Source organism: Chenopodium album, chromosome 26 (assembly GCF_948465745.1).
Source record: "Chenopodium album chromosome 26, dcCheAlbu1.1, whole genome shotgun sequence".
Taxonomy (NCBI): Eukaryota; Viridiplantae; Streptophyta; class Magnoliopsida; order Caryophyllales; family Amaranthaceae; genus Chenopodium; species Chenopodium album.
In genome coordinates this window covers 7947148-8019236 of record NC_137859.1, presented here as the reverse complement: position 1 = coordinate 8019236, position 72089 = coordinate 7947148, and the positions used below count along the sequence as shown (strand labels likewise).

Here is a 72089-nt window from a genome sequence, read left to right as displayed (position 1 = left end):
AGCAACTTAATAATCCTGATTACAGAGATCAATTCATATTTACGAGTGCACGCTAATCTAATTACAGACCTAATTAATTAATCAAGCTAGATTAAATTGTTATACGTACTTTATTTACGAGTGCACGCTAAACTAATTACAGACCTAATTAATCCTGCAAAAAGATTGAGAAATGGAAGGAATATACAAATTATATAAGGTAGTGTTTGGATGCAAGTATTTGATTTCAAATTCAGAATTTCAAATCTGGTATTTCAAATACAGACATTGAATTCCAAATTCTTTGTTTGGATAAACTTAGAAATTTCAAATTAATCATTTTGAATTCACTATGTATTTTGAAACCATGATTAAGTCACTATGTATTTTGAGGCCATGGAATTTCAAATTTGCATGCCTCTGTTTTTCTCTCTCTAAAAATTATGCTCTAACAAAAAAATTAAATCAATCATATAAACCAGAAATTAAAATAAGAGGGAGTACTTTATTGAAAAGCCTTAGTATTGAAACCCTTTTTTTACAAGGTGAAGGCAATAGTGAAGGATTTACAGTGTCAAGAAGTTGCAAGCGGGCGTGTTGGCAGTGGCTACGGTGGTGAAGGCAATAGTGGATTTGAAATGACATGTATTAAAGCTGGATTTAAAATTCTGAAAATTTAACTGAACTATTCAAAGACTGGATTTGGGTGAAATCCAAATGCAAATACTTATAATTCCCAAACAAGCAATTTGAGACAATTCCATCATTTGAAATGAAATGATGGTTTCCAAACAGACCATAAACTTATTTGCACTCAATATATTATTAAACCTTTTTATTAGTGATTTTTAGCCCTTGTTCAAAACATAAGCCTTTTTTTCATATATTGAAATATCGCCCCACCCACGTTAACTACTCAACCAAAGGGCAAATACGGACCCCACCGCAATACTTATCAAAGGGCAAAAACCAACCCGACCGCAATACTTATTAATTACAAACTAATAATTCTAACCAACCCGCCTTAATTTCAGCCCTTATCCATTTCAAAGTACCAAATATTTTATCTATCTATACTTCCCTCATTAAATTACTTGTTACTCTATATTAAATCTTGTATAATTCTTTGGGCCTACTGAACTGAGCTGAACAAAACTGAATTTAAATGAACTAAACCGATTGGAGCTGAACTGGACTGAATACTTTATGAGAAAAGAAAATTAGAAACTGAACTGATTGAAGTTAAATTGAACTGAAAATAAGCTGAAGAGAACAAGTCCGCTTGCGAGGAAAAAAAAATAAAAAAAAACATAAAAATAATAATAAAAAAAAAAAAAATTATTGTTCAACCCTATTTTCTTCATGATGATGCCCACAATTATACAACAAAAGCAAACCTACTTATTCTCACCTCTAACATCTAGTTACACACCTACTACCTACGTATACAAAAATCGCTAATTTTATACTACCTCCGTTTTTTTAGTGGACACGTATTTCTTTTTAGGAAGTTTCTTTTTAGTTGACACGTTTCCTTTTGGGGTAAATTTTTTATCTTGGATTTACAAGCTACCCCACATGCTTTTTCATTCTCTCTCACTCTCTCTCCTCTCTTTAATATATGTGCATAAATCAAACGCGTCAACTAATTTAACTGGAAACGGAGGAAGTATAAATTTAGGGAAATTGCAGTGTAGCAATGTAGCATGCTGTATATAACCAATTAATTATAAATTCACTTTATATCAAATATAAATTCTAAATTATATTGTTTAGGTTGGGAAATAGTCCCTTTAGCAAATGGTTAATTATTGACATTTCCTTATACGGTGTTAAAGGACATGTTCTCTTTACTTACCTTTCCTTATACTAAATGGACTTACATAATTTCAATGAAGTTAAATTATTTTTTATTTGATATATTTTGACCGATATAGAAAATAGTCATGACTCTATATTTAATCAACTGTTGCAAACATAAATCTAAAAATTATTGACAGTTACTACTGTATATACTTCGTATTAATTAAGTATAATGCATGATGACTATTATTGTCCCTACTATCATGAATGTGAACTCCATTTTTGCCGTTTTATTAAATTATTGAAATGAAAAGCGTTTCTCGAGTGTGCGACTATGTATTGGGATTTGGATAAAAAAAATCTTTGTATTTTCAGTACTAATTAGATTGATAAGACTACTACAAAGTGTTTAACGTGAACCTGCAATAATGATAGGGTTTCAAGGGGTAAAGTATTCTCTGTATAATGGTATTATTTGTATAAATTTGGATCATTATTTTGTGAGTGAAGCTTTAACAGTGTAGCAGAACCTTTGATAATATGAAATCTTGTTAGGTTTATATAAGTATTATGTATTGTTTTAAATTATTAACTTTTTATGAGTCTAATTTTTTCATAATGCATAGTCAAAGATAATACTGACGTGCATTGAAAATTATGCATAAATGCAAACGAGACAGAAAAAATGAAAATAAGTAGAGGGAGTTCAAACTATTCAAACGGTATAAATAAATAAAATAAATAAACAAAAAAATATTAAAAAATAAGATAAAACTATATATTCATGCTTAAATAACCTTTACATAATCCAAATTTTAAGCCATCTCTTATACATTTTTAAATTATGTTCCCCCTGACTTTTTTAATTTAGCAAATCAATCAAGTTTTGTCTTTAGAAAAATTAGTATCTCTCGAATTCTCGAAACTTACGTTGTTAAATAAAAACCTCAATTTTCTCACTTATAAGAGTCCATGCATAATTACTGACTTATTAGGATAACTTTTGTTCATTTAAGGGTAACTTTATAACGGATGTACAATATTTATTTGTACATCCGATTTATTTAAAAGTTTGTCCTCTATGGACTATGTCTATAGTAGTCCTTGTCAATCTAAAATAAGTGAAGGAATCCACAAAGATTTTATCCATTCAGAGTGAACTAACCACTAATCAACATTTCTAACAATTTATCCTAATCTATCATAAAAGTACTCCAAATCACAATGCAAGTGATACCTGCCGTAATCAACTTATCAAATCGGTGACCAACAGGTTATATTTTATTTTGAGTATATGTATGTCAAAGTTTGCTTTAATTATCTTGGATTAATTAGAAGATTGTTTTATTTTAAGAACACGGCCGGGTGAAAAATTGTTTCATTTTTACTTAATACTTCGTACTTGTATATGTTTTGTACTGCGTATTTGTTATACGTGAATTCACGTTATAGGGATATCATATCAAAGATGGGCTGTGGACTTGTGGGTACTTGAAGTTGTTCCCCAACTTAAATGAATTGTCTTTATTATTGGAATAATGAAAAGACTTTGTAGATGGTGTATTATAATGTGATCAAGTGTGCAATTAAATCTTTGTATTTTCCTTTATTAACTAGATTGATAAGACTACTACAAAGGGTTTCACGTGAACCTACTGTAATAATGATAAGGCTTCGATCAATGGGTGAAGTGAAAAGCTTTAACAGCGTTATTCATATAAAATCAGTATTAATGTGTTGTTTTAAAATATCAACTTTTTATAAGTCTAGTTTTTCATAATGCATATTCAAATATATTGATAAGACTACTACAAAGGGTTTCACGTGAACATACTGTAATGATAGGGCTTCGATCAAGGGGTGAAGTGAAAAAGCTTTAACAGCGTTATTCATATAAAATCTTGTTAGATCTGTATAAGTATTAATGTGCTGTTTTAAAATATCAACTTTTTATAAGTCTAATTTTTTTTTTTTTTTGAAATAACTTTTTATAAGTCTAATTTTTCATAATGCATATTCAAATATATTATAAAGACGTGCATTTAAAACTATGCAAATGAGCCAAAAAAAAAAAAAAAGGTAGAGGGAATATAGAGACTATATTAATGGTAGAAAACAATCAATTAAATATACATCATGTTTTTTTTTTTGACATCATATATATTCATGCTTAAATAACCTTTACACATTCCAATTATAAGCTATCTCTTATACGTTTTTAGAGTATGCTCTCCGTGACTTTTAAAATTTAAAAAATCAATAAAATTTTGTCTCAGATAAATCAATATCTCTCAGAACTTATGTTGTTAAATAAAAACCTCATTTCTCATTTAGATGACCCAATGCATAATTGCTGACCCGTAAACAACTAAACTCTTCTAAATAACCCACAAAATTGTCCCTACTTTATTAAATGTGAACTCCAATTAGTACTTAATTGCAAGTATATGGGTTTGCTATAAAAAGAGGCCTCTCCTCTCCTCTTTGAAACACACAATTACACTTACACATTTAAAAAAAGCATAAGAAAGAAGATGAAGAAAAGGGTAGGAAGTAAGGTGCTTCTCCTGCTTATAATTGCCATTGTTACTACAATGGTTAGCACTTCTGTGGCTGCCCAGAATGAAATTTCCGAGCAGTCGAAGGAGAAGCAACTGCTCCTAAAGATTTCAAACATACTGCTCCAAGGGGCCGGAGGCGGGGTTAGTGATGATAATAATCTCAGTTGTTGGCCACAAGATACAGCTTGCAACATTTGGAAGGCAAGCGAACATTGTTGTGATGGCTACGTCTGCGACCCTCAAAGAGGAAGATGTGTTTGGTGCCCTAGAAAGGGAGATCCTTGCGGTTTGAATGACCCGTGTTGCCCCCGCCTCGGCTTAACCTGTGATGGCTGGTTTACTGGTACATGCCAATAAAATTATTATTAACTCCGAACCTATGCTATCTTGGAGTATGTTAAGTATTGTATGATATAACTACTACTATCATTATCCGATCATGTAGTAGTTTATCTGTTTTGTTGTTATGTTGTGTTTGTTCCAAATCCAGAATAAAATGGCATTGTACTCTTGTGTATGTTGTTGGTATAATTCCTCACTACTTCCTTTATTTTTTATTTGCAATAACCAATTTCCAGAAAAGTTAAAAGAAAGGTAAGAATGAGATATTAGACCGGCGAATTCCAAGTTAATCTCCATGATTTACAAATTTTGTCAATCTAAGGGCATTTATGGTATTTCAACTGATTAAGTTGAGGATATGATTGTAAAATCCACATGCTCAGTTGGCTTACTTTCCTTGACTAAGCATACACGTATGCAAAGGCTTGCATATTTGGACTTCATGGGTTATAACATCCGTTAAATGCCATTAGTCAACGTAAATGCCATTAGTCAACGATAGTTTGAAAAAAATTACATGTTGCAATATTGATTCAGTATTGGGCACACACATGGCAGAATTTGATTTGGTACAAAAGAGGCATGTTAAACTCACAAACTCTAATAAGGCATCTAATTTAATGAAAAATCTATCAAGTAAAATTGTAATATTACTTTGTTTATTTGTGTAAATCAACATCTAAATAAATATTGTAATTAGGTAAAATAGAATTTCAATATTATAGTGTGAATTTAGGAGTATTGTAGTTTAATTCATGTTTGCATATCTTAATTAGCTAGGTTAAGGTGTGCAAAGTAAGAAATAAAACAATTTTAGAGCAGTAAAACCAAGGGATCGGAGAGGACTCCATCAACGCAGCCCGATCGAGCGCGAGAGTGAAGGTGAAACTCACTGAATCTCCACCAGATCGGGCTTGCATGCACATAAAACTCATATATTAGTTGATTTTATTAGTTGTGATTTCGAAAACAGCGATGGTAACGTATATTAATTATAACTACCTAAAACTCATATTGTTCAATTTTGCCAAATATCCAGGGGTATCGAGGTTGTAGAAGATGAAGAGGTCACAACTATTTTTTGTTTGCAATAATTCCTGTTTGATCCGTAAAAATATAATGTAATTAATTTTTTGCGAATTGTTTGTGGTTTAGGTAATGACCTTATTCACCTAAACTACTTTTGGTCATTATATATGAAAACAATGTTTTATATATTCCGGTAATGACTACCACATTATTTAAATGATATATAAGATGATCGGTTTATTCTTTCATGTTATAAATGGCCACAATTAGTTTTACTTCGTATCATATCTACAATGTAAATATAAATTTTGAAATTTTTAATCCAACATAAAATAAATGTTTTTTGAGAAACTATACAAATAATAATAAAAATTACATAAATGAAAATAAAATTTTGATAAATCAAAAAAAAAATGTTGATAATACTGTTTACTACCATTAATAAAGTAATATAATTGATTACTTGGAAAAAATATGTCAATTTTAAACTATATAACCATTAAGACATAATAGTAGTCATATTTTAAATGACTACAATAAAATTTTCATATTATATTATGGACGTGACAACAAATTAGATTATGATACACTTTCTCACACTGCAGTAAACATACTTACATATTATTAGAAAATAAATACTCCTTTTGTTTTGTAATAATCGTAATAGTGGGGTTGGCTCAAAGTTTTAGGAAAAGAGTTGGGACTAAAAGGAGAATTGCTTGATATAAAGTTTGGTTACTGAAATTATATTTAATTGTTAGTAAGAGAAACACATGTGGTAAATATGGATTAGGAGTACCTTAATTAAATTAAGTCTTTATTTAGATGCATATACCGGTAAAGGGGTGGGTGCAGGTTAAGCCGGAGCAACATGAGTCAAGCAAACCACAAGGATCCCCTTTTCCTGGGCACCACCCGAGGCGGTTATTATCATCAACAACCCCGCGGCCTCTATTTGCCCCTTTAAGCAGGATGTTTGAAATCATCATCCTGAGCAATTGGTTCTCCTCCTTCAGCTTCTGCTCGGAAACTTCATTCCGAGCAGCCACTGATGAGTCAACCATTGTAGCAACAATGACAATTATAAGCAAGAGAACCACCTTACTTCCTACTGAACTCTTCATCTTCTTGTTCTAGGACAACTATTAAAGCACATGTGTACTTCCAAACCATATCTTTTATCGAGTGGTTCACAAATATCGTCTAATTTAATTTTTTAGCAAGTGAATAAGTGATGTGTTTTTGTTTTTAGAGTGTTGAATGTTAAGACAATATGAAATGGGTCTGGGTAACCTGAATAAGAAGGAAGAGAATTTGGTCTATAAGCTAGGTTTAGGAGCTTTCATACTAAAATCAATTGACAATAGTAGGAGTTATTCTTCTACCTTATAAATTAAGACCATCTCTCATTTTTCTCCAATATCGGACACTCAAAATGGGCATTGATGGATTTCAACATAGAGTATGTTACAAATAAGTGGTTTTTGAGGATTTAGTAGCACTTGAATATCGAAAAATAGTTAGCGGATTATTCCGATACAATACAGAAATCGAGTTCAATTTTATCCCATGTCAAAAGTAAAAATTGCGGAATAATTCTATCTAAATTAACTTCCTTTGGCCCTAATTAATCTATACATTTCCTAAAATAAAAAATAAAAAATAAATAAAACTATACATTATTCAAAACTTTAGATCAACGTTTATAAAAATTACTATTATAGAATTTTCATTCATATTCAATACGAAAAATCATAATTAAGTGAGTTCTTGTTTGATTTATTTATTTATAGTAGATAAAGACTTTAAAAGTATCAAGCTATTATATGATACAATGTCTTTCCTCAAAAATAAAGAAGAAACATAATTGTTGAAAGCTGGCAATTACGTAAACATGCTCCCTCTTTCTAAGTCTTGTATAAGGTAGACTTATTACGTTAATTTTATTATAAAATGGTCAATTTGAAAGAGTAACTTTAACAACTTTTATGGTAACTTTAATCCCTATAAGAGTAATTTTTAAATTGTAATGACTTTGCTTGTATTTTGATGTGTGATTGTTAATGAATACATGCTATGAAGGTTAATGTATGATTGATTTAATACATAAAATTATTTTTTTAGGGGTAGAATTAATGTTTGGAAAATAGTCAACTATGTAGTATATAAGGGTATCTTTAAATACTTTTAGGATAATAATAACTAAATAAAAATCTGTCTTAATCAAGAATTTGTGTTTATCCTATATAATTTGACTTTCAGGGCTCAAATCTCAACGAACTTTTATAGCATATATATTATATATGATATTACTATATGAAAATTTATAAAAATAAATAATTTAGATTATTTTTTGAAAGTGAAGGAAAAAGGGTAAGGGAGCTCCACCCTATGCCATTAGTTAGAATTGAACCCAACCTCAAGATTGAAAGGTGCAATCCTAATCATTAGATCAAGCTTAACATGGTACTACAATAGAGATTTGATATCATATACTCGTATTTTGATACAAGGTGCTTGTTTAAGCTAGGGCATCCACAATAGAACAAACCTTTAATTCATCCCTCTTCCCTAACAAACCTTTCATTAACAATAGATAAACCTTTTTACATGTTTATATAGGGGACCCACTATCAATACAACTCATTAAATTCATCCATACAACTTTTTTTCCTTAAAAAAAATAAAATAAAAAAATAAAATTAAAAAAAAAAAAGAGAAAAGCATCAAATTTTTGCCAACTAAGCAACTACAAACCGGTTTGTCTACACAAACCTCTCCACAACAAACCTCAACCCAACAATAAGAGGTTTGTGAACAAACCTTTAAATTAAATCCACAAACCTCTTCACAAACCTCTTATTACTATTGCCCTTTCTCTTTTGTCCCATATCCTACAATTATATTCCATTCAAAATAAAAAAAAAAAATATCCTACAATTATTGTGTCCGTTATCCGCAAAATAAAAGGCTGATATGATCCGATGACAGCATTTAATGACAATTTTGCATATCAGCAAAACCACACATATATAGCATGTGTAATATTGTGTATTATGCGACAAACAAACCAATGATATCTTTTATCTTCTATTATATAAAATTTGGATCTCACAGAGTAGTCTCCCATAGATAGCCCTATAAGCAGACCTCACAGAGTAGTCTCCCCCCTTTTCTAAGTCCCAACAAAGAGAGTCATCAGGAAGAAGGAGACATGAATAGGTATGCTCAAAATACGTTCTCTGTCAATAGGAAGGAAAAGGTCATTAATCACCGAGCAATTAATTATTCGATCTTTATTTATACCAAAATTAAAGAATCTTCATCATTTTAATTAATTATTATTGTCCCTTAATAATGTATCTTATACGGATTAGCATTTTTGTAATTTTGTAAATATAAGAAATTAGAAAGACATGGAAAATACTTTACTAATGAAAGCTGGCTACTTATTAGTTATTACCGGTGACTAACAAGTCACATTTTATTTTAAGAATATCGGTGAACAATTATTTTATGAAAAATTATAGCTTCAACTACAAGCTAATTTGACAATTAACTTGGCATGCCACATAAGATTTAAGCTAATTGTCATTGTAGTTACTTTAAGATCCAATGGCTAACTATTAGCTTACAATTTAAATGAACTTTACCTTCTTACTTAACTATTTATATTTCATTTTATTGATTTTGTTTTTTATTTTTTTCTGGTAATTTTTCTCCGGGCAAATTAGCTTGACAATTTGCTTAGCCAAGCTAATTGTATTTTCTAGCTTCAATGGTCAAACTAGTAGCTATTGATTACTACCTCCGTTTATATATATATATGTATAACATCAATACTAATTTGTACGTACGTGAATTCACCTTAGAAGGACATCATACCAAAGATATAGGCGTAAATCATGTTCCTTGATTGATTGGGATTAGGGGTGTTCAAATCCGGGTACCCGGGTTTTCGGGTACCCGAAAATCCGGGTACCCAGAGTTTCGGGTACTAATTAATTTGTCCCATGTCCCGACCCGAATATCTCGGGTACCCGGAACCCAGGTTCCCGAGATATTCGGGTCGGGACATAGGGTACCCGGATTTTTGAATGATTGTAATTAATTTGCTCCCAAAAGGTAAAAAATTGAAAAACAATTTAGATCTACTACCCAAAATAGCCAATTACACAAAGCTTTGTTTCAATAATAATAATAAAATTTGAAATATACAAAGATTAGAAGAAAAAAAATATATAATTAGAAATTGCATTAGCATCAAGAAATTGGATCTTACATTTATGAATAAATAAATAAATAATTTATAAACAAAAAAAAGAACATATTCTTATTCAATGTTGTTCTTCCAATTCAATGGTCATCGTGTCTATTATCATCTTCAGAAGTTCAGATGAATGAACTCTTTCACCATGTCTGAATTTCTCTTCTTTACTTCCGCGACATTGTTGGGCGACAGTTCCAACAGTTGCAACATAGACGGAGGTGAGCAAATAGCAGTAGGAGTGAAAGCACTGAGGTTGAGAAGAGATTTTGAGAGTTTGAGAATAGAGGGAACTCAAGGAAGAAGAAGGAAGGAAGAGAGAGAGAGAGGCAGGAAGAGAGATAGAGAGAGGAAGAGGATGAGAGAGAGCGACTAACTGAGTGAGAAACTAAAACCCTATTTTTGTTTCAGCAATGTAGGCTACTGGGCTGGGCTTAGTGCGTAGTTAGTAGCGTTTTTTTTTTTAATTTTAATTTATTACCGGGTAATCGGGTACCCGGAATTGAAAAAATGTGCCCCATGTCCCGACCCGGATAGAAGGCAATTTTCCCGGGACGGGTACCCGACCCGGAAAAACAGTTTTTTCTCCTAAATTTCCCATCGGGTATTTAGCGGGTCATCGGGAAATCGGGTCGGGACAATCGGGTCGGGTTTTTTTTAACACCCCTAATTGGGATACAAACTTACAATAAATAATGGGTTGAGGACGGTTGTTGAAATGAATTGTCTATATTAATAGCACTATTGTTGAAATGAAAAGAGTTTCTAGAGGGTGTATGAATGTATGATAAGGTGAGTACGTGTCTTTTCATTGTAGTTTTGATTGAAAAGACTACTACAAAGTGTTTAACGTGAACCTGCAATAATGATAGGGCTTCAAGGGGTACGTACAGTATTCTCTGTATAATTGTATTATTTTGTACTGTATATATTTGGATCAGTATTGTTTGTTAAGTGAAAAGCCTTAATAGTGTAGAACCTAAAAAAAAGGGGCTGATAAAATAAGAAACAAACAAACACTTGATTGAATTTATTGATATGGAAATAATTAAGCTTCTCATAGATAAATGATGAAGCTAATTAAATCCAGAACTCACATTACATATATAGTACAAGTAGCATGTAATAAGAGTATTGATAACATAACGAGCTAGAGACTTAGAGATAGATCCGAGTCTCACACAACTAACAGATAGATAGATAGATAGATAGATAGATAGATAGATAGATAGTTGGGCATTAACCGCGCACTCCAAAAGAGACAGGAAAGCAACTTCGGCATTATATGCATATTCCAACAGGATAAGGGAGGCACGACAAGGACGCGCAACAGGGAGTGAAATATTGACAAGGATACCCCCTTTCAACGCAACGGAGAGGATTGTTAATATTATTATGAGCAACAACTTCTTGGATTATGATTTCTTTGAGATAATCAGGATTTTGCATGGGTTCAGCCTTTGTAGCAACCATCATTATTGCTACCAAAACTAACAAACTTATCACCTTATTCGAAACCATTTTCGTTTCTTTTCTTTTCTTTTCTTTTTTTATGTGTTTTTGATGATGAAATAGAGGTGAGGAGGACCCTTTTATAGAGGAGGAGCTACTCCGTAAGAATACTCTCTGTGTTTTCGACTTTGTTTGTTTTGATGGAAATAGTATTTCATAAAAAATCATATTTTAAAGATAACAATTATATATTGGAAGAGAAATGTTAATACATAATTTTAAGAGCAATTATTGGAGAAAGTGAGAGCATTATTAATATTATTAGCAACAACTTGGTTGAGTACGATGTTTGACAGAGGATTTTGGCGGACACCCAAGATGTATTGCTACCAAAACTAACAAGCTTATCACCTTCGTAACCATACTTCTTCTCTTTATATATTTCATTTTGTAAACTATCTCCATTTCTAAACACTACAAGAAAACAAGCAAATAACGACGGAAAAAATCCATCGGAAACACCCCGGTTTCCGTCGGAAAACCTGTTTCCGACGGAATTTCCGTCGGAACTGGTTGTCGCAATACCCTTTGTCGGAAAAAGGGCTTTTTCCGACGGAATTTCCGTCGGAAACACTATTCCGACGGAAATTCCGACGGAATTCAGTTCGTCGAAACCGATTTCCAGGCCCGATACAGTCCGTCGCAAGTTTCCGACGGACTTTAATCCGCCGGTAAGTTGTGACGGAAATTCCGTCGGAAAATAATTTTAAAAAAACAAAAAAAAAACCTCCCACCACCCCCACCACCAGCCCACATCACCAGTAACCACCCCACACCACCAGACCCCACTGCACACCGAAACACCACCACCGACACCTACACGGCTACACCAGCCCCCACACCAGACCCCAGACCACCGACACCCACATGCACACCAGACCCCAGACCACCTTCAAACACCACCACCGACACCCACACCAGCCCCTATTCCACCTTCAAACACCACCACCGACACCACCACACTCACACCAGCCCCTTCACACCTTCAAACACCACCACCACGCCAAAAATGAACCCCAAAAACACAGCTTAGCGAAAAAAAACCCCAATAATCGAAAATCAACCCAAAAAACGAAAATTGAGACAATAAAATCGAAAAAATACCATACAAATAATTCAAAACCACTAGATCTACAAATTAAACAAGAATTTCATAAAGAAAATTCCAAAAAACGATAATTAAACCACAAAAATTAAAGGAAATTATAATTATACAATTATCTAATAAAATTTGTAAATTAACATTACAATTACATAAAAAATAAACTAGATCTACAAATCTACAATCTAACCCAAATTAAAATAGATCTTGTGTGCTCGTCGTTCTTCTTGTGGTCTCCGTTGTTGTTGTGGTCGCCGGTGTTGTTGCAATCGAAGTTATTGTTGCACGGTGGTTGTGGTGGTGTTGTTGGTGGTGTTGTTGGTGGTGATGGCAGTGATGTTGTTGGTGGTGGTGATAGAAGAAATAGAACGGAAAGGAGGAGGGAAGGGGCGGATGGAGGAGAGAGAAAGAGGACGGAAAGGAGGAGGGAGAAAGAGGACGGAAAGGAGGAGATCAGAGAAGGGGCGGATGGAGGAGAGAGAAAGAGAAAGAGAAGTGAGGGAAAAAGAAAAGGGGTGGATAGAAGGAATTTTAGGGTTAGGAGGTAATATATATTTTTTTTTTCTTTTTTTTTTAATTACAAGTTCCGACGGATTTTTCCGTCGAAAATTTCTGACGGAATATTTTTCCGTCGGAAATGACCTATTGCGACGGAATATTCCGTCGGAACTTTCAATTATTCCGACGAATTTATTTTCCGTCGGAAATTTCCGACGGAATTTTTAAATTCGTCGGAATTATCCGACGGAAAATAAATCCGTCGGAAATATGGATTTTTCCGACGGATTTTAAGGTCTGTCGGAACCATTCCGTCGTTATTTGACCTGATTCTTGTAGTGAAAAGTTCGATTCACTTACTATTCATCATGTGTGTCTAAATAAAATAACTTTGACCACATTTTATGATTTATACAATCAAAATAAATTAACAAGTTTATTGAATGATGATCTTATCAGATTTTCCGTACAATAAATTTCAAATATAATCTTTATGAGCAATTTGTACCTGATCACCTACACAGTCACCCTTCATTATTTCAATCAGCAAGAAATATGTATGATATTTCGTGTTTGTAAAAATTTGCAAGGCCGCGACAATTTAATTGACACACATGTACTAAAAAATAAGCTTAACAATATACGGAGTATATACTTATATATCATCTCTATATATTCCTGAAAGTTTGACCGATTTACTCATTATGTCTCAATAGTAAAACATTTTTGACCATTTAATGATTTACATAAAATAAATTTTTTTTTTTAAAAAAAAAGCACATAAAATAAATAATTTAGCATATGATATTTTATTATTTAAATTATCCTTATTAGTGTAAATTTTCTGCATATTTTTTTTAAATAAATAATTTCTACTTATATGTAGTCGAAATTATCAATGGTAAAGGATGTGCATTGAAAACTTTGCATGCACAAATGTAAGTTAGCTTTAATTAGTCAAAATTTTAGAATTGGAAGGAGTATATAATAATTAGGAAAATTTCACATTTACTACAAGGGAAAGCACCATGTTTCACATTTGCTACCCCTCTAAAAATTTATTTTATTTTACTACCACCGAAACACACTAAATTTCATAATCACTACCACTTAACGGATCCGTTACGATTTCCGTTAAGTTTATTAAAAAAAATTTAAAAAAAAATTAAAAATTAAAAATTAATTAAAATAAAAAAAGAAAAACCACCCTCCCCATCCCCTGCCCTCCCCCCCCTCCCCCCCCTTTTTTTGGAAACCTAACACAAGTTAAAATAATTTTTTACCTACTCCTTTCCTTAATAATAATGTCAAAATCAAATAAATAATTAGTGCAAATATATACTCGTAGAAAAAAGTATACATATGTCATACACCAAACAAAATTGCATTTTTCAAATTAAATCTTACATCAACGAATCGGACTTGTTGATTCGCACACAGACACACAGTGGTACATTACTTAATATGACAATAATTCGGATTTGGAAAAGTTTTTTTTAAAAAAAAAATATTTACTTAATTTAGTATTTTTATCTTACAATTTTATTTTTTTTTGGTGAAATATTTTTATCTTATAATTAATATACTATTAGATTGATAAGGACTGCAACAGGATGTTTAATGTGTGCATGCATTAATCAATAAATACTACCTCCATTACATATTAGTTGCAAGTTTGAAATATTTTATTTCTAACAACTAATACCCAAAGTTGCGACTACAGAGTAATATGTAACTTTTTTTTTCTTGTCAAGAAGAGTAATATGTAACGAAGTAATATATACTAAAATACATACGTATTAAAAGCTAAATAAGAAGTGGCACATGTCATATATTTCCAAAATGAAAATTTTTCCATCTATTTTTTTTCCAAAATTTTAGGGTCTGTTCACTACTTAATTTCAGTTCAGTTCAGCTCCAATTATTTCAGTTCAGTTCACAGGCCCTTAGTAATTTTTTTTTTTTTTTTTTTTCAAAAATTTTAGGGTCTGTTCACTACTTAATTTCAGTTCAGTTCAGCTCCAATCAGTTCAGTTCAGCTCCAATTAGTTCATTTTAGTTCACAGGCCCTTAGTAATTTTTTTTATAACCAAAAATATATTCCTTCCAATTTGACAATCATTTTTTTTTCTATTTTTTTATTTATTTATTTTGTTTATTATTATTTTTTTTTTTGCGCATATATACTCAAAATAGAATAATTTCATATATCTTCCCCATATATTTATATTAGTTGTTTTAATATAAATGAATATACACTACAAGAATAGTGATCAAAGAAGTTGACTATTTATTAACAAAGAGGAAAGTGCTATATAGAGGTGCTTAACATAGAAAAGTGAAAATAAGAGAGGTACTGTATAAAAAAAAATAATTAAAATTAAATTAAATTAAAATAAAATAAATGAAGAAATGGGTAAGAACTAAGAATTAAGGTGCTTCTTCTTATAATTATATTGCCATTGGTACTATAATGGTTAACACTTCTGTGGCTGCTTCCTTCTAACTTCGCTTTCTTGTGTTTAACAATTAGTGAATGCTAATACTTGTTGGAGTTGTAATACTTATAATGCAAATCGGAGTGTTGTTACCCTTTAGCGACGTTGTGTGCATGGAGCTAGCGAGAGAGCTATAGATGACATGGCAAGTAGACTACGCAAGGTCGAGCTAGCATTAGAGCTATAGCTCACATGGCATATGAGCTACTGCAAGTCCCAACTATAGCTCAGATGGTAGCTCGTATGGTCGCTCTGCTTATGGCAGGTGCGAGCTATAGCTTGCTGCGCTTGTTGCTTGCGGTAGGTGCGAGCTATAGCTCGCGTGCTAGCTCACTATGCTTATTGCTTGCGGCAAGGCTGAGCGATAGCTCGCTCATATGAGAGCGAGAGCTCGGCCTTGTTTGCTTCATTTATATCCTTTCTTTTGTACACATATATATATACTCTCCTAAACCCTCAAATTGTTATACACACAGTTTTGTTATCTCTAGAACCCTGAACACATAAACACAAACCTACCCTTTGAGATCTAAACAGTTCTTGAGTAATTTCACACTTCGAGTTCAGGTACACGAATTACGAAGGAGAGTTGCGTTAAACTTGGGGGGCGTGCGTCATCAGAAAACCTGTACCGGTGATGGCATATTTCGCTTCTAAGGTAGTGGATTATGTTCCATGGCGCAACTGTGAGTTTGAGATCAAGTATTTCTTCCTTGCATCTTCTCTTTTTGTCATTGTAATCGACAGGTATTTTTACCAACAATGCTGGCATACTGCAAATTCTAGACAAATCCTACAATCAAGGGAGAAATTTACATCTACATTTAACCGCAACAAAATTATAACACACTACAGTATAAAGCAAGCAATCCTTTCCCGACCCATGACCCGAAATTGACCCAAAACGTAGACCCGAAATTGACCCGAACACAAAGCTGACCCAACCCGACCCATACCCAACCCAAAGTGGAGTTGACCGATACCCGAATTGACTCGACCCGATACCCGAAACGACCCGAAACTCGAAGAGACTCGAACTACACCCGAAACGAACCAACCCAAAATTAACAAATACTCAAAATGACCTAATTGATTTAGGACTTAATTACTTTACCCGAATTAACACTTATCAAAAATAGCCTAAATTAAACAGCATAGTATTGTGTGTATAATACTGTTGAAATGTACGTGTAATTTATTACACAAAATTCATAAAGAGTTCCATTTGATTAAGAACACTAGTTTTTGTTATTGTTATTATTACTATTACTCTTAGCTTCTTCTTTTAAGTGTTACCTTGAATTTTTTTTTTTGCTATTCACTTTATCTAATTTGAATTTTTGACCAATTAATCAATGATAGTGATCATACATATGAAACAATACAGTCTCGTGTATGTAGTACTGTTTGAATTGTCTAATGAATATATTATTAATATTCTCTATTGTTATACTTTATACTTATTAATAATTATAATATATTATTGGTCAAATTTCTCCAAAATTGACCTGACCCTAACAGACCTGACCCAAACTTGACCAACAAATGGACCCGAAGACTGACCCAACTCGAATTGACCTGATCCGAAGTGTTGACCCGATATCCAACTCGATCTGAATTAACATTGACCCGAAACCCAAATTGACCCGATCCGACCCAAATATTGGTTGAACCGACCTGAACTGACTTGATCCGTACCCGACCCAAACAACCCGATTGCCAGGTCTACTACAGTATAAACTTTCTCAAATTCATATTTTACATCAGTCTTCAGCATGAGTTGCATCATTAATTTCTTGCTATGGGTGCATACAAATACCAACCTGCACACTACCTCGCAAGATGTACTTATAAGACAGTAATACACGAAAACCTTGGAACGGACCATAATCTTTGAGGGATCAATGTCTGAAGAGAAAGAAAGACCACCCAAGCTTCTTTCACGGGAAAGAGCAACATAAATTATTCAAAAACCAAAAGCCCATGAGATATACTAGTATTAGTGTGAAGCCTGTCCACATCCACAGTCATGCCTTGAGATTTATGAACGCTCGTCTCCCATGCCAACGCAAATTAAAGGGCAATTGCAACCGTGTAGCACATTTCTTATCTCCCACCATTACATCCTATCTATGAGTACTTATCTCCTTTTCACATCTAGAGTCGAATTTCACTATTGGCAACAGCTTACATCCACATATTTCACAATGAAATTGTACCAATTAGCACCATTCTCCAACTTGTTCTTCACATTTAAGTTCATTGTTAGCTAGCATCACCCTAGCTAGCACCTTTAATTTACAAAGCTCAAGTTTCTTGGGTGCTATTCTGGGATCCAATTGATCAATTCAAGGTTTCTTCCCTTTGTCAAATACTTCATAAACAATAATTTCTTCCCCCAATAATTCTTTCATTCAACCTTATACGTTGAAATTGCTGATCAGTCCATGAAATTAGTGACTTCAGAGATTCTGGGTTATCTGATATTGGTGTTTGGGGTTAATTTATCGGAAATTATGGATCACCTTTAGTGGAACAATTTATAGCAAATGATACCAAACCAATTAAATAATTTAGCAGCACAATTCAAAATCTAACCTTTCTAATTTCTTGGTGCCAAAGAATTCATAGAAACATAATTGTAAGATTGATGAGTATGTAATATATCGAATTCTGAACTATTTAGCAAATATGTAGTACAATTAAAACTAAATTTAAAAATAAATTATTGATCAAAAGAAGTTTGGAGAGAGAAAAAAGAAGCTTACCCACAATTGTTCAGAGGTAATCCATGGCTCGAGGATCGGAGAAAATACAAGTTTATCTTGATGATAAACAAAGTTTGTTTATCTAATGACATTTTCGTGAATAAATCAACAAAAATCTCAATTAGCATGACATTTTCGTAAATAAGTCAATATTTGTGGGATTTGCATATTAATTAAAATTGTTCACTTATTTACGAAAAATGTCATGCTGACTAGGATGAATTGTCGATATATTTACAAAAATATCATTAGATAAATAAATTTTAATTATCATCAAGATGAATAGGGGCTCCCTCAACATCGAGCATGAAAGGGGTTGAATTTTGGAGGATTTGGTTGTAAAATTGAAGAATCAGGAGATGAAAATCATAAAATGAAGGGAAGAAACGGACCATAATGTTGAATTTTGGCCTTTTGGGCTTTAGTCCTTCAAAGTCCTTTTCCTTTTTGAATAAAACGAAATGTGTTTGAACTTGTGAGTTGTGAGTCAAGAATTAATCATGCTCCCTCGATTTCGTTTTTTTTTACAAGCAACAAAGAGGAAACAATATTAGATGGCTGCCTTATCGCCAAGTACAGCAGGCCAAATCTCAGAGGAACAGTCCTCCATCAGCACACGAAGTTCATTGTGGTCCATAGAGAACTTAGCTATGAGGTGTGCTACTTTGTTACAATATCTAGGACAGAAATTAAAACTACAGAAATCAAACAAGCTAGTTTCGTTTTACTTGCCCATTGAGTGTTTTTTATGAAAGTTATTTAGGTCATGTGAGACAAGTAAAATGAGATGAAAATGTCAAACTAATACGGAGTAAGATGAATTTTCTTCTTGTCAGATAAAAAGATTATTTTATTAATCATTGAACTCATAGTGGGATGTGCCAAACTAGCGTAGTACTAGTACGATTTTGCTTTTGTTAAATTTCGAAACAATGTGAAATGGGCCTGGGCAACCCGAACAAGGAGAAGGAGAGTTTGGTCCACAAACAAGGTTTTGGAGCTTCCATACTAAAACCAATTGGCAATAGTAGGAGGTACTCCTCTAGCTTATAAAGTGAAACCATCTCTCCTCTTTCTCCAATGTGGGACACTCATAAGTGGGTTTCAACACTCCCCCTCACTTATGAGTGTCCTTAGAATTTCAGAGCTAACTGGATAAGGCCAGATCAATAATCCTCTTAGGGGCTGGACATCCTGTCGAGGTAAATCGTTATTTAATAGCGATTAAATACCCAATTTAGAAAAGACCCGCAACCCGGGCTCTGATACCATGTTAAATTTCGAAACAATATGAAATGGGCCTAAGCAACCCGAACAAGGAGGAGGAGAGTTTGGTCCACAAACAAGGTTTTGGAGCTTTTATACTAAAACCAATTGGCAATAGTAGGAGGTACTCTTCTACCTTATAAAGTGAAACATCTCTCCTCTTTCTCCAATGTGGGACACTCATAAGTGGACTACAATGGATTTCAACAGCTTTAGATAAGAAGTTAAGAACAGCTTGCCCTAATACGTAGCAACTCAAAATGAGAGGCTCTCTAATGCCTTGTGCTTGTATTCTTGTATTAGGCCTAGCAATGTTGCTAAAATAAGCACGGCATGGCCTGGTAGTATGGTTCTGCGCATAGTAGACCTTTGTATAAACCATATAGGGCTGTCAATGAGTCATTAGCCTTGGTTGATCATGTTTGCTCGATTTGGTTCATCTTGGACGATGATTTATACGATGTCGATGCATCCATGAGAATTCAATGCGTAGCTTTTTTTCATTAAGTCGCTTCAATAGTTGTTGATTTGTGCTTTTTTTTTTTTTTTGAAAGATTGTTGATTTGTGCTTAGATCGGGATAATTTTGAAAAAATTGGTGAGCTGTGCGGTTCTATGGTCTGCAAGCCTAATGTTAAGCCTGGCATGAAATTATTGGGCCATACCTAGGCCCAGCTTATTTCCAGCTCAATGATAGTTCATTTCTCTTGTGGGAAACATGCAAAGATTGCAAACTACAGTTGTCTGATACCAGGGGTGGTTTTGAGCATGTGCAGGGTAGTTGACCGCACAGGGCCCCTAAGTTAAACTACTTTAAAGAACCGCAGCTTTTTAATTTAGTGATATACTTTCTCTTTAAAAAATTGATTTTTGGTCTCAATTCAACAAAATTGCATCGGGCCACTTTCAGTGTTAGCATTTGTAACCCCGCTTGTATCTGGTACCAATTTACTAAAGAGCTCAACCAATCCAGGATAATATGTCATAGCTCAGTCCAAGAGTTAGAAAAACAAAATAAAATAAAATAAATAATTAATCCGAAAATAACGAAGTCATAACTAAAATTTTGACTGAGTATTTGATTTGCTCAACCCAACTAATGAAAATCAGAAAGTGTTTAATTTATATCAACAATTTTAATTTTGAAGTGCTTTTTCCCATACCCTTGAGCAACAAATAGAGATGATATTGTGTTGTGTCGGGTTAACCAATCGTGCAGCATCAATGTACGACCAAAGGAATTGGCATTTAAGGGCTGTAAAATAAATTACGGCCCATTTAGCCATTTTTGGCCAAATAGTGTAAGACAATTATTTTCCTGGAGCTGAACAGCTGATGGCCTGGTGCACATATAAAGACACTAAAGCACTCAAGTCAAGAAAGCAGCAATTTTCATAAATCGGGTGATAGAATTGATAATATCTCAAGGATTAATGTTGATTTAACATTCACAATGCATCATAAAATCATAGGAATCTGTACTAAATCATTCTGACAATTTGATATAAGCTTTATTTGTTGCGCAATCTACTCCTTATTAGTTTATTTTTCTATTTAATAACATCATTGCTGCAAAACTATACGAGTAGGGAATAATGACAAAGCTTGTTTAGGGACTATCGTCACTTCAAATCACATAAATTTCAATTTCACAAGAAATCAGCTCATATACATCTCATATATTTGAGTAGCTAACTACAGTTTACATACTCTACATCTATTATGTGATAAATTATGTAATAATACACTCGTTATATACAAGACCTATAAATCTGATGTCTGGATTTTGAATAAGAAACATATACTATACCTGATCTATACACATTTATGCTGAGACATCGAAATGTTTCCTTACATTTTTAATGTACATAATCGAGAATGAATAATATTCATATAATCTATATATATAATCTCTATAATCATGATTATCTTTTTCCTGAATTTATGATAACTCACTTCATTATATTCCCTCTTTAGGAGAGAGAAAAGAGCAAAGAGTTCCTTGTGATTTAACTCAGTAATAAGCCCCACGGAATGAAGGAAGCATGAAAGCAAGGGTAGCTAGTAAGGTTAACAAAAAACACGTATTATTGGTGGACCAACATTCATGCATATATGTAGCAGCTAGCTACTTTCAAATAATCATACAGCATGCAACACAAGTTCACCCTACCAAACTAGTCACTTTCAAAGATCCATTAGTAGTTATAAACAATATACTATATAGATATAGGTAATTAAATCCCAAAACATACATCATTATCATGTTTAATTTGCTATTGTATGTATATTCTATATTTCATTTTCATCCTTAATTGCCTAATTGGACTCACCTGAAAGATGTATGGACATACATTAGATTGAATCGTGAATTATTCCATTTTTTGGGGATTTTTTTGTGGGTTTGTTTTTGTGGAAAGGGACAAGAATTGAAAAAAAAGTTAGTTTGCAACTTTGCATAATAAAAAATCTATGCTATAGAGTTCTTTTGGGTTATTCGGGAATGAGACTAGAAAAGAGATTTTAGGCTACATTACGTTTTTATTATCTAAAATTAGGAAATTGTTACATTTTTTTTTATTAGAACCACTCAAGATCAAATCATATTAGAAAATTTCGGACTAGAAATTTCATACTAGACCACTCACCATCATACGGAGTATATATTTTTATACAATCACTTATGATTTATGATTAGTTAATACGACAACTACTTCTGGAGTTTATATGAGAGAACAATAGAGATTAAACAAAAATTCTTTATACAATAAGAGCCACTGTATTAATAAGAGTGTGTTTTGATTCATGAAAGATTGATTTCAGTTCACTCAATAATAAAGATATCTAATCTAGCAAAAATCAAGTAACTAAAGTGATCGAACAAGGTACATATTGTAGGAAATATATAATACCTCGTTCATTGTGAACTTTGTGTTGAACTCTAATGTAACTCCTTACACCAATATGGTAATCATATTAATTATCCCTTTTAACCAAAAACAAAGAACAATTAATTATAGGAGGACATGCAAACAACCAAAATACTAGATTGAGATCACAGTTCGTTATAAATTTGAAGTTTCTTATCGAGGGATCGAGTTTGGTGAGTTATGATCGAGGTACGGGCATGGGGCTAAAGGCGAAGTGATCGATTTGTGGTAACATATATGCGCAGGAGGCAGGACATATGCAAGTGTGGATAGATAAGTCCATGGGAACATGGCAAAGGAACAATGAGGATGTGAGCCCACCAAGAAATGCATGCCCACTGGAGTGATGTCCCTATCATCAATTAGCCTAAGGCAAAAACATGCTCTTTCTTTGAAAGTGGCTTGTCTCTTAAACTATACCTTCCAATTCAACACATCCCAAATTGTTGTCATTTGCTTCTCCATCCAACTTGCCAAATGCCAAACAGTTCTCTTAACCGCCCTCTCTATTTTATTTGTCGGTAATTTATATTATCTACTAATGTTCTTCCTCGATTAATACCTTAAAACATAAAAGTGATGCACTTATTTAGATACGGATGGAATGCTGGAAAAGCGTAATACTATATCTTTTTCAGTTGCTAAAAGCACGTTTTCTTGTAGCTGTGTGGTAGCAATTTTGTCATTCATCTAGTAGCCTAACAACAGTCTTGTAGTGAACAAGAAACATGCTTTAGAGTTTAGAATGTAATGATTAATGAAGATGTTATTCAATTCAACATTTTGATCATTTCTGAATTGCATGTGAGCATGTTGTAGTTAGTTAACTTGGGAAATTCAATTTTATGCCCACAATTTCTAAAAAAAAAAAAAATAATAATAAAAATAAATAAATTTGTGCCCACAATTTAAATTTAATTGGGGTGTTTAAAGTTTTAAAAAATGTATGGGACAATTATTTTGATTTTCATATTTTTGCATCATGACTTGCTGTTAACTTGGGGTCATTCAATGATGATGTGACAACTATGTTTTTTGTTGAATGTTTGACTTAGAGTATGACATATGGCTGAAATGTTCTTATTATTACGGAGTATTATTATCATTCTTGTAATTCATAGTGAAAGTTGAACTCAAAGGAAATTCGAGCTTGTTCCAAAAAAAAAAAAAAAAAAAAAAAAAAAAAAAAAAAAAGGAAATTCGAGCCTTTGGAGGTCATTTAGTATTTGGTTGACGTAATAACCAACAATTTTTTGCTAATCCTAACAAAATTTACGAGTCTTTGAAAATTCAAAATTAATACTTGTATAACTTTTATGATGCTATTTAAAGTGATAGAGTATTCTTGAATCTTAAAATTTAAGTTGGTTTTTTAACATAGTATCAGAATTCGTGTAATACAAAGATCACAGATTTGAATTTCATCCACCTCTCCTTTAAAAGTGAATTATAAGTTTAATAGGCTCTCGTGTGAGGGGAAAAACAAACATAGTATGTTTTGGAGAAGATGGTCACCATTACACAAAATACTTGGTGGAGCAGGTGCTATGGATAACGGTACGGTTGTCCATATATAAATACTTAAATAGCAATCCATCTTATTATATGAAGGAAAAAAAAAACATTTAAGCTTATAATTTTTTTTTATTTATGTAAGTCAATAGTATACGAGCTTACCAACAAACTTTTAATTTATAAATTTTATTTTAAAGCATTTTAAAATATTTCAAGTATTGCAATCGTAAATACGCCTATAGTTTATGAAAGTTCAACTAGGCCATTTGAATAATTTTCAATACGCATATTTGACATGAATATAATCAATTGTGATTATCTAAAATTAAAATTTATTAGACAAATATGATTAAACAAGTCTGATCGCTTGCAAAGAATTTCATGAATGGTTTATGACCGAATTTTCAAAAATGAAACCTGTCATTGTACAAACGCAAACCGGCATATACGAGGATAACATGCCTCTTCACCACCCCGAAACTCTTGTATGATCGATTGGGTACCTGATATTAGATGTTTATATCACTAATCCATTGATTTGAAAACATAAAGATGATCGATCAACCAACTATATGTGATAGCAACCTTATACTATTTGCGGTAAACTTATATTAAAAAAAATAATAATAAATAAATAAACTCTTTCAAATTAAATAATTGGAGGATTTTTATTTTGAACATACGAGATACTGATCTTGATGTAGTCACTTGTTTATATATTTATCCAAAACATCTCTGGTATGTATGAATGTAGGATAAGATATCACATTCATTCTAGAATTTGTTATGTATACCCGAGTGTACCGTACACCTAATTTTTGCATTTCATTTGATGATAAAATGAAAAACAATCTTCAAAATGAGAACAATTACCCATTGGTATACATACACCCAGATATATATAACAAACCTCTCATTTATTCGAGGGTTATACGGGAGGCTTATTCAAACTTTGGGGGTCGTTGGGGGTTGGATTTCACCAAATAGGACACGCAATATTTTTAAAAAAAACGTCTATGTTATTATTCCGGTGTACGTAGTTGGCTAAGGATCTGTTCACATTTACTGAACTGAACTGAACTGATTGGAGCTGAACTGAACTCATTGGAGCTGAACTGAACTGAACTGAATTGAGCTGAAATGAATATTTTATGAGGGAAGGAAATTAGGAGCTGAACTGAACTGATTGGAGCTGAACTGAACTGAACTGATTGGAGCTGAACTGAACTGAACTGAAATTAAGTAAATATGAACAGGCCCCCTAAATGACTATCTAAGTTCTCTATTTACTTGTAAGCTGTAATCATAACACTTTGTGTATTAGTCTCGCTCTTTGTTGATGAAAACTAAAACCAACAAAATTTTAAAGTGGTGCAGTATTCACAACGTTAATTAATTGATAAGAAAACAGTTCAACGAGACATGACTATTAAAGAGAATTCAACTCAATTCTTCATACCCCCACCCCTTTTGCTATGTACATAATAACATTAGTATAATTTCAACCTATGCTAGCTACATGAACTTTTTATTCATTTCATCTCTAACAATATTTATGCCGAATCCTTGACAATAAAATATGGATAAGGACACTTCAACGATTCATTTGAGGTGAGTGTGAGGGATAGGTCAAGTGGTTAGATCTCCCCTCCTGGTTCCAGGTGATCCTGGAATGGATTCTTATCACTCGTCCTTAATTGTGTCTTTCTAAACCAAATAAAAAAAAGGGGGGGAAAAAATCATTTGAGGCTATCATAGAAATTTCACATAATATGTAAGTTGGATTCATAAGGGTATTGTTATCAATATACCAAATATTAGAGGAAGAGCTGGTTAGTCATATACAAAGTTCTTTGTCAAATAAGGTTCCATTAATGTTGGGCTCGGGTCACCTACCTTGTTGGGCCACATGCACACTCCACTCCACAATATTAGTATGATATTGTCCGCTTTGGGCCTAGCTAGGCATCTTCTCAAAAAGTCTCATATTAATTGGTGTGTATGCTTACACATTAGGAAGTCATCTCTTCCTTATTATTCTTTTCCTGTGGGACTTGGGATGAATATACATCGCGCCATTATTTGAAAAAATAAAAAATCACAAAGGGGACCAACATTGTAATCGGCTTCCTTATTCTACACATAAGTTCTAAGACAATTGAGCATCCTTCTTAAGAGGAAAAGACAGTATTCATGGATTAAAATGCGTACATTTTTGTTGTTATAATAAAATGACAAGAGCAAGCTCATATGTGTTGGTTTCGTAGGTGGAAAAGGGAGCTAAAGCCAAATTCTAAGAGGAATATATAAAAAGGACAGATGAAAAATGAAAACCCACAAAAACCCTATCTCGAGGAAAATGTCTTGAATGTCACCAACATCCTCCTCACATTCATATGCATAAAACATTGTTATATACAACTAATAATGTATATTCAATTGATCGAAGACCATTAAGACCCGTTTGATTTTATCAAAGAATATTATTATTATTGATTTTTTAGAGATTTTTTTGGGGGTCTATTTGTAATTAACTAATAATATGTTATCTAACCATGTGAGCTCCTTACTTTTTAGACTATGTTAAGAGTTGTCCTCTTAATGAATTGTTCATGTGGTTGCTAATTTAATTTAATGCCAAATCCGAAATTATTAATCAAGAGAGTAGGTTTGTAGCTAGCATTGTTAAAATTTATTGTTGTTATTGGTGAATACTGAATATAAGAAAATAAGGCCAGAATTGTATATGACTGCTTTGTATGAAATATGTTGTCTTAAAACTAAAATTATTCAAGCGTACGTTTTGAGACTTAAAATGTGAAACATCGATCTTGTGAATTATCTATTCAAAATTATCCAATTTGAATTGGATTAGTTTTGGAATATGTTCTAGAAGTGAATCTACACTCAAAGTAAAACTTTTACCCTCATTAGGCAATTTAGAATATTAATAAACGTTTTAATTAATATTGCTTTAAGTTTTGATAATTTACAAAAAGTCATAAGGTATTAAATAGAGTGTGATGCTTTCAAAAAAAAAAAAAAAAAAAAAAGAGTGTGATTTTGTTCACCTTTTAAAAATAAGTTTTAAGGCTAATGAAGAATGATGAGGTCCAATTAGATGTAATATCATGCAAAATGATAATCCGAGCTAATCAGGCCTAATCTTATGTACATAAATCATTAAAAAAAAAATAAATAAATAAAATTTTTTTTTTTAAAAAAAAAAAAAACAGGGTTACAAGTCTAATAAGTTAATTTTTAATAAATTTAATTAAAAAAATTGTACGTTTAAAGGCAAAGAATGGGTCTATAACATTTACTACACCAATATGAGTGTAAATTTAGAACTCTTTTTGCCACAATTTACTTCACCCCTAGGCCCTAAGTCATTGTACAAGATTTTTATGCGGTGATTAAGTTGAGAGAGAAAAAAAAAAACACTGAAATGTTTGGCGCCTATTAATTTAAACGATGAGAATATAAATAAAAATATATAATTAGATTAATTCAATTATTAATGACAAATTAAAGTCAATATTTGTTTCCTTTTTCTTTTTTGAACTTATCTTTTAGCTAGCCCAAAATCTCAACTAATTTCTAGATTTATCCTCAAAGCATCACAAAATCTCTAGATTTACCTCAAAGTGTCGTAAAACCGCAAACAAATTTTTTCCATAACTAACCATTACTCCTATGATTTATGACATGTGTACATGATGATTTACTACATAACAACCTGTAAAACTTCTGTCCAATTTTTGTCAACACCCTCTAGGCCTCTAACCATAATTCCATCAAAAAGTAACAATATTAAATTAAATAAATAAAAACTAAAATATTAAATTAAAATAATTAAATTAAATATTTAATTAAATTTAATCAACAAAATTGCCATAGATAAAAATTAAATCTCCCCCCACTTTCTTACATGTGACCACACTCCATTGCCAACTTGGTACATCTTCCCCTCTTCCATCTTCTTTCTCTCTCTACTTTCTCTCTCCTCTTTCTTCCTCCGCCGGAAAACGCTAATAACCGCCGGAAAACGCCGTAAACCACCGGAAAACTCCGTTGTGATCAGATTTTGTTGAATTTAAGAAACCCTCAAATTTCGAAAAAAAAAAAAAAGAAAAAGTTAAACCCCACAAAAAGTAAAGGAATGTCATAACCCAGTTCTGAATTTAGCCCCCTTTTTCGTCAATTGAAAAACAGAGAGAGAAAAAAAACAGGGGAAGTTAGAGAGAGAAAGCTTGAGAGATGGGAGGGGTGACGTCATCAATGGCGGCTAAATTCGCGTTTTTCCCACCAAACCCACCTTCATACAGAGTCCTTAAAGATGAATTAACGGGTTTACAGCTTCTAGAACCTTACCCACATAGGGAAAACGTCGACGTTTTGAAGATCCAAACAAGAAGAGGGACTGAGATCGTTGCTGTTTATGTGAGGTATCCAATGGCTACTTCTACTGTGCTTTACTCTCATGGAAATGCTGCCGATATTGGTCAGATGTATGAGCTTTTCATTGAGTTGAGCATTCATTTGAAGGTCAATATTATGGGGTATGTATTGTATTCTCAATTATGTATTTTCTCTCTCCTCATTTTTTTGTTGATTTTAATTTGTTTATTTAATTGTTTTGTTGAGGTTGGGATTCTGGGTTTTAGTTTAATTTTTCTGGGTTTTTGTCAATTTAATAATCAGGGTTACCATATTTGGAATTTGTTAATTTGTTGTTGGTGATGATGTTTTTTGCGACTTTTTGCTATTCCTATTGTTTGTTTTTATTCTGATTAGCGATTTGACAATTTGGGGGTTTTGGAAATTGCTGAAAAAAATGTAAAATTAAAAAGAAAAATAATATGGGTTCATCTTATTTAATTTTTTGGTAATTAAAAAATTTATGGGTTGCTACTGAAATTTGATTATATGAGTTTTATTAGCGTTCATAGAAAGATTATTGACCTGGGATTTTTCCCCAATTGTTGGAACTGCAATCAACTGCTATATCTTAGTTTGATCTTTTACCCTTTGACTAGTTTTGTGCTTGTTCGTTCGATTATGGAGTTAAGGCTATTGAGTAGTAGCAATCAGCTAGATGATGAGGATTTGATTGTTTAATGCCTCGATTTAGGATTAGTAGTAAGTTATTAATGGAAGGTGGTTTAAACGGATTGTGTTTCGAGGTCAATATGGTATATTACTGGCTTACTGCGATGGAGTTATATCGATTAATATCGAGTAATTTCGAGATGCTGATGAGCTGATGGCGGACTTGCTTTTGATCGCTTGGTGTGTGAAGTCGTTGTCTATCTGTGTTCCATTTGTTCTTTCTATATTTTCTATTTAGGGAAGACTTGTCTCTCTCCAGCTTGTCATTCAATCATTTTGGTCTTTTATTATATGGTAGATTTGGCGTGTTCCTTTTATCCTCATACCAAATTGAAGGAATTGGATAGCTTACTTATGAGAAAGGGGGGATGTATGGCAACACTTCTAAGCAGTCTAGTATCTTCTTTTTACCTGGTGAAACGTTAAACAATAATTGAGAATACTTGATCTACTGAACTAAACCCGGATTTCGTATGTGCTTTTGGTCCACAGCTTTGGACAGATGTAGAAAATAATGTAGTTGAAGGGTTATTTTGTTTCCATGTAGAAAACTCTGTATGCTCGGTTAATATGGTTTATTCTTTTGCTAATTACTCAACCAAGGCTACCAAGCTAGTCAAAGGATTTTATAGCATAATATAGCCATTCCTTGGTTATCAGGTCGCGTTCGAATGATATCCCGAGCAAAAATAGCATATATTGTCGAGATTGCACTTCAGTCAGAACAGAACTGGTTTTGATTGATAATTACAACCTTTGCTGAGCTCAAGCTCCATTAATTCCTAAAATGCTCCTCTACTTAACCATAAGCACGATAGGAGGTTGATATCATACTATATTCAACATTGTGTTGGTTTTTAGTGTGCATTATTTTTGTATTTGTATCTTGACTGTGAGAGCAGAGCAGGAACAAAGATCTGAACCCTCTTAACTTGTCGGATGATAAAGCATGAAGGGTGAGGGGGGAATATTGGATAGAGAACTTCCTTGTTTTGAGAAGCTTTGTTCAAAATTCTAATATCTTGATAGGGGAGAGGTTGGAGAACTCTCCCTTCTTAAATGCATGCCTTGCGAAATCAGAAATGCTGTAAAAATCTGGCTGCGAGAAGGAGCCTAGAAAACATAGTAAAATTTGTTCCAGATGCTCTCCTGTATTGTTGAAGTCTTACAGACCTTACAGCCTTGATGTGAATCTATTTAATTCATGATTTTCCCAATTGCTGAAGGCTGACTCTCTTTATAAAATGCCATAGACTGTACAAGCAGAACTTCATACTTAGTAAATTAACCTCAAGTAATTTTGTTGTTGCAGGTATGATTACTCTGGGTATGGGCAATCAACTGGAAAGGTAACTCAAGTAAAATTTACATCTGTTTATTTACTGGGAAATACTCCGTAGAAAAATCTTTTGAATTGGTCGATTTCTTTTTGTATTACAAAAAAAGGCCAAGTATCCCAAGAGTTAGCCACTTACACTTGTGTATTTACAGCCCACTGAGAACAACACGTATGCAGACATTGAAGCTGCTTATAAGTGTCTCGAAGAGAACTATGGTGCTAAGCAGGAAGATATCATTCTTTATGGTCAATCTGTTGGTAGTGGTCCCACTTTGGATCTTGCCTCTCGTTTACCTCGACTAAGAGCTGTTGTACTGCATAGTCCTATCCTTTCAGGCTTGAGAGTCATGTATCCTGTTAAGCGCACTTATTGGTTTGACATCTACAAGGTATTATCATTGCTTCATCATTTCCTATTTCAACAAGTTTGGTTCATCATTTCCTGTTTTGACAAGTTCAAGGAACTGAAGCATGTAAGTAAATTTTTTTGATTCTTCTGTGCAGAATATCGATAAAATCCCATTGGTGAAGTGTCCTGTTCTGGTAATTCATGTAAGCATCAGTTCTCACCTCTCTGCCTTTCTTTTCGCTCCTTGGCCTCCTCGATGTAAATGAATAGTTATAGCTGAAGTCATTTTATTTCTTAATATTTTTGTTACATAATCTTGGTTTTCATCTTCATTAAAGATCATTGAGTGAACAAAATCATCAAATTAAAAGAGACTTGTTTAACCACTTTTAACTGTCTTTTGACTCAAGCTGAATTTGTGGAGCAATAGTGCTATGACATTATTAATTGTGGTTAAAAGTTATCATTTCTTGAGTTCTGATTGTTTATCCATGAAAGAATTGAAGCTTCATTTGATTTTCTTTCCATTGTTTAGAAGCATCAAACTACTGTTTTCTTTGGGTAATCTGTTAACTTTGCATGTTATGGTATATAGGGAACGGCTGATGATGTTGTTGATTTTTCACATGGTAAAACATTGTGGGAAATGTCCCCAGAAAAATATGAACCCTTGTGGCTAAAAGGGGGAAGTCATTGTGACTTGGAACTTTACCCCGAGTATATTAGACGTCTCAAGAAATTTGTATCCATGATGGAGAAACCTCCTTCCCAAAGGCACAACATCTCACGCAAAAGTGTTGACAGGCCTGAAAATTCTCGAAAGAGCACTGACTGTTACGATGCTCCAAGGAAAAGCACTGACCGGAGAGAGAAACCAAGGAAAAGCACTGACCGGCCAGAAAAACCAAGGAAAAGCATTGACCGGCCAGAAAAACCAAGGAAAAGCATTGACCGGCCAGAAATGATGAAAATACATGAGTACAAGGCCAGCAGCGTCAATAAGCTTGAAAAATTGAACATTCCTTTTGAGCAGCTGGAGAGGTCCCGAAGAAGTGTAGAGTACCATGACAGGTCTCGAAAAAGCATTGATTTACAGTTTGAGAAGGGTCGACGTAGTGTGGATTGGGTGGATAGAATTAGAGCCGTCTGAAGGTTTTCAGATCACTGTAAAGTAAGTGGAAACAATCAAGTTCTTGTGAAGGGAGGGGGGACATAAGAAATACAGATAAGTGAATAGAACAAGCAAACTGGGGTAAAGAAAACGGCGATTCATTTCATTGGATGGTATAACTTATGGCTTTGGGAGTTGGTGTTTTAAACCTTTGATTTTCATTCCATGAGAAGTTTCTCTTTGGAACTTCAGATTTAATTTAGGAGTAAATGTTCAAGCTTCATAGATATTTCAAATGGATAAGTTCTAACATGTAGTACTTTCCATCATTCTAAGGAAAAAAATATGTTCATTTCGAAAGTCGAGGGTGTAGCAGTAATTTGACTATCATGTTCTTGAATTTTACTATGCTTTTTTGGTACATAGTAAAGCATTGTTCTTGCATTTCGATTGATTTCTCATTTTAATCTCAAGCCTTCATGATTAAGTTACTCTTTTTTTCCTCTAAAAGTCTGAAAATACAAGTTGACTAATAAGCATGCCTTCATGGCTTCATGTATAACTATCTGATGGATTATAAAATCAATAGAACGTGTGCAGAACTATCTGGTTGGCTGTTATTCCTACTTTTCTGCATTTTATTCCTACTTTTCTGCATTCAGAAATGTTCTAATGCTTCTAAGCTTTCTCGCTATCCTGTCAAGTAATACGTGTTGGGCACCTTTGCTTGTTTTGTGAATATCAAATGCTCGTATACAACGGGTGTATTGTATCATTGTATGCACCAACGGTGTAGTGTTCCAAGACCTAATAGTAAATTAGTAATCTCTTGAACACTGTAGGAATTTATTAGAGTGAAAACAGACACAGGTGTTCCTTTATAAAAGCAAGAATGAATAGATAAGTACACAAATTTTTGTGTTGCCTGGAAAATTCCACGTACCATAATGAATAGATTTGAAACCAGAATCGCTTTCCTCATTAAATGTGTAATAATGATACGTGCAATCATTTCTTACGAGAAATAAAGTGTATTTACTATCGGATCTTGGATCAAAATGATGTGTTCATGCTATATATCAATGTAACCATGTGACTATATGAGTACAATCTAAATTAAGGTTTTCTTAATTTAACTTGACATGTTCTTAATTTTTATAAAGCTACATACTTATTTGTCTAAATATAAACTAGTATCAAATTACCTATGCAATAGGTATACATTGAATTTCACATGGTTACTTTCTAGTTTCTACAGAATATTTTAGTTATGGTCTATGTTTGGACTTGTTTTATGCTTTACTTACATGTCTTGCCCAAACTTAAGCCCACTTGTTACATGCCAACTAGTACCAATTTGTGTCGAAAACAATTTCAGAAGTGCAACCCAAGCATGACCCAAGCACACGTGCCACCATGCCATGCTTGTGTTCCTAAGTCAAATTTAAGTGTTTTATCTTGTCATACCATGCTTGCTCGGCATGAATAATAGCATGTCATCTTGTGCATTTTTCATATTGGATCATTCCATCTCACATACTGGTCTGACCTTATATCATATTTACCTTTTACCCATCTATACTTAGTATTTATAAACAAGTTCAATTCTTGTAATTTAAGAGTTTTATTAAAGATAATTTTTTCATCTTTAAACCTTTTATTATATATTTCATTTTGGTGTGGTGTCTAATTCTTGCTTTCAAAAGTGTACAAGTGAAACTATACTTAACAGAGAACATGAGAAATTGTAGTCTAACTCAAGTGATTCTTTTTTATCAATACACACTTCTTATCATTTAATTATCATCTCAAATGCGCGCTCTGCAAGGTCTAAGAAGCAACCAGCAAGAAAACATGACAGCCTATGCTGTTACAATATCCTTTCGTGTAATCAATCGAGACCGGTATTCAATAGGTGAGCCATAAAGCAGGGAGTGAAAAGGAGATCAAGGATTTCATATTTCGATCTGCAAGAATGGCCTGCTTGGCACCGGAGAACTTCACTAGTTCAAGAATAATCCAGACAGAGAAGAAAAGAGTTAAAGAGCTTAAAAACAAGCAGTATTCTTCTTTAACAGGATCTTCATTAATATGATTTGCTGAATTTACATGTTATAGTCTAGCTGAAAATTATTCTGAAGAATCATGTCCTTGTAGAACTGAGATCTTCATTAATGTTCTGAATCACAAATTACAAATATGATTTGTTGCGCATGAACATTATACATTAAATAGTGTACATTTCCAACAATGACCGCAGAGTTGAAAATGTGTTATAGAAGCCAATCAATGAGCAATAATCATATTGCTTAAAAGGAGGCAGAAACACCATCATCTGATTCGCCTACCACCTTGAACAAGTTCTTGGGTGAAGGCAAGCCAGCCACCACATCTTCTTCAATGCCACATTCGTTGGTTCCTCTGCTGATCATGAAGTATCCGTCCTGTCAAAATAAGGGAAAGATATGAGTCAAAAATATACTTGTTAGAATTTGATGGTTGAATTAAGATTACAAGAGAGAACAAACATACATCTCCCCAGCTTCTGTTCCACTGATTTGCAAGTAGCTGTGAAACATGACATTGGATTAGCAACCAGACATCAAAACTGAGATATAATTCATACATCGAAAGGGTAAAAATTTGAAAAGGTAACAAAAAGTACCCAATAATCCTCCCCTTCAGCAGTAGTCCCCCATCCAATCAGCTTCACAGCATGTCCTCCAAGGTATTGTCCTGTCACATGCTTGTAAACTCCTGATTTGTAATGAGCAAAATCCTGACATAAAATAACAACAGGATTGAGTAAAAGCTAAAAGGCGGAGGCAACTACTCTATATCTCGATTCTGGGTTTTCCAACTTAAGTCCCTTAGTTTGGTTGAAAAATTGATCAGTGACAAACCTATGTTAGAAGCACAGGGTTCCAATTGACCTAGTTAATATTTGTTAATTAAAGCACTTCAGAAAATTACATAGCAAATGTTGAGGGTAGGCAGCAGCGCAGCACTTTAAATCTTATCTAGCAGGTTCTCATTCCAAATCATTGTTCATGTTTGACAACCCAAAGGAAAAGGAAACCTTATGGTCTCACAAGTCACCAATAGCTTATTTATACTGGTATTAATTCATTCATCTATTAGTTTATAATGAAATCAGCTTGATTAAATATGAGCTCCGTCACTGAATTTCAAACTAAAATCTTAACAATGCCTGCTAGGTGATTCAGATTTCTATTCGATTACCTCGTAAACATCAAAAGCCACCTCAACAGGTCCATTCTTGTAGAGTTCAGCCATGATCTGATATGTATCTTTTTTAACTCTGTAGGCATTTGAGCCATAGTGCTTTGATTGCCTCCATAATTGGTTGCCACCCGTACATTTCCTTACACACTTGGGAGTAGGGTAACCAGGCTCACAACCTGGGTGGGAGCAACCAGTGGTGTCAAAGTATGGATCACACTGTTACATACACACATCAACATTCAGAAATTATTGGTAAAAAAAAGGTTGAAAGTTGAGAATATATATCCTTGGGCTGAAGAATTTCTTTACCTCTTCTGTGACAACACCATGGTGAACAAAATAGCGCCAGGCATAGATGGGTGTCCCACCATCACATCCGGCTCCACACAAGAACCCACAGCATGCCAATAGATCATTAACTGATAATGAGATGTTCTACAAGGACGTAATTGGGGGAACATAATGTCATGATTTATTTCAAAAGGAAAGGAAAATATAATGGATTCAAAAGATAGAGTGTAGTTACCATGCCATAATTAATGCAGAAACGATCTGAAAGAGCTTCAACAGCAGCAAATGCCCAACAAGAACCACAGTGACCCTATTTGACAGATAGCAGAAGATCATCTAAGTGAGCTTGAAATGTTGTGATTTATCTTAACTGAGCTGTTTTAACAAAATGTGATAAGATGCCAAGTACCTGGTCTTTAATACGGAATTTAGCAATGACCCCCCAAGTGAGATAGAAGAAAAGGGAGACAAAAGTAAATAAGAATTAGATGATCATTGCATAGATATTGTTATAGAAAATTAGAATGAAGAATACATCACTTAGACTTACCAAGAATTCTGCCAATAGTGCTACATTGAGACCAAGTTTTTCTGGCATCAAACTCTTTTGGCAAGTTCGAGGACCTGTCATGATGCACTAGAGGAATATGCCTCTTCTCACTCTCCGGGGTTGGTCTAGCACCTAAGATGCGCTTGAATTGGCCAAGCTTAACAACGATAGAAAAAAACAGCAATGAAAATTTTGCGCAGATCTAAAGAGTTACATAAATACTCAGGTTGTTGAAGATTAAAGATTGAGTCTCATCAAATAATTATCAGAGAACATTTGAACAAAAACTCACTGTAAAATCAGAGAACCGTGGGTTCATGCCAGCCTTCCATCCAGCTTTTGGATTTGTATTTACTGAATTGACTATTGAGTCCTGAAATAAGATATGAAGGTGTGCTGATCAATATAGAGATGGCTCACAAGTTATACATCACTCAAGGTAGCTTATTCGGCCACAATAACCTACCTGGAGAAGGTTGGAGTTCAACTTCAGCTCAGAAACTGATTCGGCAACAATAACCTGCAATATAAATATAAAACATTTGTTAGAGAATTTGTCAAGTCAAGAAAGGAACATATAACAAGATACTGATATACTGAGAAGCATAGCAAGCAGCTTTAGTATAACAGTTTCGCTAACCATGAATAAGCATAATATATAACCCTAGTTTCGCTAACCATGAATAAGCATGATATATAACCCTCAAAGTAAGAGTGGGTTGAGAATCTATGACAAATTTACACCTTGACTGGGGTTCTTTAGAGCTATTGTATCACTACTCTTAGATTCTTATTCGTGCCTACATTTACTCAATTAGCATTTTCTTACACCATCAGAGATTACAGGTTAGCACAATGTCCATTGCTATTTTACTAATACGTTATAACTTTAAGTAGTTGTATGAAGCAAAGTATAAACTACATTAAGTTGAACGTTTTGGATAGTAAAAAAGACATTAGTAATTAGTTCATAGGTTGATAAAATATTGAAAGCATAATTTTATTTCCCCAAGGTAGGAGACTTATACACTTAAAGCACATAATTTCCAACATTTTCAAAGAAAGTAGGAAAGAAAAAATTTTGGGGATTGTAAGCAACGCGTAGGAGCAAAATTTGGGAGAACTGATAAGAGGGTGGTTTGGTTATATTGACACTTCAAGAATCTATAACCAAGCTCCCTTCTTCCTTCTTCAAAGAAATAGAGTGCGGTTATAACTTTGGGAGTGCTAAAATCAATTATTGAACACAAAAACTCCTAGTATTTTTTACAAGTTCAAAGTGATGATTAGCAATTGCAAAAACTTAAATCAAGCTAAAGATCAACCCATCAACACAGGACAAACTATGCGAGTCATGATATTTTATCAAAACAAGAATTTCCAAGACGACAAATTTGCTAATTGACCCAGAAATGGCCACTAATAAATACTGTAGAATACACCAAACCCTCCTACTTCTCCTGCCCCACCAATACAATTAGCTCAAATCAAACAAGAAATTCAACCAAAATTCAAAATTTCTCCATTTAAGAATTATATTTTCCGAAGAAAAAAAGGGGATTCATTTTTTTTTTTCTCAATTCTTTCCACAAATTCAAAGTTCTACAGATCCAATCATAGCAAATCAATCGTAATTCTATTATAATTTCGTATATAGAGAGCCACAAAAGATAGATAGACGGAATTTGATCTCAAGTCTTAAATACACGTCTTAAGACTTTACCAACTAAGCTAACTTGTATAGTCATATCTATAACTCTAATATAAAAACTGATTCTAAACAATTAAACATTACAGTACAATACAAACAGATCCCAGAAATTGGGTAGTTATTATAATTTGACAAATCAAAATTATAACAAGCGATCATAACTTTAAGATAAGTGGGTCAACTAAATCAAAATAAGGCAAATTTAACAAATAATGATAGAAAAAAGTACATCAATTTAACCAAAAATGGAAAATTTAATGGATGACATATTCATTAAAATTAAAAGAGATTAACCAAAAGAAATTGATAGATGAATTACCGAAGGAGCAAGTAGAAGAAGCAGAGAAAACCCCACTAAAAAGGCAGCCATCTTCGATCCCCTGAAAACGTCAATCAAGCTACAATTTTTTTTAGGGGATGAAGAAGGAAATGATGCCCAGAAAAATAGAGAACCTTTCTTGTCAATTTATACAGTTTACAAGATATTTTTTGGGTATGAAAAAATAAATAAAGTCAAGAAATTAATAATTGAATTTATTAAATTTATTTTATTTTATTTTTGAGCAGAGGATAAGGTGTTGGTAATGTGAAAATTTGCAGATTCTAAAATAAGGGCAGGAATCTTTTTCAGCAATACACAATTAATCTAAAGGGTTGGGCCAATTGAATTTTTTTTGGTAAGAACCAGTAGAATTTTTTTTGGAGAGGGTACCAATTGAAAATTGATCCTCAAAAAAAGTAAGAGATGGGTGTCGTCAGATTTTGGACTATCTTGAATGATTGTATACAAGTGGTGGTTAATATGAAAACTATGGATAATAGTCCTAATACAAAGTACTATAGAAAAACAATAACTTTTGTATACATCCGGTGTACAGTAATTTACTGTACATCAAGGGTCACTTTTTATCAAATTTAGGGTCACTTTTACAATTTTTTGGGTAACTTTTATCAATAAAGTATAAATACTTTGTAACATTTATTTATGTTAGGGTAACATTTATCCATATTAGGGTAACTTTTGCTTATTTTAGGGGTAACTTTATAACGGATGTACAATATTTATTGTACATCCGATTTATTTAAAAGTTTGTGATAGAAAAATAGGATCATGAATTAATGATAATGTGTTTTGTTTTGTTGAATAAAAAACATAAACTACCCCGTCTTTTCTAAAAGGAAGAAATAATAGGAAAAATCTAAATTATTGATATCTTCTTTTAATAATATTTACTAGTGTTTTGTTTGAGCAGGTCTCTGGTGTATACATTAAATATTCTTTACATTAAATAGATTTAAGCCCTACATTAATTTTATTTAATAAGAAAAATAAATAAGTAAAAGTATTATATAGCAAAGATGATTTGGCTTCTTATCTACTTGTATTTTCTAAAGAACTTGAGTTCAATTTTTGACATAAACATTTTCAAATTGACATGGCATCTTCCATTGACAATTTGACATGTACCAATTCTCCTTGGTGACGTGGCATCTCCTTAGTGAAAGAGAGTGGTGACACATGTATGTAATATAATATGAATGGTCTTCCGTTAGTAATATAATACTCCGTAATAGTTTAGTTTATTACGGAACATAATATGAATCAAATAAATTTTATTAAGCATTCTAAATTGCACATGTATGTGTAATTTGATTACAAAAGTTTTCTTTTTGTCTAATTCTATATCAGCAAATTCCCTCACGTTTCTTTGCCAACCAACTCCCTTTGTCGCTCTTGCCAACACTGCTACATCCATCATTGTATTGATCAAACACCATCAAGCAGCAAAGATTCGCTTAGTGAAAAGATTTACATCTCACAATCAAGAAATTGTGAGATCATATAATATTAGGGCGCTTGAGAGTAGAGTTTTTTTTAACTTTTTCCCTCTATTTTTAAAGAGTCTTGATTGATAACTTATGTCAAATTGATTTCAATAGCAAATGTATTTCCAAAACATTCTCATATTAGTAATATATACTGATCTTAAGGCTTATTCACATTTACTGAACTGAACTGATTGGAGCTGAACTGAATTGAACTGATTGGAGCTGAACTGAATTGAGTTGAAATGAATATTTTATGAGAGAAGGAAATTAGGAGCTAAACTGAATTAAACTGAACTGAACTGATTGGAGCTGAACTGAATTAAGCTGAAATGAATATTTTATGAGAGAAGGAAATTAGGAGCTGAACTAAACTGAACTGATTGGAGCTGAACTGAACTGATTGGAGCTGAATTGAACTGAAATTAAGTAAATGTGAGCAGGCCCTTACTATGATAATATTCTAGTGATAATCTTAGGTTTTGTATATCACCCCTTAAGAATTTGGCCAACTAGCCTAATTGACATCCATAATCTTATATATATTGTCAATTAGTTTAAAATAACATAAAAACAATTCGATTCCATGGAATCAGAAATTATTCCTTAGTTTGGTTAAATCTAATCAAATTGCACCTAGTTATGTTTGATTTTAGGGAGGGTTTAAATTGAACTTGAGTAAATTTATGATCCTTAATCAACATTTTCTACAACTCTCATGTATCCAATTAAGCAGATAAATTATTCCACGACAGAGGGAGTAATAATTAGGGGGCGTTTGGTTCGCAAAGTGGTATAGGTTTGGAATCAGGAATAGGGTTAAGGTGGTATCGTGTTGGAACTTGATACTTAATATCATGTGTTTGGTTTAATTCTAGAATGGAATATCATCCCTTAATTTAAGAGTAAATACAAATTGAAGGTACTAACGTTTGCCAAAAGTTGCAGATAAGGTACTAACGTTTCAAAAGTTGCAGATAGAGTACTCTCCCCATAATTGACCTTCTACAACAGGTTAACCAAAAAAAAAGGAAAATTAAAATTCTGACATTAATAAAGAGGGGACTGAATTTGCCATTGTTCAAAAAATCTATCAGTTAAATTATAGCTGGTACAACTCCAAAAAAACTGACTTCCATATATACTCATCTCCATAGCCATCTGCTCCACCTTGCATTTATTGAAAAAAAAAATTAAAAAAAAAAATCAGAAGAAGCAATTACAAAAATTACAAGAAATACAAAGTGGTCTCAATTCATGTCTTCTCCTTAATTCATGTACAACTAAACATGGTCTTAATTCATCCATATTTTCTGCCACAATAAGCACTCTCTTAATAAGCATATCATAGCATTTGATTCATGATAAAATAATTGCATAATAATACCAACACAGCAAAAGAAGTGGCTTCATACATACATATACATTTGTTCCATTACAAAATGGATATACAAGCCAAACCATCCATTTCAACCTAAGCATTGTCATGGTAGTGACAAATTCCAAAAGATTATAAATGATTTGTCACTTTAACAACAAAAACCTACTTAACCATGACAATGCACTCCTACAATTCACATCTTAAAACTTAAAAAAAAAAAAAAAAAAAAAAAATAAGAACAAGCTTAAATCTTGCAACTCCTAACCCCAAAAACCATCTAGCTGCACATACCCCCCACCCAACCTAACAACAACAGCTTACACATCTTCCTTGAAGAGCAGAGGGAAGCCATCAAAATAGACTGTCATGTCATTGTTGATTCAGGCATGAAAGTCACGGCCATCATTGTAGATGAGGTCGTTGAGGATCTACTCGTTGATAGAGGCCCTGGGACCGAAAAAGGGTTGGAGTCGGGTAAGGTGGTGGGTCTTCCACCACAGACGCCATATCCTGCAGACCTGCTTCACATTATCCTGACTACCTCATTCCAGCTTGGAGAAGACATGGACCACAAGCAAATCAGGGTTACTGAAAATTGGGTGAGCATCGGAAAGAGCGTTCATACCTAGGTAAATTAATGGAGTTAGACAAGGTATTTTCCATGGGAAGCCTACTCTGTTTCAGTAAGCCAAAACCCTAGAAACAATTCTCAAGAAATTCTACCCAACAACAACACAATTCAATTTTGATAATCACCCACAACAACATAGTTATGCAAACAAAATACAAGATCATGATAACTGAAACAAGAAAAATCACTTTCAAACAAAATTCGCCCAAAAAAAAAAAACAGAACAAGCATACAACACCATTAATGGCGAAATTAAGAAGGTGAAGACAAAAAAAAGGGAATATACCTTGAGTAGATTGAAGCTCAGCCAACTTTGCTTTCTTGCAGGAAGATTGACAAGCACACTCCCACATTAATGGCGATTTTCTTGAAGAGGAAGTACGAGTTTGTTTTTTTTTTGGAGTGAAATGCTCTGGTTTTTATCTGAAAATGGAAGTAATGAGGAAGCCAATGAGGGTGAAAGAGTGAATAAAAAGGCATTAATCTTTCCAAAAATCGCGCCATTGTCAGTGTAATGATGGCTTTTCACTTCCCAAAGTACAACTGAGTGGACAATTAAGCTTTTTTTAATTTTTTATAAAGCGAAATAGGAAGTAACCGGTTATAAGCAATTGCAACCGGATTATTAACCTGGAATAGTGGGTTCAGTACCCTCTTTGCAACTTTTGAAACATTAGTACTCTCTTTGCAACTTTTGGCAAACGTTAGTACCTTCAATTTGTATTTACTCCTTAACCACTCCCAAGGTTTCCAAACCCCATACTTCATGGGTTTGAGGTATGAGTTTAAAAATCATATTTTTGACAACCAAACATATGGTATGGGTTTTGGTCATTCTAAACACATACCTCATACCTATAGTCCGCGAACCAAACACCCCCTTAGAGGTATCAAAACTTGATCCGACATGAAACGATCTGAAAAAAAAAAAAAAATCAAATTTGACATGTGTGGACCCGACTTGAATTTAACATAACTCAAATTTAAAATAAGCTCTATCCAACCCAATTCGATCCGACCTCACCAAACTCGACCCGAACGTCCGATTTGACTCCCGTAAATCCGTAATAACTCGAGGTCTCGATCCGGATTCACCTAAAACTCACGAGGCTCCATGGGCCCAAACATCAAACCCACATCGGTTCATTCGGTTGTTGTTTCAATTTCTCACTCAAACTAAATTAAAGAACTCCTGTTTCTATCATCTTCCTCTTTTACTCAACTTCTAAATCTTTCTAAAATTTCTTGTTGGATTTGTTAAAATTTCAAGCAAACTTCATACTCCATCTTCAGATTCATCACAATTCTCCAGTACAACACATATCTAATTATATATAAGCGATAATCAATCTGTAAATTCAATTATCGCAATATCTGCTGCAAGAAATTGACGAAAATCTGTTGAATTAGCGAATGAAGGAGAAGAAACAATCGCCGATGCTCAAAATGTGATAAAATTTGATTCATCTTTCAAATTTAATTGAACTTTTTATACTGTTTGAGTATAAATTCTAATTATTGATGAGTTTTATGAATGAATTTGATCAATTTGAAATTACTGAAGCAGGTTGAATGAAGAAGAAGTTGCCATTGATGCAATTAAGCATGCTTTGAAAGCGCTTCGGAAGCGGCATTTGGCGGAAGAAGGTGCTCATGCTCCGGCGATTACCGCTATTGCTAGACCTCTAATTTATCAGGTCAAACACTTAACTTCTTGCAAAATTCTATTTCTGGTTATTTTAGGGTTTTGAATTTTATTCATTTTTATTTATAATTGTGTTAATGTGTGTATTGACGAGAATTAAGCTGAAAACAAGAAGATGGACTTGTTTGGTTAATATGGTTATTAATATTGATGTTGGTTGGTTCAATTGGCTTGTTTGACTAATCAGACTATTAGTCAATTGGTAGCATTTGCTGTTTGTAGTGATATTGAATTGTACAAAATGACTGACATTTTTACAATCATTCAAAATCAGAAATTTTATGAAACAGAAGTAGATATGCTCCAGCCAAGTTTTGCATTTATAGTTTTTTATTGATGGAAAAATTATTTTGCAAACAAAGTTTTTGGGTTTTTGACCTCGTTATATGGTAAACCAGCATAAAATCTAGCTTAAAGCCATTTGCTAAACAAGCCTGTTATGCAGCTTGGGCCTAGATATGTTGTTTGATGATTTGATGAGTAACTTGATTAGATTAGTGATGACAAAACTTAATTCCTCTGTTTGATTCTAGGTGTACCAATATTACTTAGTTATGCTAGTATTATTATTGTCCTGTTTTTTGGGGGGAGTTTCTTTTTTGATCTAGCTTCAATGGCAAGTCTTATGTGCTTGATGGGTTTGCTGAATAGTCGGGCATACATCAACAAGAATTGGGTTAGATATGCCTTTGCAAAATTATCTTGGGTGTGGAAACTTCTGCGTACATTAATGAGTTAGACCTACTGTAATGGGTCCCTGCTTGGTCTATAAAGTATATGGTTTCAGCTTTATTTGAATGAACTTACAGGTTTTGCATAACTGTCTCCTATTATTTCATTTCCTTAAGTAACTGAATGATTTCATCTACTCTTTAAGGGCTCAGAATGGAAAGAGAAAGCTGAAAATTTGGAGCTTGAACTTCAGCAATGTTACAAAGCTCAATCTCGACTATCTGAGCAGCTTGTGGTCGAAGTCGCTGAGGGGCGGTCTGCCAAAGCTTTGATTCAAGAGAAAGAAACTGCTGTAGCTAACTTGGAAAAGGAGGTTACTCAGCTCAGGTTAACCTCTTGTGCTTTCCACTATAATTGTCTGCCTTTTTATTTCTGAATTTTCTGTACTTTGCATGGATATTGAATCGATGTTTACATAATGCTTTAGCGATGAGAACTCTGAGTTGAAGAAACTATTAGATGAGAAGATTAAGGGTGAAGAATTGCTGACAAGTGAGAACCAAGAGCTGAAAAAACAACTTGATGAGATGAGTATGAAAGCAAAAAATGCAGAAGCTGAGAATAAGATGTTGGTTGATCGTTGGATGCTCCAGAAAATGCAAGACGCTGAACGTCTTAATGAGGTATCTTATTCCTCTCTATAGTTTTTCTCAAGAGGAAATGAAATATTGAATTTGATTAAGAGCCGGGCAGGGTTTATTTGGTAGCTGTGTTGTGATTTGTATCAACTGCAGAATGAATCAGACTTTTTTTATTGCCACATTTTTTAAAATCCCTGTAAGGATACTGAAGTATGCAAAGGTTTGTTAACTAAACTTATCAAATTTAATTGACCATGAGTAGTTCAAGATCATATTAAGCCACGTAGTTGTTCGAAATTATTGTACAACTGTGAAGATGGAAACTTTGAAAGATCATAGTAACTGCTTGAAACTTTCAAAACTTTTATATTATGACATTATTTTAGACTTTTTTTTTCATGCATGATCAATTAACTTGAAATAATCAGTGAGAGCTCTACCTACCCACTTTAATGGTGTGGTTCATCAAGCTTAGAGGTTGGTAAATACTTTGTAAAGTCAACCTTTCAACTTTCAGAAATAGGACTCATGCTCATGATGATGGCTGTGCTTCTGTGAGTGTATGGCTGTGCTTCTGTATTGTTTAAGTGCAATCTTAGTCACTAAATCTCTGATGAGTAGAGTGAAGAAGTTTCACTTGTGATTGGAATTGAAAAAAATTTCTACTTTAGGAAGTGAATCAATGACAGTTTAATGGTTTAGTTGCAGTTGCTGCCTTGCTGGACAAAGTATATGGGTTTGTGCTGTCCTGTCTGTTAATGTCTAGTATTCTTTTATTTTTATTTATTTATTTATTTATTCTTTTTTTTTATTTAGCCTGTCAACTGCAGCTTCTGTGATAAGGCTTGATGTTGTTGAAACACTCTAGCCTCCTTATCTATCTGGGTACCACATTATCAGCTTATTGATTTAAAAAGGAGCTACTTCTGCTGTTAATTGAAATGTTTGTTGCTGAATGCTGAGCTTTTTGTCTGATGGGTAGCTTTTCGCCAGTGTACATAGTCCCACAATTTGCTCCTTTTGAGTATTATATCATGCATTCGTGCTTTTTAAGAAAATGGACACATAGCAGTTCACTGGAGGATGAGAGTGGGTTTTTGTCAGGCCTGTTTAAGTTGATGGAAACAAGCAAAACTAAGCCTGTAAGCATGAGAAACTTGGTACAATGCATATCACTGAGAGATATGGGTGTAGTGGGATCTCTTGAACAGCTATAATTTAAGAATATAGTATCTTGAAAGGTTTCTGGTGATCCGGTCTGAGTTTGAAAAGCGCATTTTCAAATCTTATAGTCAATCTAATCCTTGCTGATGTGTTGTGCTGGACCATAAGCACATACAACTATACAAGTGCCAGAGATATTGATGTGTCTTTTGATGATTATAATTATGAATCGAGTCAATATGGAACCTTTTTTTTGTGATTTGTCAAAGAATTAGGAAATGTTAATGTGAAGTTTTCAGCGCTTCCTGTACTTTATATGCAAAGACGATGGACCATAACCTGTTGATTAAGGTGAAGAAAGGATGACATGTGATGAAGTGTTCCATTTTCATGTTGTTTGTTATGAAATTCTAGAACCAATACTTCAATTGTATTATTTCCTCAAACTTGTTCATTTTCGGGCATCGGAATCGAAAAATAAGTGACTGGTCTGAGTGTATCACTTGTAGCATTCATCAACTCCTCCGCTGCTCTTTGCAAATACTGGCAAGTGGCATGATTTAAGGACTGGAAAATGTTGGCAACCTTCCACATGTCTCAATAAATTAGTATATTAACGATTCATCACCTTCAGATGAGTAATTGCCTTATAAGAAAAAAGTTATAACTGTCTCTGTTAACTTCTAAACATCTTGTGTGTGACTCACTAGATGCTTTCCTTAATCTTTTCCTGTGGTTTTAGTGTCTGTAGTAGAAGTTTCATAGATCTATTCAATGTGCATTATACATTGAAGGACAGAGAACTCCTAATTAATTTATTAAACTAACCATAATGAGTTCCTATTATACCTGATGGAAAAGGTTATGAACTGTCTCCATTGAAATATATCTCATCTGTGACTATTACTAGATGCTTTCATTAATCTTTTCCTGTGGTTTCATTGCCTATAGTAGAAGTATCATACATCAGAATTGCTAGTCAATCTGCTTTATATACATTGAAGGACAGAGAACTCCTAAGTCCGTCCTAACTCCTAACCAAAATAAGCTGCTGTCAAGCTCTAAACTAACCAGATAATGTCATCAATTAGCTCCTATAAATTGTTTGAAGTATCTACATCAGGGCTCAGGAGAGGACTTTGAATGTATTCTCACTATCAATGTCAACTTTTTTAGCTCCTACGTCCTGTTGCCATCATTATTCAGAATATCTAATATTTATTTACTGAGATCTTATGTTATATTCATTTTGATTTAGGCAAATTCTCTTTATGAAGACATGCTTCAACAACTGAAGGCTAGCAGCATACAACAACTTGCTCGCCAACAAGTTGATGGTGTAGTTCGTCAAAGTGAGGAAGGTGCCGAGTATTTTGTGGAATCAACTATTCCTACAACTTGCAAGAATAGAATTCATGCTCATGATGGTGGCTGTGCTTCCATATTGTTTGAATACAATTCCAACAAACTGATCACTGGAGGACAGGATCGTTCTATTAAGATGTGGGACACAAGCACAGGATCATTAAGTCATACTCTTTATGGTTGCTTAGGTTCTGTTCTTGATCTCACTGTCACAAATGATAATAAAACTGTTATAGCTGCCAGTAGCTCAAATAACTTGTATGTTTGGGATGTCAGCTCGGGCCGAATCCGACATACACTTACAGGACATACTGATAAAGTCTGTGCAGTAGATGTGAGCAAAGTATCCAATCGACACGTTGTCAGTGCAGCATACGATCGAACTATAAAAGCTTGGGATTTGCAGAAAGGTTATTGCACTAATACAATCATTTTTCCCAGCAATTGCAATGCTGTTTGTTTCAGTATGGATGGAAGAACAATATGCTCAGGTCACGTCGATGGCAATCTCCGGCTTTGGGACATACAGACAGGGAAGCTTCTAAGTGAAGTTGCTGCTCATTCTCTTGCTGTGACATCAATCTCTTTGTCTCGAAATGGAAACACAATTTTGACCAGTGGGAGAGATAATGTGCATAATCTGTTTGATATGAGAACACTTGAGGTTTACAATACATTAAGGGCAAGTGGAAACAGAGTGGCATCTAATTGGAGCAGATCCTGTATTAGTGCCGATGACAATTATGTTGCTGCTGGATCTGCCGATGGATCTGTACATATCTGGTCAATACAGAAGGGAGATATAGTCAGCACTCTTAAGGAACACGGATCTTCTGTTTTGTGCTGTGCTTGGAGTGGTCTAGGAAAGCCTTTGGCGACTTCTGACAAGAATGGAGTTATTTGCACTTGGGTGTGATACATTTTACATCAGTTTATCACATTATCGCGTCTAGTGGTTGTTTTTGATGGTGAATTTTATTCATTTCATCGGAACTGATTGGCGTGCTTAATAGTTAGACAGGGGTAGAGGGTATAATTATGAAATGCTATGATTTCTTCTTGCAATGTACAGTTCATTTCTTCTTCCTGTGGAATGTTATGTTTTTTGGCTGCAAGGTACAGCTTTCATATCTTCCCTGTTCTGTTTTTCAGCTGTACAATGTATCGGTTTTCTGTTTCTTGTTTTCAGTGAAAGAAGAAAAAAGGGGGGTTACAGGAAAGTCCGAAAGTGGAAATTATATCTTCAATCATATTGGAATATCAAAATGTAAATATTTCACTGGTTTGTGATAAATTTTTTATGTTTCTCAAGGGCATGACGAAGTAATATAGAGTTAAATTTGTCTAATTTCATCAAGTGTTCTAGTGATGGCCTTTTTTGATAAAATATGAAGATTATTCTTACATTCATTTTATTTTAATATGATCTTTGGGTTATCTTAATGAATACTTAAGATGTCAATGACGTCTCTCCTTTAATATATAAAAAGTACCTTAATAAAATTACTTACGGAGTATCATTTAAACAAAATCGTGTTTGAGTTCTTCCAAAAAAAAAAAAAAAGAAAAAAAAAAAATCGTGTTTGAGTTTCTACCATTCTTGAAATTCACATGATAGTATGATACCCAATCTATAGTATTATCATCCTATATTAGATTAGTTGCAATATTCGCATTTATAATACTACTAACAATTTTATAATTTAAGCTTATTCACTAAATAATTCAAGCTCCCGTCAAAAAAAAAAAAAAAAAAAAATTCAAGCTAAGAATAGTCAAAAATACATTTTGACAAGCATATCAATTAGTCAATATGGTATAACTAAAAAAAGGAGCAATTATATAAAGACATGTTCATTGCACGGGGTTAATAGCTACTCGTACCGTGGTACTCATATCTTACTATACACTCATAAATTAAAAGTCGATAATGTGGCTTATTAAAGTTATACAGTAACTTATTCATAAAATTATAATATCATTGGAGATGACGGCTAATATTAGTAGTGTTTTACACGTCCATGCAACCTTGATAATAACGATCATGTGCCCTTCTTTAACCTTCAAGCCAAAGATTAAACCTTTTTAGTCAAAAAATAAAACTTTACATTCTGATGGTATATATCACGCTATAAAAGTTCCAAATTATTTTTTTTACAAAAGTTAGCATGTACGCCGACTTGGTTGGCAAAACCTTACAATCTTCACAATTCCACACTCTATCGTAACATAAATTTAGGACCTCTAGAAGAATGCTCAAATGATTTGCGATAGCTTCATCATACTTGTTTAGTCAATTATGGGAACACTTAGCTTAAACGCAGCACATTCCCTAGAATTATGAATTTCGGCCTCGGCTTTGGAAGTATAGGCTTGGCAAAGAAATCCATAGGGTTAATAAAGGAGCGGCTTAACTAAAAGTTGATACCAATGGTTGAAGCCCATGATTGGTTTATAGATGAAATTCGAATCAGTGATTTTTATACCACGTTGGCTCTTGATACCATGGTATAGAACTAACTCAGTCAAAAACTTAAGCTAATGATGAAAATTCAAGATCGGTTTATATACTTTATCACATAGTCGTACCAATACTCAATTTGATTCATCTAACTTACAATCATAAGGGAATAAATAAGGTTTCGAGTAAGACATGGTTCACCATTTTACAAAATTTCATTACATTTAAAATGAAAAACAAAAGAAACGGGCATGTATTAAATTGACATTTACAAGTGTGCACCAACTAAATAATTTTAGATCTACCTCGACTTATAATATCTATCATAATAAACTAATTAACAATAGAATCAAGAGCCAATTTGAATCAACCCAAATTAGAAGCTTGTCCACGTATTACCATATCTAAGCTCAATTAGTCAAAACGGTCCTCATGAGATAGGGAATTAGACTAATTAGTTTTACTATACATGTACATAGCATGAAAGGCAAGAAACCTTTAGAGAACATATTCTTGACCAATAATGATTCTGTTCAGATTCAACCTTTGAAGCTAAAAACACTGGCCTCAAATTCCAATAAAATTTTATTAAAATATAATTAAAATGTACATATAAATAAGTTTAATGTAAGATTTAAGTCTCAGTCATTTCATATTTTGTTGTGTTCTAAATTAGAATTTCAGTTGAAGAAGTCATTACCGCCCAACACACTACGCTTTTCTTGTTTCTACAAGCAATATTATCATAACTTTGTTTTATTCATCTAGCATTCTAGCTAGTTATATTTTTTTTTTTAAAAAAAAATAATAAAAAATAATTATATTTGATAAAATGTTTCGTAATTTTTTAAAAATCTGGTAGGTGAGTATCACAAGGGTGGGTTTGATTGAAAACTAGTCATTATGAGATTATGTTGGATTAGTAGATAATCAATTGTTGATCAAAATTAAACTCTGTGTTGATAAATATCACAATCTATTTTCTATGTTCCTTTTTAGTAGACACGTGTGACTTTTGACATTATTTATACATTTTAGTTTGACCATTGTTTGAAAATTACAACATAAATAATAATACAGTCATATGATCGTTAATTATTAAATTAGTTCTATTTTATAGCTTCAAATGAATTAATTATTTATTTTTTCGTGTTGAGATGATTAATTAATCATCTAAATGATTGTAAATTTGTAAGTCTAGGTAAACACATGAAAGAAACGTGTCAACTAAATAAGAATAGCATGAATATAGTTGGTAGCATATTAATAATCAAAGTACATGTGGATAATCTTACAAAGTAAAAAAAAAAAAAAAAAAAAAAAAAAAAAACATATCCATATAGTTTACGTAGTATTAGAATGGTGATGACAATTAGAAAGATAGCTTTTTTTTTCCCCCTTTTCTTTGCGCCATTACATTTATTAGATCTAGCCAATAATATTAGTAAAGAACATATCCATATAGTTTGAAAGTTACAAGTAAACTAAAGTTTGGGGGCAATCGAAGCTTAGTTTTAGTTATGTAAATTATTGGTTTGAGTCTATTGCTATATAGATCTCTTAAACTTTTTTCACTCAATAATGCATAGATTAAAATGATTGATCTTCATGCTAGATGGGAAAGTTCTATATTGTACATCCAAATTCGATTTCACTAGATTTAGCTTATTTGGTAATTTATTCCATACAAGTAACTTAAATGATTGGCAAGGACTTGAAATCTATAAAGTGTTAATTGAAATGAATAGCATTATTGTTCGGCTATTAGCTTGATGAAATAAAGTTTAGAAACATGAAATGTCTCAAATTTATGTGTAGAAATTGTATCAAAATGGCTTAAATACTTTCATCGCTTATTTTTAGTTATACATATACATATACATATTTTATTGTCTCCAGATTTAGTCAAGATGTTACCGTTAAAAGTGAACAGAGGAAGTAATGATCAAAGTAAGAAATTAGGGGTAAATTGCATGTTTCATTGCTCTAGTAAGATGCTAAAGTATTGAAACACTTAAGTCTTTTGATGAATAAACAAACTCATATTACTTCATTAAATTATTGTATTTCAAAAAATCACCCAACTTAAAGATTACTTATTAACACCCTCAATTCAAATCATCTTTTAGTTATTTCTAATGTCTAATAATTTGCACCTTTATTTTTTGTAATGGTGAAAAAATTGTATGTTAGTTGTTTGATAGTATATCAAAAAACCAATATCACAAGATGTTTTCAAAAAGGAAAAGGACAATTGCAGTTGCAAATTTGTAACAAGCCACAAGATATTTGCAAAACAAACCATAGCAAATTAATAAAAATAATCGTCATCACACATATATGTCACGCATCCCAAATAAGCTACGTACACACCTATCTTCTTCCCCCATAATACTACAATTTAACCCATTTCTTCAACACCGAAGTTGTATGATAACACTGAAAAATAACAAACTAAATTGTCGAACATACCAGTTGAACTTAAAACTAATGACTAATGTTCGTCATACCCTAACTATAAAGGTGTATCCCTTATGTAAGCGCGTTGTAATACTAGGGGGACATGTAGAAGCGGCAAATGGATCATGTCAGTTTCAAGTTTAGGTGAACAAGCTGAGAATTCTTAAACACCTACCTAAGGGCATGTTCTCTTACGTTGAAATTCAGTTCAGTTCAACTTCTAATTTCCTTCTCTTATAAAATATTCATTTCAGTTCAGTTCAGTTCTACGTTCAGTCAATGAGAACAGGCCCTAAGGCCAGCTGATTAACTCCCTCCATTCTTTTTTGTTTGCTCCATTTGCCTTTTGCACAATATACATTGCACGATTTTAAGCATCAATAATTTTAACTGCGTATTTTGTAAGTTAAAAAAAGTTAATAATATGAAATAATTTATCGTGATGAATCTAAATGCATCCCAAGTGGATATGTTTCTTACTTTCTTTGCATAATTATCATAGATTATTCATAATTAAAATTTCTCTCCACAAAATGAAGATTTCAAATGGGATAAATATAGAGAGATAGAGAATCAAAGAGAGTAAAAATTCTTAAATGGACCTGGTTCACACTAATTTATTGTGGACCACTAACATTAGAGAAACTATGGTTGTTTTATTAATAAAAAAAAAAGTCACTATAATAAAATGAAGGTCACTATGTTGAAAATAAAAGTCATTTTGGTAATATATAGCTATAAGAGGTTAATTTTTTTAATGAAATATTTTATAAGGTCAATATTAATAATAAAGGTCACTATGTTAAAATTAGAGTCATAACGTCGTAGTTCAAGTTCACAATAGTATTAAACATTATACAACTTTTAATAAAGGTTATTATGTTAAAAATAAGGTTACTATGTTAAAAATAAAGGTCACTATGTTCAATATTATGTCAGTTGCGTGTGTATAAACCTCGGGTTCACAATAATATTATTGTGAACCAGGTCCACACAAGTATTTCTGCAAAGAGAGAAGTATATGAGATAAATGCTTGACTAATCAACTTATATTACCATTAGCATTATAGAACCACTTTTTATGAGTCATTGCAAATTAAACATATGCGAGTATATGACTCTATCCCAATTTCTTTCTCCCCTTGACCTAACCCACCACAAGGTACGGTGTTCTTATAATGGTAAGATGGTCTTAGCCATAAATATATTCAACTCAGTTAACTTGTTTGATCACGCAATGTAAATAACTTAAAAAAACTACTTTGTTGTAACCTAGCTAGTCTGCTTGCCATGCTAGTATTTTTAATTTAAGATTGAATAACCCTTTAGCTTTTAATTACCTCTTAGATACAATATATTGTGAAGTACGGAGTATAAATTTTAGTTAAGTGAGAAGCTCATTAACGGATAAAAAATCTAAGCACATAGGACTTTTGTCATATTCATATTGAACACTAAGCACTTACTTGGCTTATTAATGGATAAAAAATCTCTACACTAATCCATAAAGATCGTGTCTAACTCTTGTCACGTAATTATATCGAATTTACTTTTACCAACTCTGTTAACATACTTGCCTCAAATTCCCCATCATTTACTAGTGTGTTGGTAGAAGTAAGCTCAAAGCCCACTCCATAATAAAAATATGTAATTTCCTAGAACTTCTAAGAAATTTTCACCTTGTCAAGTAAGAAATAACAACATATCATGCACACAATCCTCTCTTATTAAGTAGTTCTTACCCATAAGGCACCTTCATATGTTATAATAATTGCACACCTCTTGTCTTGTTTCTTCAACACTCATCTATAAATACCTACTCTCTTCTCCTAATTGAATCATCAACCCATACACTTTTCTTTTACATCACAAGAAAAACACAAACCAAACCATACTTAGAAAAAAAAAACAATTATGGGTTACAATAAGATCAAGTGCATTTTGCTTGCATCCTTAGCCTTTGCAATGGTCATTGGCCTCTCCGAGGGGTTCGATTTCCATGAGAAGGACCTAGAATCCGAAGATAGTTTATGGAACTTATACGAGAGGTGGCGTAGCCAGCATACCGTGTCAAGGAGCCTAGAAGACAAACACAAAAGGTTCAATGTGTTCAAGGCTAATGTGAAGCATGTCCATGAAGTTAATAAGATGGACAAGCCTTACAAGCTTAAGTTGAACAAGTTTGCTGATATGACTACCCATGAGTTTCGTACTCACTATGCTGGCTCGAAAATCGCCCACCACCGGATGCTCCAAGGCAAGAAGACTACCGGAAGCTTCATGTATGAAGATGCCGAAAATGTCCCTGCATCCGTTGATTGGAGGAAGAAGGGTGCTGTTACACCTATCAAGAACCAAGGCCAATGTGGTAAGTACATAATTACTTGTTCATTAAGTTTTGCATTAAATCATTTGCTATTATTGCTTATTGGACTAATATCTAAGCTTCAAACAAGCTGAAATGAGTCAATCAAGAAAGTGACAGTTTATTCCAAATTAGCTTTTCTTGTATGCTTCTCATTTGTTGATATGCTTTACCCTTTACAGGAAGCTGCTGGGCATTTTCCACTGTCGTATCGGTCGAGGGTATAAACCAGATCAAAACAGGGAAGCTGGTTTCCCTTTCTGAACAAGAGCTTGTTGACTGTGACACCTCTGAGAACCAAGGATGTAATGGCGGTCTCATGGACTCTGCTTTCGATTTTATCAAGAAAACTGGTGGACTTACTGATGAGAAAAACTACCCTTACTCAGCTGCAGATGGTAAATGTGATAAAATAAAGGTATTACTCCATAACTTACAATCTTCATAATCTCGAGAGTGAGGGATAGCTCAGGTGGTTCAAGCTCCCCTCCCGGTTCCAGGTGATCATGGGATTGATTTTCATCCCTCGCTCCTGTGACTCTACACATAAAAAAAAACAATCTTCGTAATCTTGTGTACTGAAATGATCCATTATAAACAGCAGAATTTAACAAGAAAATTAATGTTGCAGATGAATGCTCCAAAAGTATCAATTGATGGACATGAAGATGTACCTGAGAACGATGAGGGCGCTTTGCTCAAGGCTGTTGCTAACCAGCCTATTTCTGTGGCCATTGATGCCGGGGGTCAAGATATGCAGTTTTATTCAGAGGTGCATATAAATCCATGATTTGAACATTTATGTTCTGTAATGTAAAACATTGATGCTTAATGTTTTTCTATGATGATTTGAAAAACAGGGTGTGTTCAGTGGAGAATGTGGAACAGAATTGGATCATGGTGTCGCAGTTGTGGGCTATGGAGCTACCCTTGATGGTACCAAGTACTGGATTGTGAAGAATTCATGGGGAGAAGAATGGGGCGAGAAGGGTTACATCAGGATGAAGCGCGGTATTCCAGCAAAAGAAGGGTTGTGTGGGATCGCGATGCAGGCCTCATACGCTATCAAGAATTCTTCCAATAATCCTGCATCTTCCGAGGATGGATACTCCGGGAAGGATGAACTTTAAATCAGTTTTAGAGATGTTTGTGATTGAATCACTCAAAACTTTTATGGCATATGTAACTTGAATTATACATTTCAATTGTTAGCTACTCTTTAATAGCCTATTCTAAAGGCAGCATAATAATAGTGGCAGTTATATAAAATTCTGGTTGTCTTTATATTTAAAATCATTTCTGATTACTGTGTTTTCTGGGAAGTACTTCCATGAAAAAAGCGAATGAAAGATATCGAAGCACAAATAATACAACTGTGTGGATCTAATTCATGATTTATACAGTTCAAATATTATTATCATGCTATAAGCTTTCTTTGCTAAACAAGAATTCTCAAAATATAAGTTTATCAATCCAGAGTATTATTCACTCAGCTGAAGACAATTTATTGAGCACGGTCATAGATATATAAGTCTAAACATATAAATTTCAAAATAGAAATATATAGTATGATTGTTCAGAAGCCAAATCTGCTTTTAGCCGTAGCATTTGATGGGGTCGGTGCAACCCTTTGCAGCAGACTGTTTATCACCAGCCTAACAGCACAAAATAAGGGATGTCATCAGCAACAGATTATACTTAAAATTTGCACATCCAGTCCTTGTACTGCGTAACAATAATATCGAATCTTAGACATAAAAGAGAACAAATTTTCATAGAATTTCTCAGAGATGATGACCCAAACCGAGAGGGGGATATCAAACAGATTTTGGAAAAAGAAACTTCAAAGAATTAAAACAAAAGAGTGAAATATCTTGCAGCCTAGAAAAGAGTTAGATATCAAATGATTATCCACAATTATTTCTTCTTTATTGCAATTTAGGTCGTGTAACAGTCTAAGACGCATTAATGAACACCTCAAGAGTCGAGCTCAATATGAAATCAACTTTACTAGTCCAATTTATCATTTTAGCTTCTGGTTTTAGTGGTTTAACCTACAAACAGCCTGAATTGGCTGAATTCGACATTAGAACACTTCCAATTAACCCCTGAAATAGCTTGGAAATTTCCTCAAAGTTGCTAGGTCCAACTCTGATAAGTGACTTAACCTTATAAAATTTCTATCCTTAAATTCGTCTATCATAGTTATTCAACTTTTTTCCCACTTCAGTGACTTCACCTTCAGAGTCATAGAACAAAGGAAACCTTGTGAAATTACATAATCCTTCCATACATTACACTTAATATTGACAATACTCCATGTATACCTACATGTGCTCTTCACAAAACATTAATTTCCCACCTTGGATCATGTTTCCCTCAAAATAGAGAGCTATAAAAATTACTTTGAAACCAACACTGATTTTAGCTTTAACATTGACACTGTTTGTAGCTCTTACATAAATGAGTGTTTGCAATTTGCACCTACTAATAACAAGATACCAGTATACTACTTTGGCTCATACAAATTACATTGATAGACAAAGAGGGTGCATTGATGCATACTTCTTGAGATCAAACTAATATAACCTGGTAAGAATCCGACTAGGCAGGGATCATATGCGTCCATGTGCACATATGCAGCCTTGGCTCTAAGGCTTAAATAGGCTAGGTGGCCTTGGTCCAAAATGTATAATACTTCAATTCTTGAGAGTTGAGACTTGGGATTATGTGGAGCAGGTACATAGGATTATGTACTGCAATTGCTTGTGAGTGGGATAAAGCCAAGAATCCATGGAATTTAAGAGTTCTAACTTATAAGCCTGAGTGATCAGCTCATGAGTGCTCAGGCAGCCCACTACCTTCTATACAAAGCAAGGTGTGCATCAACTAAAACACCCAACTACGTGCATAACTAATACTTCTGAGTCACAATTAGACCTTAAAAAGGATAACTAGACTGTTAACACAGGACAAAAACCAACATGTATTGCCACATTTACTCCTCTTCTAATTCTCTCAACACAACAAACAAACTCTCTTAGACATCACAAAAGTTTCATCGAACACACCACTCGAGACTGTTTATCAGACTCGCCATCCTTAAAGCCCTGTCCTCCCAACTCTGCTCAGTGTGCATGACGGCGAGCAATAGGATACATCATACCATTATATCAAACAAAGACCAATAAAGCAACCATCAACTTACCTGTTCTTCCCACTTTACTCTTCCAAAATGTTTCACCTTCATTCAGTCCCATTTTCTTAGAAAGGCAGGACATTTCAGTAATGCACTCATCACAAAACAAGCATACACTAACATATATAGCCATCCTCTTCATATGATTACAAGTTAACCAAATATATAGCATACACTAACATATATAGCAAAATCATTGTCTCTAAACGTTGTTCCTCCTTTGACGGTAATTGTCTTACATAAAACATATTTTACAACCAAATATATTGTCCCACTTTGTATTTCAAAACTACATCCAAAATTACCAAACCCCTCATTTAGATAAAATGTAAATAACCAAACAAACATCATTATCATAGACGGGATTCGATTTCAAGTGTTACATACCACACTACTATCCCAATAAACAAACAAACTAAAATTTCCAATCAAATTACACATTTCATACATCAAAATTGAAAAACTACCCACAATCATAACTTAAAAAAAAAATACAATTACAATAAAATTCCTAATTATAATTACCAAAATAGATAAAAAAAATTATACCTGACGATTAAGAGTGGTAGGATCATGTCGAGACCAAAAGTAGGCCTGAGCAGAACTATCTGATTATCCGATAATCCGAAGATCCGATCCGCACCCGATCCGAAAGTTTAGGATAACCGATCCGAAAACATTTTCGGATCGGGTACCCGATCCGAAATTTTCGGATATCGGATCGGATATCGGATATCGAAAATTTAAATTTCGGTTATCCGAATATCCGAAATAAAGTCGGATATCGGATATCGGATCGGATATCCGACCCGATATCCGAAAATTATCCATATGCCCAACAGCCCAAGCCCAACAAAAACTCAACTTACCCTAAATCCCTAATTTCTAATCCGCCTCTCTCTTCTCACTGTTCTCAGTTTCTCACTCCTCTCACGAATCTCTTCATCTCTCCTCTAGTCCTCTCTACGACTCTACTCCTTTCTCGGTTTCTCCATCTCCGGCCACCTTCAAAGACTCAAATCCACCACAATCTTCCCTCACTCCTCCACCAGAAGCCGCGACGCCCCTCACTCCTCCACCAGAAGCGGCGACGCCCCTCACTCCTCCACCAGAAGCGGTGACGACACCCCTCACTCCTCCACCAGAAGCGGCGCCCCTCACTCCTCCACCAGAAACGGCGGCGCCCCTCACTACTTCACCAGAAGCGGCGCCCCTCACTCCTCCACCAAGGTAACCCTCACTCACTCAATGTTCTACTGACATTACAATCAAAGAATTATAGATCTGTATATTATACCATTAGTTAAGAATCTTAGTTATGAGATTCAATTATAAATTTTCTTTGTTACATAATTTGTACTTTTGTAGCAGACTAGCAGTTACCTAATTACTTTGCATTTTGGCAAATTGGCAGCCATGGCAGGTTATTTATATTTTGTAATTTTATTACTTTGTTTTTTTCTAAAAATTAGTTGTGGACAATATTTACAAGTCCCTTTTTTTTAATAGGATAATTAATTAATTATTTTTAATAGGATAATTACACATTTATTTTATCTCTCTTTGTTCAGGTTCTGAGTAACAAGAGGATAAAATGGGACAAAAAAAAATAAAAAAAATCAATTTTGCCATTCAAAACAACTAGTAATCAAAGTAGTCAAATATAGGATATCCGATATATCCGATCCGAAAAGTTCGGATATCCGGATCTTCGGATATCCGAATTTTTCGGATCGGATACAAATAGCAAATATACGAATTTTCGGATCCGGATATCCGATCCGAAATCCCCTTTCGGATCGGATATCCGATCCGTGATCAGGCCTAACCAAAAGAGGTCAAGAAGATTAGTATATGGGCACACATTCGGGTCAAAATGAACCCGAACAACTTCAACATGGTTAGTATTTCCAGAGCAAACAAGCTTGTAATTGGGGTCATGAACATGACCTTGAGAATACCCAACTTCAGTTTTAACCACACCTTCAATTCTCTGAAAGGCTAACTCAACACCCCAGAAACACCCGGCTCCGAATTGGGCTAGCTCCAAACCCGCTTGATCCGGGTTGTCTGAATCGGGTTCTAATGCTGGGTTGTTTGTGTTTGGGTCTGCCATTGTTGTGGATTGTGGGAATGATTCAAGGTTAGTGAAGATTTTGGATGGTTTATCTCATGAATATAGAATAAAACTTTATATGGAATTTTATAAAAGTCAAAGATTTGAATTTTCTAATGTAGTTGACTAGTAGGAACCACTAATTTTGATTTTTATTTTTACTAATTTTGGACCTCTTACTACATTTATTTCAACAACAATAATAAACAAAATAGTTTAAATTCATTATGTGAGAGTGGGGAATTATGAAGAAAAAATTATATTTTGGTAATGGTAATCCAAATATCCAATTCAGTAAAAATAGTATCATGAATGAATGTATGATCAATATATGACAATCTTATAAATTGTACCTTGGCCTATGGGAATAAAATGAAATAAATACAGAATAAATTTTATCTTTTTATTTTTCTATTTGAGGGAAATTGTATCTTATTAATCAAATACTCGTAAAATATTATTAGTCTTTAACATAAATATAATCTTTTTAAGGGTCATTTGGTTCATCTAGAAATGACACAAAGGGAAAGGAGAAAAATAGAATGTAACTCCCCTTACAATGTTTTTTTTATTTAAACAAGAAAAGAAATGACAACCACTACAAATCCACCATACAATCACCAATTCACTTCTCTTTCCCGATTTCTCCAACCACCATAAAGATCCCACCACCCAGCCACCCCACCGCATCATCCCCCCGCTACCCCTCCTCTTCCCCTCGAACTAGGGGCGGATACAACTCTCCTGCATGTTCATTAAAATAAAATTTGAAGCAGCCTTATAGCAATAAATTAAGGGCATGTTCACATTTACTGAACTGAGCTGAAATGAATATTTTATGAGAGAGGGAAATTAGGAGTTGAACTGAATTGAACTGAACTGATTGGAGCTGAACTGAACTGAAATTAAGTAAATGTGAATAGGCCTTAAGTGTAGCTTGCTTGTTATCCAAGTGTCTCTTAAACTTCTTGAATTGTCACTCTAGAATAGAGTTCAAATCCATTATTGCACATTTTTCCTAACCACTATTTTTGCAAAGTACAACATGGTTGTCCATTAAGTGTATAATTGTGCACACCGTATATGTGAATCCTGGATACGCCACTACTGCCTCAAAAGATGTTAGAGATAATATCAGAAAATATATATGTTAAGATATTATTAAAGTATATCTTTTAGGAAGATTGTTTCCAATCTTATGTTCTTAGGTTTTATATAAATACTCTACCTATTGATGAATAATAATCAAGCCATTCTATTTTATTTCTCTCTAATTTGACAAAGGAGATGGTAATTCGAGATGAAGGCCAAGGGAGGGGGGCAACGTGTTGGTGTGGGGTGGCTAGGTGGTTCATTCGGTGGTGGACTGGTGGTGGTGGACAAGGAAAGGAAATGGGAAAACCTAGTGGAGGATAGGGAATGAACTTGGAAGATTTTAGGGGAATCGAGAGGGTAAAGAGAATGAAAAAAAAGGCCTAACTAACAACATTAAAGGGAATAAGGACAATGATTACCTTATCCATTGATGAATACCCCAATCAGGCGACCCCTAAATTTAAAGTTATATGGATTTTATATTTATGAATATATTTATTAAGAGATATTTTATGAATATTTAAAAGTATTTTTGAGTTTTTGGGTAAATATATGGACAATCATTTCTGATTATTACATTTTGGTAATTTTTTTAAAGTTTATCAATACGCATGTTTGATAAAAATAAAATTTCTATACTTCGTATTAGGTAATCATTTTCTTAAAAAGTTTATACTAATGTGATTTTTTTTTTTACTTTTGAAAACTACTAATGTAATTTACTTAAAGAAAATGACATGCAATGAGTGAGGTAACACTTTTTTTTTTTATTTTATTATATATATATATATATATATATATATATATATATATATATATATATATATATATATATATATATATATTACTTGAATTTTTTATACAGCTATTGATTTATTTTACTTGTATCAAGGATTCAAAAGTTGTAAAAATGGGCCAAGGTTCACACCTTATTACAAGTAACAATCTCTAAGGGCCTGTTTATATTTACTGAGCTGAACTGAACTGAACTGAACTGATTGGAGCTGAACTGAACTGATTGGAGCTGAACTGAACTGATTGGAGCTGAACTGAACTGAACTGAATTGAGCTGAAATGAATATTTTATGAGAGAGGGAAATTAAGAGTTGAACTGAACTGATTGGAGCTGAACTGAACTGAACTAAATTGAACTGATTGGAGCTGAACTGAACTAAAATTAAGTAAATGTGAACAGGCCCTAAGACTATAATTATATTGGACCTTTACACAATTTGGATATTAACAAGAGCAAAAATGATTGTATGTCCTCTTTAGGTCCAAGTCTCTTAAATGGCTCACAAACTTACACGAAAAGTTGGACATCTTCCCACATTTGGTTATGGATGAACTTTTGAATTTATGGAGTAATTCACATTTCTCAATCCAATAAAGTAGACGACCGGATAATTAAAGTGAATCCTCCTCACGTCCTATCTTTACCTTGAATACCATTGATCAATTTAGGGCGTGTTTACTTACGTTGAAAATCAGTTCAGTTCAGTTCAGTTCAGTTCAGCTGAGTTCAGTTCAGCTCAGTTCAGTTCAGTTCAGTTCAGTTCAGCTCCTAATTTCCTTCTCTTATAAAATATTCATTTCAGTTCAGTTCAGTTCAGTTCAGCTGAGTTCAGTGCAGTTCAATTCAGTTCAGCTGAGTTCAGTTCAGTTCAGTTCAATTCAGTTCAGCTGAGTTCAGTCAATGAGAACAGGCCCTTACTCCACACTAACCTTCAGTACAACACCACCTTTTTACACTAACCATGGCAATTAATCTTTATTATCTATGAGTGCGTTCAATTTACTTGATTTGAATTTATCGAACTTATTACTAGTAAAGCTTTTCAATGCTGCCTTTAGCTGTAATTTAAAATGAATAGCTCTTATAGAACTTTATTTTTCTGAATTAAATTTATCAGTACTAACAAACTTATTAGATCTGAAATAAATGAAAATAATGTGAACAGTTCATGTTATATTTAATTTAAAAAAAACATCCATATTATATCATAATCCTTATGCACCTTATTTTCCTCTTCTTTTGAAGCATAGAGTGTCATTTTGTCATTTAATTTTGCAAAGAATTTTCAAATCATAGCCTTAAAATATCAACAATGTAGTACAGTTTCTATAGATGCTCTATTATAGCAGATAATGCATAACAAAACCTAAACCATAGAAAGTTAATTGTCACATTAGGCCTTGTGATAAGTATAAAACTACCATTGATCCATAAGAGTTTTGCCTTTCCAATCGCCAGTCTGGCAATTAGGGCCACCGGGCCCAGTGGCCCACGTAGATAATATTGAGCAATTTCTTTAAACAACAAACAATATTTCATACCATTCTCATTATTTAGACAACTAACTTCCACGTTATCTACAAAATTATTCACAATATTACCATCACATTCCAACAACTCTCCTCTAATACCTACAACTTGGAGAGATCACTGAAATCTCCTAAACTATACTACTAATATAGTCTAATATACAACCACCACCCAAGTTCCAATAAGGGTGTGATTCTTTCCCTCGAGATGAGAGCTTCCTAACGCTGTAATTTTTCATACCATATCTCAACTTTATACATAACTCGGAAAATAAAAAAAAAAGTAAGGTGGGAGGCCAACATTATGGACATTGGATCGATACATCCGTCAAGCTTGGAAACCTTGGAGGCAAGAAATTGCGTGCTGAAGTTCTCTCTTTGGTTGTGGTTTAGAGTCTTTAGACCGAGACAGAGAAGATATGGTCTTGGCTGAGACTACCTTCCTCACCAATAGCCTCCACTTTGCATCATCTCCTTTCTTCTCTTGTTGCATCTTCAATTTGAATTGTCTGTCCACGTTTCAATAATATCAACATCAATAATTAGCGAAAATATATACAAAGTATTCCTACACTATAATTACATAAAATTGACCCATCAACAAATTACGATGTCTAATTTTCTATGACAACGAGTTACCCGTATACAGCATGTAACTCGAGGGAAACGTAACTTCATAGAAAAAATGGCACACGTGAGATTATAGATCACACAAAAACGGCCACTATACGTCAATTACAAAAGAAACACTGTAAATCTGTAACAATAATTTTTCTCTTTACATGTTTGATGTTACAATATCGACTTTCCCTACTTATTACAGTAATTTCGTTTTAGTGCATTTAATCCCCTACCAAACACGTGCAATTTACAAAAAAAACCCGCGTTGATTACTCATACTCCCGCTTCTAAATAAATGTCGTTTCTATCCTTTAAAGTTACAAGTTGAATTCAAATGCTCTAAAAGGAAATTTATAGTGAAAGTTCAACCTTAAAAGTGAGCACGTCCTTAAAACAAAAAAAAGCAAGCTGTCTAAAGGGGCCATTATGGGATGATTGGGACATTGAATCTATACAAGCTAAATAGAAGCATGTATTCCGTAAACATTAATTAAAGCGACGCGATAAGTTTCATGATTATTGAAGTTTCATATAAATAAAAAATCTAAAGGTAGGCAAATGCTACATATGAGCACAAACTAAGGTGATGATCAACCTTCCCTAGTTGTAGTAGTCTTGCATAAAAAAACAATGCTTTGAATAGGCCCCATTTGTGGGTGTGGTAGCTAACAATTGGCATCAAAGTGCGGAAAATATGGGCGAAATTTTTATTTTGATAAGGTCCTATTATTGCGGAAACAGGACAAATTGAGGTTTGTAAGTCCAAATCTCCCTTAATATAAAAGATTGTCCTACATTATCACAACTTTAGGGAGTTGAAAGGTACACCAAAGAGGCCAAAAGCTGATCTAACTAATCAATTAAGGGATAAAACGGCAGGATCTTTTTGTTGTTAAAGAAGAATCCCACAGATCCATATTTCTAGCATTGGTAGACCACTCGCCGAAAGCGCATTCAAATGGAAGGTTGTGCTAGAGCCTAAAGGAAGCTAAAAGGAAGTAGAAAACACGTTTATAAGATGTAGGGTCGAATCTTGTTCACACCCAATTTGATCCCTATATGTGAAATCGATAGTAATTAATTATTGATGTCAACTAACTTAGTTTATAAAATTATGAGACTCTTCTTGACCTTCTAGACCTAATATTCAATGTAACTCAAAACCAACTATTGTAATAGTAGTTTCATATAAAGTTTAGGTATATTCAATCAAAGAAAAGACTTTTAGCAACCAAATCTAGCATCATGGCAACACCACAATCTCACAAAACTCATTTAGTAACTTAAAATATCTAAGTTAAGGACAAATTTAGGTAAAATCTCACCTGCAAAGAGGAACTCTGCAATTGCCTGGTTGTTCACACATTGAAGCATGAAGTTTAAGAAGCTGCCACATACGCTTGCATCTTGAGCACCCACCATTGACCCTCTTCTTACACGTGGCGAAATGCTTGATCAACAGCTGGAGACCCTGACACGTGGAGAATCTTTTGCAAGGCTCCTTCTTCTTGGAGGGTTCCATATCATAGGGACCCACACCGGTGCACCCTTCTGTGCATATGTGCACTAGACAGTCCATTGCTTCGCTTAGCTGTATGTACAAGTTTTGTTCTTCCTTGTGCTTCTTTGTCTTCTTCTTTCTCTGCAATTTGATTATAAAGTTCCAAATTTTAAATACAATCATCAATTGCCGCCCCATATAATCAAACAAGACATGGCACGTGATTGTTTGTACCTCGTATATTGCTAGTATGCGTATGCATAAGGGTGTAAATGAGTCGAGACTCTCAAATCTCAATAAACAAATAAGAGACATGACACATGATGGTTGTACACTTGTACTTGTATTCTGTACGTATATTGCTAGTATGCATAAGGGTGTAAATGAGTCGAGACTCCTAAGTCCTAACAAACAACATAGGGTTGTACCATTTAATACTCCACAAGTCCATAATATTGATTATTTGATTAGCTAGAGGTGTACCTATTATCTCCGGAATCGTATAATGTAAGCACAAAGACACGTAGTCTAGAAATACAAATTTAGACGCAAATTAAAATCACTATCAAAAATAGTATTCCTACGTCGCAAAATACTAGAGTCAACTTGGACTTGAAACCTACAAAATTTGACTAATTGTTCCAAAAAAGTTAGTATGAAAATTTTATTTCTAGTTCTAGTAAAAGACGCATTTTATTTCCTCCACACAAAAAAGCAATGCAAACATCTGATTAGAATTAAAACAGCACAAATTTGACCTCTTCCAAAAAGCTTGAAATATCTTCCCTAAGTTAATCAAAAGCACGGTTATTATTGGTTAACAAAAAATTCAGGCTTCCTAATCAGTTGTAATTATCACTTTGAATTAACATCAGATATTTTTTCATAAATAAACAAAATATAATCATTCAATGAATTGGAAAGCTATGATGTTCAATGTTAATATAATGACCTTTTCAAGAAAATTAACCACAATTAGTGCAATCCAATGTTTTGGACTTAACATAACTTATAAAAAAAATCTCATAATAGTATGTACTCCGTAATTTTAATCAATTATTTCAATTCAAAAACATTCGTAAGAATACGCAACTTCAATATCTATTCAGATTGGTAGAAAAAACACCAAATTGCATGCCAAAAACACAATCAATATGGTTGAGATATTTGACAGCACCAAAAAAATCAAGAAATTATTGCTTACCAATTCATTTTCCTCAATGAACTGTAAGATCTCTAGCTCCAACCAAGGATCATGCTTTTGAAGAAATTTGTAGCCCTCAGTCTTCTCAATAGCCTTAAACTTAGTTGCAGCAAACTTCATACTCTTGAGGTAAAGATCTGGTGCATCGCACAGTCTAGCTAATTGAAGTACATCGATAACATTATCAACAATTAGCCTTTCAGCTAATCCTTTGCTGCATCTCTGCTTCAGTGTTGGCACTGCGAACACATGAGAAAGAGCTAGGAGATGGATTCCATATTTCTCCATTTCTTCGTTCGTGCACCTGATCATAAACAATTACAACCACACCATCAGCATGATTACGATACATACTATTTACGAAAACTCAATGATCTTATAGAAACAATTGAATTAACCTCTATAGCAATAACAAATACAGAAAATGTTTTACTCGTAGCATATAGCAGAATTCCTTATTGGGGAAAAAAAGTAAATTTCGCTTTCTATTATTAATGCATATATATTGTGTATGCATCAAATTACATAAAAATTAATGCTAATTATGATTTATTATGAATATCTCATGGTTGGGAGGTTGGTGTTATAATTTCTCATTGCAAAATTAAATATATAGTCAAATTATGTTACTCTAAGTTGAAAGCAATTAAAGTGTTTATTATTTTTACACACAATACTCCGGTGTGCCTAATTGTCATGAAATCGATAATAAGTTAGTCAACAAATTCTAGTTACATTTTTTCTTACTCCATCCTTCTGTTCTTCACACTTTGATTTAATCTCACAAAATTATTCCAATATTTTCATTTTTATTATGAAACAAAAAATGATTCCAATATTGACTATACTTTCTTCGTAATAGAAATAATAACATCAAAATTAAATTCTAGCACATTACGGTTGAATCATCAAAGTTTTGAAATTAATTTTGCTAAAATCAGAATTACTCAGCTAATATTGATCCTTCATACCAATCGTATTCAATAAAAATCCATATGAAGATATCACTAACACAAAATTACATAGTAAATCAGCAAAAATTAATTGACAATATTATCAGATACAATATAAAATCAGGCATACTAATCAAGTAATCAACTACATAAATGATATGCTTAACATTTAGATTTCGTCATTTATTATGTAATAACACTAGTCCTCTACAAGAATAAGAATCTGTCAAATGTTTCCTACTTTCTAGCAAGAAAAGTCAAGCCACGAGCCAAAAGGAAACTTGGATTCAACATCATCGCATCATTTTGACCATTTGTTCCAAAAGTTACAACAATTTTAGATATAAAACCGTGTATAAACGCAACACTATCAATTTCTACGAAAATGTTGTCTCATGTCGGAAAGTGGACTTAAACGTTACTCCTCTTATCACCAATTAATTTCCCGATAATTTGTATAAACTTTCACTTTTAAAATCATTGAATAGTTAATACGTATTATGTAGGTAATTTTTATTATACATTCAGGTTTACATTTTTAGTTACAAAATTGGTAATTAATACGGAATTTCCTACCTATAAAAACACGATAAATCAAGATATTTGTCAAATTTACTAGTCAAATTAACCAATTTTCTAACAAACAAAGTATATACTCCTTTAACATCAATAATACTAAAATCTATTAATAACGCGTTAATAATATCTTAAAATAATCAATTAAAAAAATTACCGGTAAGTGTAAAGGAATCGGACAAAGGCGGAGACGGCGTCACAAGGAACTCCAAGAATCGGAATCGCTTTCTCCCCTGTTTTCCGATTCGTCTTAGGCTTCTCCACCATATTCTCCACTACCGGCGACGCCATTGCCTTTTTTTCAAAACATATTCCAATTCAAATCAATACTCAATAACCAAAAAAAAAATAATAATAAACAAATAAAAACATCCGTCTCTAAAACTTCTTCCTATTTCATCGGCCTCGGAAAAAAAACACAAAAGCGGAGGAGATGATTACCAGAATGTGAGAATGAGCGGGAATGCGAACGCCGGCGGAAGTGACGACATTGAGGTCAGGTTGAGGGAGGTTTCCGGCGAGTTTTCCGGCGAAAAAGGAAGGTTCGAGAGATTTATCAGTGAATTCGTCGGCGAAATTGGTAGGACACATGATTGATGTTTTAGTGTTGGGTTTTTGGGTTTTTTTGTGGTGCGGTAATTGTGATTGAAAGTTGTTGAAGCGAAAGAGGAGTTGTGAAGTGGACTTATATAGACAGTTAGGAGAGAGAAATGGGAGAAATTTTTTAAAATAAAATATAAAAATGGGAGGAAATTTGATTGTGTTTACACGCGTTAGATTTAGCGCGTGGTGTTTACGATTTGTAGCTGGAAAATGAGAGAGTTGGAAGAGGTAGACGTGGCACAGCTAGGGGAGGCTTATCTGCTTCTATTTCTATGATTATTTATTATTTTTGTTTTGGTTTGTTTTGTTTGTTTTGGTGGGGAAAATGGATATAAAATGGGTCCTTTTTGTGTTGGAATTACAATTATGATATGTTACCGGGTTTTTGAGTTGTCATTATGAATAACTGCATGAGTTGTATTGGTAAAATTGAGTCGACAAGATAGTTTGATATCGTATTGAATACGAGTACTTATTAAATGTAACAATTTGACGGACGTATTTGCAAAGAATCTCGCTAACGAGGGGTGTTGGATAACCATTTAAAATATTATCTAAGGTGGTATTAATTTGGAAAAACATGATAACATCACGTGTTGATCGGTGTAATTAATGTTCATTTTAATTTAGGGGGTGTTTGGTATAGTAATTTTAGATGTAGGAAACAGATTCAATTAAATGTTTCCATTTCTACTTGTTTGGTATGTGTTAAAAGTAATAAATACCGTTTCCTAAGAGTAACAAAATCCCCCAATTTGTTACCCTTGACAAACTAGTGGAAACAAATTACGTTTCCCTACTCAATCACAATCTACTCAAATTGTTTCCATTCCATTAGGATACCAAACATATAGTAAAGGTAACGTTTATCATTACCCTTTCCCCTACTTATTTGAATCCTTTCCGTTTCATTTACAATATTTATACCAAACACCCCCTTAATCTTTCTATTTTTAGTTAGCTTATCCTACGCCCCCATGGCATTCGTTAAATTGTTAGCTTTTGTCATTTGGAAATTGGTCATTATTGAGTATGTCCACCTCATATGTATGTATTTTACATTCTCTGTACATTGGTAAAATTTTAAATCACAGAGTAGAACCCTCTTCGTCCACATTAACTTATGTGTCATTTTTCTGTGAATTTAAGATGTATCTATTAAGATTTATGAAACGAATGATGTACAAAGTATGAAAAGTTAATTAATATGTTGAAAATATACATTGGAATATATCTAGATAACTTTTTACACTTCATAATAACCTTTTCTTTTATACATTACGATCAAAGTTATACTTGTAATTTTAGGGTCAAGTAAGGCTATGGCCTATGAGTTGGAAAGATAAAACTCAAAGTGTATTAACTTAATTAAAATCAATGTGATACAATTTACTTTGTTCTATTACTCTTATAATACAGTGGGTCAATGTATGTGTTGATTCGTTAATACTCATTGTATGTAGTCCCACTTACTTGTAAAGTATTCCCCATTGAAGAAAGAGGAAAATTGGCAACACATCATTTTATAAGGTAGAAGAATTCCTTCCAATACCACTAATTAATTTTAGTATGGAACCCTTTTTTTCCAACGAAATCTCTCCCTCCTTGTTTCCGTTGTTGAGACCCATTTTTAGGATGCACTGATGCATCAATGCATGTGATTGATGAATAATAGATGTATAAGTGAAAATTAGAAAACATAAACCAACAACAATTCATAGTGCCAACTTTTAAAACAACTGCATGAATCGAACAGATCAAAATAGTGTACGTACGAGTAGTAGAAAATTTTACAGCGTGTTTATTTATTTATTTTAATTAACTTACGTACTCCATTACATCAACTTCAGAAAATTCTTTTAAAAGTTACTGTATAATTTTACATATTCTTCATTCTTGACTCTTGAGCCTAGACTTGGACAAAGTCTTCACAATTGTCATGGCGGCACATTAAAACTTAAAAGTATACCTTCAAACAAAAGAGTACTTTAAAGCCATGAGATCAATTTTTTATTTAAAAATTGATAGAATGATTCTTGCTTATGAAGTTATGATATTGTATTCCTATATGATAACTTTACTATTAACTTCTCGTAAAATAGTCAAATTCTAAACCTTTAATGAATATGGTAGATAGATCAATACCTGGTCTGCAAAAAAAACCTTATCTCACTCTTTTCCTTTTAAAACAAACCTATAGTAAATATCAAGATATTACAAGTTCAAACTCTTAACTTTCACCCTAGCTAGATCGGCTTAATTAGACAATGTTGAGTAGTTTTTTTATTTATAACTTATAAAAGGTACAATAATAATTTTTCTTGAAAGTAAACATATACGTACTTTGTAAATTGCTTTATCAACACTTAACTTGTACTCCCTCCGTCCCTAAATTACATTCCTCTTTGGAAATTTACACGGGAATTAAGGAGGGAAGAATAAGACAAATAACAATAATTAGATAATGCAATGGGAAGTACTAAGATAGATTAGTTATTACTCATGACAAGTCATCAATCCTTTGCATAAAAAAAGGACCAATCACATGCTCCTAATTAAAAAATTTCAACCAATCATATTCGTTGTAATTTGACACAAGGATTATGAGTGAGATTAGGTAAGGATGAGTGAGAAAGGATTAAATATAAAACAGAAAAAAAAAGAGTTGATTTACTAAAAAAAACTTACCAAAAATAGAAAGGAGGAATGTAATTTTGGAATACCAAAAATAGAAAGGAGGAATGTAATTTAGGGACGGGGGGAGTAAGATGTTTTACCTTCTGAAATTAATGGAACTATGGAATTGAAGTTATATACTACATCCGTTACATATTAGTTGCAACTTTGGAATATTTTATCTCTCACAAATAATCCCATAAGTTGCAACTAATATGTAACGGAGGTAGTAGATTTTTCATAAAATTCATATCGTACAAGTAGAATTATTGAACTTAATATGTCTAATCAAATGAAATTTTCTAACAACAATGCAATTTCTTAGGAAACCTAGCCAAGAAAGCAATACAAATTCTTAAATGGACCTGGTTCACACTAATTTATTGTGGACCACTAACATTAGAGAAACTATGGTTGTTTTATTAATACAAAAAAAAGTCACTATAATAAAATAAAGGTCACTATGTTGAAAATAAAAGTCATTTTGGTAATATATAGGCTATAAGAGGTTAATTTTTTTAATAAAATATTTTATAAGGTCAATATTAATAATAAAAGTCACTATGTTAAAATAAGGGTCATAACGTCGTACTTCGAGTTCACAATTGTATTAAACATTATGCAACTTTTAATAAAGGTTACTATGTTAAAAATAAGGTTACTATGTTAAAAAAAAAGGTCACTATGTTCAATTTAATGTCAGTTACGTGTGTATAAACCTCGGGTCCACAATAATATTATTGTGAACCAGGTCCACGCAAGTATTTCTG

At 33.3% G+C, this 72089-nt stretch overlaps 5 protein-coding genes across 6 annotated transcripts; 3 read left to right on the top strand and 2 right to left on the bottom strand.

Moving 5' to 3' along the window:
• Nucleotides 1-27997: 27997 nt before the first annotated feature.
• Nucleotides 27998-32441, top strand: LOC145617294 (uncharacterized). The gene is made up of 5 exons (XM_081671988.1): nt 27998-28631; nt 30494-30530; nt 30673-30909; nt 31025-31072; nt 31465-32441. The coding sequence occupies exons 1-5, from the start codon at nt 28330-28332 to the stop codon at nt 32017-32019; spliced, it is 1179 nt and encodes a 392-aa protein (XP_081528114.1). The 5' UTR covers nt 27998-28329; the 3' UTR covers nt 32020-32441.
• Nucleotides 32442-34044: 1603 nt separating this feature from the next.
• On the bottom strand, nt 34045-38435 carry LOC145617295 (cathepsin B-like protease 2). Its single transcript, XM_081671989.1, has 11 exons — nt 38098-38435; nt 36534-36587; nt 36360-36440; nt 36068-36224; nt 35927-35931; nt 35753-35827; nt 35536-35661; nt 35224-35442; nt 34646-34759; nt 34513-34548; nt 34045-34424 (listed from the first exon to the last, which is right to left on the bottom strand). The coding sequence occupies exons 1-11, from the start codon at nt 38146-38148 to the stop codon at nt 34290-34292; spliced, it is 1053 nt and encodes a 350-aa protein (XP_081528115.1). The 5' UTR covers nt 38149-38435; the 3' UTR covers nt 34045-34289.
• Nucleotides 38436-42727: 4292 nt separating this feature from the next.
• On the top strand, nt 42728-48495 carry LOC145617532 (autophagy-related protein 16-like). Of its 2 annotated transcripts, none has more exons than XM_081672242.1 (5): nt 42728-43065; nt 43182-43314; nt 44200-44381; nt 44482-44677; nt 47058-48495. In XM_081672242.1, exons 1-5 carry the CDS (start codon nt 43031-43033, stop codon nt 48078-48080), a joined length of 1569 nt encoding a protein of 522 aa, XP_081528368.1. In that variant the 5' UTR covers nt 42728-43030; the 3' UTR covers nt 48081-48495. The 2 variants fall into 2 exon arrangements, with proteins under 2 accessions (XP_081528368.1, XP_081528369.1); XM_081672243.1 differs by having other exon boundaries at nt 42729-43065; nt 43185-43314.
• A 5456-nt stretch (nt 48496-53951) lies between these two features.
• LOC145616424 (vignain-like) lies at nt 53952-55719 on the top strand. Its single transcript, XM_081671136.1, has 4 exons — nt 53952-54453; nt 54633-54868; nt 55082-55222; nt 55311-55719. Exons 1-4 carry the CDS (start codon nt 54000-54002, stop codon nt 55578-55580), a joined length of 1101 nt encoding a protein of 366 aa, XP_081527262.1. The 5' UTR covers nt 53952-53999; the 3' UTR covers nt 55581-55719.
• Nucleotides 55720-63167: 7448 nt separating this feature from the next.
• Nucleotides 63168-68704, bottom strand: LOC145618114 (BTB/POZ and TAZ domain-containing protein 1-like). The gene is made up of 5 exons (XM_081672904.1): nt 68482-68704; nt 68198-68334; nt 66512-66815; nt 65132-65448; nt 63168-63694 (listed from the first exon to the last, which is right to left on the bottom strand). Exons 1-5 carry the CDS (start codon nt 68629-68631, stop codon nt 63514-63516), a joined length of 1089 nt encoding a protein of 362 aa, XP_081529030.1. The 5' UTR covers nt 68632-68704; the 3' UTR covers nt 63168-63513.
• Nucleotides 68705-72089: the final 3385 nt, after the last annotated feature.

What these genes read in the sequence shown, in the direction of transcription:
- LOC145617294 (XM_081671988.1), top strand. Translation starts at nt 28,330, where the DNA reads ATGGGAGGGGTGACGTCATCAATGGCGGCTAAATTCGCGTTTTTCCCA. An exon ending in ATGGGCAATCAACTGGAAAG is followed by an intron (nt 30,531 to 30,672) that starts GTAACTCAAGTA and finishes GTGTATTTACAG; the next exon opens with CCCACTGAGAACAACACGTA. An exon ending in ATTGGTTTGACATCTACAAG is followed by an intron (nt 30,910 to 31,024) that starts GTATTATCATTG and finishes TCTTCTGTGCAG; the next exon opens with AATATCGATAAAATCCCATT.
- LOC145618114 (XM_081672904.1), bottom strand. Translation starts at nt 68,631, where the DNA reads ATGTGTCCTACCAATTTCGCCGACGAATTCACTGATAAATCTCTCGAA. An exon ending in CCGCTCATTCTCACATTCTG is followed by an intron (nt 68,335 to 68,481) that starts GTAATCATCTCC and finishes TTTGAAAAAAAG; the next exon opens with GCAATGGCGTCGCCGGTAGT. An exon ending in TCATTGAGGAAAATGAATTG is followed by an intron (nt 65,449 to 66,511) that starts GTAAGCAATAAT and finishes ATCAAATTGCAG; the next exon opens with AGAAAGAAGAAGACAAAGAA.
- LOC145616424 (XM_081671136.1), top strand. Translation starts at nt 54,000, where the DNA reads ATGGGTTACAATAAGATCAAGTGCATTTTGCTTGCATCCTTAGCCTTT. An exon ending in GTAAATGTGATAAAATAAAG is followed by an intron (nt 54,869 to 55,081) that starts GTATTACTCCAT and finishes TTAATGTTGCAG; the next exon opens with ATGAATGCTCCAAAAGTATC. An exon ending in ATATGCAGTTTTATTCAGAG is followed by an intron (nt 55,223 to 55,310) that starts GTGCATATAAAT and finishes TTTGAAAAACAG; the next exon opens with GGTGTGTTCAGTGGAGAATG.
- LOC145617532 (XM_081672242.1), top strand. Translation starts at nt 43,031, where the DNA reads ATGAAGGAGAAGAAACAATCGCCGATGCTCAAAAT. An exon ending in CAATCGCCGATGCTCAAAAT is followed by an intron (nt 43,066 to 43,181) that starts GTGATAAAATTT and finishes AAATTACTGAAG; the next exon opens with CAGGTTGAATGAAGAAGAAG. An exon ending in AAGGAGGTTACTCAGCTCAG is followed by an intron (nt 44,382 to 44,481) that starts GTTAACCTCTTG and finishes ATAATGCTTTAG; the next exon opens with CGATGAGAACTCTGAGTTGA.
- LOC145617295 (XM_081671989.1), bottom strand. Translation starts at nt 38,148, where the DNA reads ATGGCTGCCTTTTTAGTGGGGTTTTCTCTGCTTCTTCTACTTGCTCCT. An exon ending in TGGCTTTTGATGTTTACGAG is followed by an intron (nt 34,760 to 35,223) that starts GTAATCGAATAG and finishes ATTTTATGTCAG; the next exon opens with GATTTTGCTCATTACAAATC. An exon ending in CTGAAGGGGAGGATTATTGG is followed by an intron (nt 34,549 to 34,645) that starts GTACTTTTTGTT and finishes CATGTTTCACAG; the next exon opens with CTACTTGCAAATCAGTGGAA.